This window comes from Aotus nancymaae, unplaced genomic scaffold (assembly GCF_030222135.1).
Source record: "Aotus nancymaae isolate 86718 unplaced genomic scaffold, 86718_ANA_hifiasm-v0.15.2.pri h1tg000193l, whole genome shotgun sequence".
Lineage (NCBI taxonomy): Eukaryota > Metazoa > Chordata > Mammalia > Primates > Aotidae > Aotus > Aotus nancymaae.
In genome coordinates this window covers 179914-232213 of record NW_026988608.1, presented here as the reverse complement: position 1 = coordinate 232213, position 52300 = coordinate 179914, and the positions used below count along the sequence as shown (strand labels likewise).

General features: G+C 55.3%; 4 protein-coding genes across 6 annotated transcripts; 3 read left to right on the top strand and 1 right to left on the bottom strand.

The window, feature by feature from the left end:
• The first annotated feature begins 213 nt into the window (after positions 1-213).
• Positions 214-19463, top strand: MTG1 (mitochondrial ribosome associated GTPase 1). Of its 3 annotated transcripts, none has more exons than XM_064371837.1 (11): positions 214-325; positions 1358-1424; positions 4704-4806; positions 7607-7687; positions 8192-8248; positions 8541-8631; positions 10422-10483; positions 11022-11118; positions 11548-11629; positions 18467-18579; positions 18988-19463. In XM_064371837.1, the coding sequence occupies exons 1-11, from the start codon at positions 214-216 to the stop codon at positions 19125-19127; spliced, it is 1005 nt and encodes a 334-aa protein (XP_064227907.1). In that variant the 3' UTR covers positions 19128-19463. The 3 variants fall into 3 exon arrangements, with proteins under 3 accessions (XP_064227907.1, XP_064227908.1, XP_064227909.1); XM_064371838.1 differs by lacking the exon at positions 214-325 and adding an exon at positions 685-724; XM_064371839.1 differs by lacking the exon at positions 214-325 and adding an exon at positions 710-753.
• Positions 19464-22083: 2620 nt separating this feature from the next.
• Positions 22084-22533, bottom strand: SPRN (shadow of prion protein). Its single transcript, XM_064371841.1, has one exon. The coding sequence runs from the start codon at positions 22531-22533 to the stop codon at positions 22084-22086; it is 450 nt and encodes a 149-aa protein (XP_064227911.1).
• A 10247-nt stretch (positions 22534-32780) lies between these two features.
• On the top strand, positions 32781-51437 carry SCART1 (scavenger receptor family member expressed on T cells 1). Its single transcript, XM_064371834.1, is given in 16 exon segments — positions 32781-32923; positions 33117-33219; positions 34409-34511; positions 34917-35240; positions 35711-35811; positions 36299-36671; positions 37220-37540; positions 44137-44442; positions 44594-45042; positions 45044-45299; positions 45377-45691; positions 46157-46225; positions 46301-46615; positions 47242-47388; positions 48011-48166; positions 49523-51437. Coding segments are annotated over 16 exon segments (3612 nt in total). The 3' UTR covers positions 49654-51437.
• Positions 48182-49509, top strand: LOC135273014 (uncharacterized protein DDB_G0290685-like). Its single transcript, XM_064371833.1, has 3 exons — positions 48182-48187; positions 48232-48529; positions 48581-49509. The coding sequence occupies exons 1-3, from the start codon at positions 48182-48184 to the stop codon at positions 49114-49116; spliced, it is 840 nt and encodes a 279-aa protein (XP_064227903.1). The 3' UTR covers positions 49117-49509.
• Positions 51438-52300: the final 863 nt, after the last annotated feature.

Genomic DNA, 52300 nt, shown 5'->3' with positions numbered 1-52300 from the left:
CGCCCCGCGCCCCGCCCACCAATCGCCCCTCCCCCGGGCGGCGAGGGTCACGCCCACTCCGGGCTCAGCAGGGGCGGGGCCGACGTCGTGCGCACGCGCGGGCCGGGCCGCGGGCTCTGGGGGGCCGGAAGCGCGCAGAGCCGGAACGTCGGCGGCGAGTCGCGGCGCTGCACGGAGGTCCGCCGCGGGAGCGTTTCCGTGGGCTGCGCCGCCATGAGGCTGGCCTCGCGCGCGCTGTGCAGCGCCGCCCAGGCCGCCTGGCGGGAGAATTTCCCCGTGCTCGGTCGCGACGTGGCGCGGTGGTTCCCGGGCCACATGGCCAAAGGTGAGGCCCGGCGGGGAGGGGCGTTTCGGCCGCGGGCTGTCCCGGCCCTGTTGTCCTCGGCGGTGCGGGCGGGGCCTGCCTGACCCCTGACCCCTGACCCCTGGCCGGCCCCGCCCCTCTTCCCCCTCCTCCCGCGCTCCCGGAGCCGCCTGGGGCTCTTCCGCTGCGGAGCTGCGTGAGAGGCGCTTTCCCGAGAGCGCCCGCGCGGAGCCGCCCCGGCCCTGTTGTCCTCGGCGGTGCGGGCGGGGCCTGCCTGACCCCTGACCCCTGACCCCTGACCCCTGGCCCGCCGCCCCGTCCTCTGTTCCCCCCCAAGTTAATCCTCCGAAGCCTCCGTTTCCACAAGTTCTTGACAAGATGGGCTTTCCTGAGTTTTCTGGGGACTGAATGAAATAATGGGTATGAAGGCGCCCGTTCGGCTTTGACTCGTATGTTGAGTCGTTCTTTTCTTCGGCTTAAACGTCCTTGCTAATTTCTTAGTGTTTTTTTGTCACGATTCGGCCCCAAGAGGACCTCTAGGGCCGGCCCGGCCCCTCTGGGCGTTGAGATGGCCGCCCCTGCGTCGGCTCCGCGTGCCCTGAGGGCCGAGGAGGAGGAAGGGCCGGCGTGGCTGTCCTCGGTCCTCCGACGGCCCCGGAGGGCAGAGCTTCGCCATCTCGGCTGTATTCCTGCTTGGGGGACCCTACGCGGTGGCAGGGGCCTGGTGGACCAGTGTTACTCTAATCTGTAGCCCAGATGAAGACCCGTGGAAGTGAAATACTCCACCGTAGTCACCCACGAGTCAGGTGGTGGAGACTGCATCTGGGTTTCGGCGCATGGCCCACCCTCGGGCCGGGCAGCGGTCGGTTTCCCACTCCGAGGGTGTGGAACTTGGAGGAGGCGCTCAGCGGAAGTCATTACTTAGTACGCTTCACTCAGACGTAGTCTGTTTAGGTTACTTATGGCGGCATGTCATTCTGGACGATTCAGCTTGAATTGATCACTCTCGGACGGTGGCGAGCTCCTTTGCTGAGGCATCCTTCTGTTTTCCAGGGCTGAAGAAGATGCAGAGCAGCCTGAAGCTGGTAGACTGTATCATCGAGGTCCACGATGCCCGGATATCCTTTCACAGAGCAGGGGAGGCTGTGTAGGGCTGAGGGCCCCACAGGGTCGTGGGGTGAGCCTTATGCTGCGCTGAGGCGCAGGATCCGAGAAATAAAGAGACGGGACACAGACGTACAAGGAAAACGCAGCTGGGCTCGGGGGGCCACGCCACCTATGAGCGGAGTCAGGCGAGGCCCCGAATGTCCAGAAGCGTATTTATTGTGCATAGGTTAGGGGGCAGGGCAGAGAGTGAAGTCATCTTTAAGGACAGTGATAGGGTCGTGAGCAATAAAACATGGGGTCCACCCCCATTAGGTCACCTAGGCCGGGAGGTGGACAGTGTGCAGCAAGGGGCCCGTTCCCATGAAGGCAAGGGCTGTGTGCAGTAAGGGGTCCACCCCCATTAGGTCACCGAGGCTTGAAGGTGGGCCGTGCGCAGTGAAGAGGGTGCAGTGTGCAATACTTCTATCTATGGGCAAACTACTGCTAAGAAGTATCTTTATGATACTGAACGCTGCTGCCTGGGCCATGGGTTCTTGTCCTGGTGTAACTGTTTTCCCTGAAATCATGCTCTGCACCGTGTCTGCTCCAGGCATTCCTCCGATTATAAGCTGCTTCTTCCTTAATTCATGCTCTGTGCTGTGTCCACTCTGGGCATTCCTCCGATTATGAACTAAGGTGTAATTTTAGGTATATATGTAGGGAAATATTCTTTAGGCACTCGTACTATCAACTATTTATGATTATATAGAGAGGATTATATAAAGGGATCCTTCAAGCCCTAATTCTCTAAACTAATACATGATTATGTAAAGGATTATATAAAAGGAAATAGCTGAGTAGTAACACTATAAAGTGAGATATTCCTCAAGCCCTAACTGTGCCAGGGTCCGCTTAGCTCTCTTTCCTCGGTGTCTGTCTGGGGGTTACCCACAGGCTGGGCGTGGTCTCACGCCTGTAATCCCTGCACTTTGGGAGGCCGAGTCGGTTGGATTGTCAAGAGATCGAGACCATCCTGGCCAATGTGGTGAAACCGCATCTCTATAGAAAATACAAAAATTAGCCAGGCGTGGTGGCATGGCCCTGTAGTCCCAGCTACTCAGGAGGCTGAGGCAGGAGAAACGCTTGAACCCGGGAGGTGGAGGTTGCAGTGGGCCACGATGATGCTACTGCACTCCAGCCTGAGCAACAGAGTGAGACTGTGTCTCAAAAAAAAAAAAAAAAATTTTCTGGGGAGGCTTTTAAAAATACCAATTGCTAGGACGCTTTCTAGACCAGTTAATCAGAATCTGTGGTGTGGGGTCCAGGCTGCCTGTCTGTGAAACTTCCTTGTTAATACATATATCTAGGTCACTCAGGCCAGCAGTGCGATTCTCTAGATCGGCTATGAAACCGTCATTTAAATGTTCCTGCCAACCGGGGCTTTCCTCCTGTACTTGAGGAATGAATTGGCAAGATGTGATGATTTGTTTATTGATGGGTGTTCTTCGCAGAGCCGGATTTTGCTATAATTGAGTGATGTTTAGATTCTCTTTATATGATGAAGGGTTGCTGGGACCTCTGCAATAAAGCATTGGGTTTCTTTGCTGTGGGCTGTAAATATATCAGTTCCTGTAATATGCCAGTCCTATGTTTGATTGTTAAAAAGTAACGGAGTGTAGTGTATGTCATGAGTGAATGTGATTAGAAGGCATGTCCCCTCTGGCCTGGTCCACCTTCCTATCTGAGGCGTGCCGAGAAGCCAGAAGGCTGTCGTTGGCCTCTCACATCCAAGAAGAGTCCAGAGGAGGGGCTGGCCTCTGAGGGAAGAGTGGTTTACATCAGGTTTCTCTGCGTGGATGTGGACACACTGGCTTGACTGGGTGGTCAGACAAGACGTGCCGGAGGCCTTGGGAATCCCACAGCTAGACTCCGTAGGAAAGATGAAGTGCCAGGCAGGGCGGAGAGTGAAGGAGGTGAAGGTGACAGTCCCCGTTCTGCCCGTGTTAGTGCTGCAGGAGATGCGTCCTCACAGCAAGGCCTGGGTCCCTGTGCTGAGGGGAGGAGGCCTGAGGATGGTCGGGAGGAGGCCTGAGGATGGTCGGAAGGAGGCAGGCCTCCACCTGCAGGTGCAGCTGCAGGGCCCTGGGCTGCTGACACCCCTTGTGTTCTTGGTGGTCACAGCGGGTGGCAGTGGTGGTTTGAGATAGTCTGTTAGGGTTTTATGGGGGCATGTTTTTTTGAATGATTATTCACTTTGAATGTATGTACCATGGCAACTAAGCAATAACTTAATTACAAAATCTTTCTCTGAGCTTTGGGTTTTTAAATTTTTTTTGAGTTGTGGTCTTGCTGTGTCCCCTAGTGTACTGTGATGTGCTCATAGTTCAGTGCATCCTCAAACTCCTGGGCCCAAGCAATCTTGCTGCCTGATTTTTTTTTTAAGTCATCACAAGTGCTTTCACTACTTGGTACTTTTAAGTGGTATGAGTGGTTGCTTCTGCCTGTAAAAATGTGACTTTTTTTAGACTGGTAGTTGACTGTCTAGTATAGGGGTACAGCAGTGTCTCACCTGGTCTGAAAAATGCCGGTGCTTGTGAAGAATTATTAGAGAGGTTCACTTGTCCTTGGATGGCCCTGTTTCTGCCTCCCCGAATGGGGACACTCGAGTGCATTTACCACCCAGAGGCAGCCTCAAACTCCTGGGCCCGAGCAATCTTGCTGCCTCAGCCTCCCGAGTAGTTGGGACTACAGGTGTGTGCCACCACGCCCAGCTAATTTTTTTATTTTGTAGAGATGGAGTCTTGCTGTGTTGCCTAGACTGGCCTCAGACTCCTGGCCTCAAGTGTTCCTCCCGCCTTGGCCTCCCAATGTGCTGGGATGGCAGGTGTGAACCTCTGTGCCCAGCCTGGGCTTTGTGTTTTGCCACTGTCATTCCTGTCTGGGAAGCCGTGTGACAGCCCTGCCCTTGTGGCCTTCGAACCTGTGGTGGTGGGTGGGGGTGCACCCTTACCCCAGCGAGAGGGCGAGCTTGGGGACAGTCTGAGGTCAGGGGACTCCTGACCTCACGTGATCCACCCACCTCGGCTTCCCAGAGTGCTGGGATTACAGGCATGAGCCACCGCATGTGTCCCCCTACCCCAGTCTTAAAACCCAAGGAAGGTACATTGCCTCATCTGAGCTCGTTTCTCTGAGACTGCTTCCTTCTCACTGTCAGCTCCTTCTTACGGTGGCCCCAGTCTGCGTGACAAGACGGGAAAACACGTTGATTGGCTGGTAAAGCTTTGGAGGAATTTTTGCCTTAATTTTGCCACATCCCACTTTCAGGCCGCAACCCTCTGTTTCAGGAAACCCTTGGGCTTAAGCCTCACTTGCTGGTCCTCAACAAGATGGATCTGGCGGATCTTGCAGAGCAGGAGGTGAGGCCTTTCTCTCGGGCGCCTTCACGGTGTGGCTGTGCTTTCCCCACGTCGCTTGTTCTAACAGAAGAGCTGCTGGACTCACACCGAGTGTGAGTTTACCCAGACAGGCTCTGCTTTGGAAACAGCCCTTTGCTCTGCAGAAGTGCGCCAGCATCGTTTCTCCTATGGCGTGCCTCCCGCTAACTTTTGGGTCGTGATCCGGACACTCGGTGTGTGCGCCTCCCGTGGGACGTGGCCACGTCGTGATCCAGACACTCCTCCGTGTGTGCGCCTCCCGTGGGACGTGGCCACGTCGTGATCCAGACACTCCTCCGTGTGTGCGCCTCCCGTGGGACGTGGTCAGGTCGTGATCCAGACACTCCTCCGTGTGTGCGCCTCCCGTGGGACGTGGCCACGTCGTGATCCAGACACTCCTCCGTGTGTGTGCCTCCCGTGGGACGTGGCCACTTCGTGATCTAGACACTCCTCCGTGTGTGTGCCTCCCGTGGGACGTGGCCAGGTTGTCCTGCCAGAGCCTGAGTGGTGGCCACAGCGGTGCTGTGGACCTTTCCTTGCTGATGGGGGTCTCTGCTCTGTCTCACGTGGTGGCCACCTGTGAGCACCTGACTTGTGTCTGCTCCACATGTGACTTTCACATTTTGCTTAGTTAGTTTCAGTAGCTACATTCAGCCAGTGGGGTCTGAGGTCTTCTGTGATGCCCCTGGGTGTCCGGCTTGCCACTGTGACCCAAGGGCTTGTCTGCCAGCTGCCTTATGCACACCGTGGGATTCAGAAGCCCAGCTCGCTGCTGGGAGGCCCAAAGGAGCTAAAGGGTTTCTCCAAAACAGAGCAGAGTCAGGGGTACAGGTGACCCTGGGCGAGGTGTGTGGGTGAAAGAGCGCAGAGATGGAACTGGCCCATTGTCCCACACAGCTGATATTTATGGTTTCTTTTGAATAAACAAAGAAATGGACCCCCTGCCAGTCTTTTTTTTAGACAGAGTTTTGCTGTTGTCTTAACCTAGGCTAGGGTGCAATGATGAGATCTTGGCTCACTGTAACCTCCGCCTCCTGGGTTCAAGAAACTCTCCTGCCTCAGCCTCCCAAGTAGCTGGGAGTACAGGCGCCTGCCACCACACCCAGCTAATTTTTGTATTTTTAGTAGACAGGGTTTCACCACGTTGGCCAGGCTGGTCTCAAACTCCTGACTTCAGGTGATCCACCCACCTCGGCCTCCCAGAGTGTTGGGATCACAGGGATCAGCCACCGCATCTGCCCCACACCCCAGTCTTAAAACCCAAGGAAGGTACGTTTGTCTTAGCTGAGTTCCTTTCCCCGGAAACCAATCCTTAGGTCCCCCAGATAACGTGAGGGAGCTGCAGCTCCCCAGGTCACGGTGCTGGGACAGCGAGACTCCAGACCCCTTGTTTGTTGTGGCTGCTCCCTTGCCTTCCCCGATTCCTGTTTTCCTGACTGACCAACTCTTTTTCTTTACTTCTGCTTTGTTTTCCTGCACATAGCTACGCTCCTTCCCTGCTGTATGAACCCTGACTTGTGTTGGCTGGGGAGATGGATTTGAGATCGGTCTCCCATCTGCGCAGCTACAGCCCCTGAATAAAGTCTTCCTCCCTGGCGGTACTCGTCTCAGTGATTGGCTTTATGTGCGGTGACAGCAGGACCCAGACTGAACCCCTGGTGCTTCAGTAAAAAAGACTGGAACTGTTACTTTGAGGGGCTCATATCTGCGTCTCTTGCTCTGTTGGCAAATCCTGAAAGAGGAGGTGTCAGAATCTTTTGATTTCAAGCCATTTTTTTTTCTTCAAGCCATTTTTGACTTCAAGTTGTTAATGATGCAAAAGTTTTCTGTCTGTTGCAGTAGCAGTAATGCCTTTCAGTGTCTCAGTTGACTCTGGTACATTCACGTTACTTAAATCCCGACCACAAGACTCTCCCACGGGTTTCCAGGAAAATGCTACCTACTAAAGCCACCAGAGTTGCTTTGTTCATTAAGAATCCAAGCAGTAGACATCTTCCCATCGTGAGAGCCCATGTCCACTGCGCACGCCTGCAGATCTGACTGCTCCTAACCCCGCGCTGTGCAAAGGGAGGCAGAATGGTGGTTTTCCAATCATCACAAGTGCTTTAACTAGTTGCTGCTTTTAAGTCGTATCAGTGGTTATTTCTGCCTCTAAAAATGCGACTTTTTGTAGACTGGTGGGCGACTGTCTAGGATGGGGGCACAGTAGTGTCTTACCTGGTCTGAGAAATGCCAGTGCTTCTGAGGAATCGGGGGAGACAGGTAGACTTGCCCCGTGTGGCCCAGCTTTCCTCCTCCCTGAGCAGGGACAGCCGAGTGCATTAGTCATGCAGACTGTGGCTTCAGGGGTGTTGTGCTTTGTCTCGCTGTCCATGTCACCTTGATGGACAACTAAATAAAACCAGTAGCACCGGTCATCTTTTAGCTTAGCTGATGACACGACACTGATCACCGGTCATCTTTTAGCTTAGCTGATGACACGACACTGATCACCGGTCATATTTTAGGTTAGCTGATGACACGACACTGATTTTTAGAAATACGATATAGTTTTACACTGGTTTCACTGCATGTTAAGGCTAGTGAATTCAAAAATTAGCTGGGTGTGGTGGCACACGCTTGTAATGGCCGCTACTTGGGAGGCTGAGGCATGAGAATCGCTTGAACCAGGGAGGTGGAGGAAGAGGGAGCTGAGATTGTGCGACTGCACTCTAGCCTGGGTGACAGAGTGAGACTCTGCCTAAAAAAATAAAGTAAAATGGAAATGTTTTGTCTCTTTCAGAAAATTATGCAACGCTTAGAAGGAGAAGGCCTAAAAAATGTCATTTTCACCAATTGTGTGAAGGATGAAAATGTCAAGCAGGTGGGCTTTTTGTCTGTGCCGTTTCTGCTTCCGTAGGTTCCAGGAGTTTAGTAAGAAGCAGAGCTTTGGAAAAGAGCTGCCGCACGTGGGTCGATCTCCGGGCACGGGCTCAGGCTCCACACGTTCCAGGGCTGTCGGCGGTCAGAGTCTTCTGGAGACTCACAGCCCGTGTTTCCAGTTGTATGTGGTAGAATTTTCTGGCTTCTTCATGAGAAGTTAGTTAGAGCCACAGCTGTCACTGAAGCCCGGGCCCCAGAGCTCAGGCTGACATCTGTGGCCGGGGCAGAACGCGTTTTCTGGCACCGGATGCTCGCGTGTCCCGCCTCCAGATTAAGGATGGCGCCCCATTTGCCTGTGAGATGCTGGGTAGAATTCCAGATATGAGGTCTCTGTTTCCCTGAGCCGTGTGTGGAAGTGGAGACACTGGAGTCCCTAATCCTGTTCCGAGGTGGGAGGAGGCGGCGTCGGGCCCGGGGCGGCCCTGTGAGTGGGTGTTTGTTGCAGATCATCCCGACGGTCACTGGACTGATTGACAGCAGCCACCGCTACCACCGAGGAGAGGTTGGTTGTGGGGCCCGGAGCTGGGAAGCAGTTGTGGGATGGGCCGGCCCCTCCTGCCCGGACTCTGCGGAGAAGGTGCTGCGCCCCAGGCAGGGAGGCCCCTCCTCTGTCCTCTCATTGTCTGCAGTGGAAAGGGCTGGGGCCGTCCCCGCTGGGTGGGCAGAGCCTCTGCGTTAATCTCCCTTCTTCCCAGAGCTGGCCTGGCCTGGGGTCCCCTTGCCTGGGTGGGGTTGGGGAGTCTCAGGCTGCAGTGGCCGGGGTGGTCCCTATGACCCCTGTCTCGACCCCGCAGAACCCGGAGTACTGCATCATGGTCATCGGGGTCCCCAACGTGGGCAAGTCCTCCCTCATCAACTCCCTCCGGAGGCAGCACCTCAGGAAAGGTACCGGCGCGTGTGGCTGGTGTGTGACGCCTCGTCTTTCCCGGAGGGGACGTGCCCGAGCAGCGCAGCCAGTCTCCTGCTGACCCCACAGCCCACAGCGCTTGGGGGCTTTTCTCGTTAGTCCAGTTCACAGGAGGGCTGAGTAGTGGGGCCGGGTCGTTCTGCTGTGATTTTCACACTCAAGTTTTCTCTCTTTAAAAGTCTTTAGCTCACGCCTGTAATCCCAGCACTTTGGGAGGCCAAGGCGGGTGGATCACGAGGTCAGGAGATCGAGACCATCCTGGTCAACGTGGTGAAACCCCGTCTCTACTAAAAATACAAAAAATTAGCTGGGCATGGTGGTGCGTGCCTGTAATCCCAGCTACTCGGGAGGCTGAGGCAGGAGAATTGCCTGAACCCAGGAGGCGGAGGTTGCGGTGAGCGGAGATCACGCCATTGTACTCCGGCCTGGGTAACGAGCGAAACTCCGTCTCAAAAAAAAAAAAATCTTTAATATGAGGATAACTTTTATAAACTTTGATATTTTTTCATTGATTTAAACCCCTTTGGTCCAGAGAATTGGAAGCGTGTGAAGTAGGCAGGGGGCTGAGCAAGGCCATTCCTCAGAGGGCGTCTTTGTTGCTGTTGCTGGAGGCTTCCTGGACTCTGGGGTCCCAGGCGCGCCTCTCCTCCCTCCCCTCTGTGCATGTTCTCAGACTCTGGCTCAAAGCAGAAGCCCCACCACCCCTCACTGTGCCCCGTGTTAATGTGTTTTTTTTGAGTGTTTTAAAGTTTTAAGTCATTCTTTCTTGGCTTCGTTTTTCACATTAATAAGGTGTTTATCGACAGACCCATTCTTGATGTGCAAATCTGAAGGCTTAAAACTATGGTGAACTGTTATTTTACAAAGAGGGTGTTTTTGGTGCTAATTGGAGAGTTGTTACAGTCATTTATTCTTTTTTTTTTTTTTCTTTTTCTTTTGAACATCAGGAGGAATATTCTTTTACTTTTAAGCATGTTATTTTTTATCTGTGGCGTTAAGTACATTTATAGGGTCATGCAGCCAGCACCATTTTCAAATATTTTGGTTACCTGAAAATGAAACGCTGTAAATACAGAGTCAGCCCCCAGCCCCCACACCCCTCGTTCCACTTTCTGTCTGAGTTTGGTGGCTTTTGTGACTGGCTGATGTCCCTGATCTTGATGTTCTCAAGGTTCGTCTGTGTTTTCGTGAGTGTCAGAATTTTATTCCTTTTTAAGGTCAGTCACCCCCCCGTTGTATGCACAGACCACATCCTGTCCATTCATCTGGCTGGACACTTGTGTTTTTTACTCTTGCGTCATTTGTCCACAGTGGAGTGGTCAGACTCTTGGGACATACCCTGAGTGGGTCCTAGAGAAGCCACGGGGTTCAGAGCCCAGGTGGGCTCCTGGTCAGCCCTCTGTGGGCAGTGCTGTGGGAGGCAGGCTGACCCGGCTGCAGGGGTGGGTCCGGGAGGGAGGTAGGGGACTGCGTGGAAGGAGCAGCTCTGGTCTGACCGCCAGTCTGACAGTGTGTTTCCAGTCCTGGAGAGGCAAGTTCTGGTGCATTTGTTGAAGACTGTCAGCCTCTGTGTGGCTTGGAAAGTGCCCCTGCTGTGAGCTGGTTTGGGACTGAAAGTGAAACAAGTTACAGCCTTGGGAAGCTCATGTGGCGTTTAGGTTTTTCCATTTTGGCTGGCCAGTTGTGCTAGTTATATATAGCTCCCTGCCTGTTCTGCAGCTTATGTGTTCAGTAAGTATCTGGGCCTCCTTTTCTCCTTTTCCTGCAGGAAAAGCCACCAGGGTAGGCGGCGAGCCCGGGATCACCAGAGCTGTGATGTCCAGAATTCAGGTGGAGTCCTCAGGGGCCAGGTCCAGCACTCTGTTGAGAGCTGTGCAGGCATCTGGCACTTGCTGACCTCTGTGTGGCTTCCTGTCACTGACCACGCTTCCCTCCCCTCCACTCAGTGTCCCCGCCAAGCACCCCCGTGGCAGGCAGTGCCCCGTCCTGACACCGTGGTCCTTAGAGTCTTCATGTCAAACCTTTGGGAAAGGTGCTCTGTTTTCCCCATTTCCAGATGAGGAGGCCACTGTCCAGGGCCACACAGTGGTCAGGGCAGAGCTGAGCGACCCCGTACCCCCCACTCACTCCCCCGTGTTCTTCTCGGGAGTAGAAGACGAGCTGTTGGGGCCTGATGCTTTTATTTATTCTCCAAATTAAGTGGGAATTAGGAACCCTAGAGCTTGGCGAGAGTGACGCTGCCTCGGGGTTGGGTCCCGGAGGCCTTCCTTGGAACATTGGGTGTCAGGGGCTGCCCAGGCTTCCTGAGCAGCCCGCCTCGGTGGGAGGCTGCCACCGTGGCCTGATCGCGCCCTTTGTGCCCACACAGGTCTCTGAGCGGCCGCTGATGTTCCTGCTGGACACTCCTGGCGTGCTGGCTCCTCGGATCGCAAGTGTGGAGACGGGCCTGAAGCTGGCCCTGTGTGGTGAGCTGGGGCCGGGGCAGGGGCCCCTGTCTCCCCACCTTTAGGGCTGACTTTGACACGGGCCTCTGGAGTGGAGTTGTTACTGCCTCTGACCTGGTTGCTGCCAGGCCTTTCCTGAAGCTTTGTGTGAGAACTGTGGTAGTGCACAGCGGACAGGCACCGGTCACCATTGGACCCTGCCCCATGAGTGGCTTTTGCTTTCCCCGTTTGACAGACCAGGGCAGAGAGGTCGGTCACAGATGCTAGGCCGGAGTTGGGGCTGGGACCACAGCCCAGTGCCATCCTTTGGTGGAGGGCCTTTGTCGCTGGGTGGCCTCTTCCTTAAGAGCACGGTGTCTTTGGGCTGAGACTGGAAGGGATGTGTTTGAGCCTGAGGGGAGCACAGATGTGGGCCGTTTCCAGTGCTCACCTCGGCTGCTGCCTCCACAGGAACAGTGCTGGACCACCTGGTGGGGGAGGAGACCATGGCCGATTACCTGCTGTACACCCTCAACAAATACCAGAGCCTTGGGTGAGTGCGGTGAATGCAGGGCAGCTGGGGCCCTCCTCCTAGTCACCTCATTAAAACAAAAACAAGAACCAGCATTATAAAGGTATTATGAACACAGTAACCTGCACATTATTTAAAGTGTCCAGTTGGAGAAGTTTGGGAGTACAGTCACATCTGTGGAAGCAACACACAGTCGAGAAAACGAGTGTTCCCGTCACCCCAGGTCCCCTGCGCTCCCTTGTGGTCGCTCCTTCCTGCCCCGGCAGCCGTTTTCTAGAAATCCACAGAGACGGAACCGTGCAGGATGCACACTCTTGTCGAGCTCGTCACTCGGCACCGTTGTGTGATCCCCGGGTGTTAGGGTTAGGGTTATCTTTTTATTGATACAAAATAGATGTTTTCAGGGTACATGTGACATTTTGATACATTCGTATCATGTGCAAGGATCCAATCAGGGTGATTGGGATATCGATCATCTCAGACATTTATCTCTATGCTGGAAACGTTGAATTGCTCTCTTCTGGTATTTGAAATAATACTGTAGAATCCTTTTAACTGCAGTCACCTTACCGACTTCCGAGCACTTACTCCTCCTTCCTGACTATCGAACCAGCCTCCGTGCGTCTCCTCGCCCGTCACCTCTGGTGATCACGTGACGTCCACTTTTTCAGCTCCCGCATTTGAATCAGTGCATGCGTTATTTGTCTTCCTGTGCTTGCTTATTTCACTTAACCTCCAGTTCCTTTTGTGTCGCTGCAAATGGCAAGATTTCATCCTTTTTTATGGCTGAATAACATTTCCTTGGGTTTTATGTACCACATTTTCTTTACCCCTCATGCTTTGATGGACACTTAGGTGGACGTCGTATCTTGGCCATTGTGAGTGGTACTGCAGTGGACGTGGGAGTGCAGGTGTCTCTTCAGTATGTCCATTTCCTTTCTTTTGGGTCTGCACCCAGTAGTGGGATTGCTGGACCGTATGGTAGTTCTGTTTAGTGTTTTGAAGAACCTCCGTACCGTTTTCCATAGTAGCTGCACTGACTCACCTTCCCACCAGCAGGGTCTGACGGCTCCCTTTCTGCACGTCCCCAACGGCATCTGCTGTTCCTTGCCTTTTTGAGAAAAGCCATTTTAACTAGGGTGAGGCGAAATCTCGTTGTGGTTTTGACTTGCATTTCTCTGGTGATTAGTCATGTTGGCCATTTGTATGCCTTCTTTGGAGAAATGTTTATTCAGGTCTTCTGTCCATTTTTTTTTTTTTTTTTTTTTTTTTTGAGACGGAGTTTCGCTCTTGATACCCAGGCTGGAGCGCAATGGCGCGATCTCAGCTCACCGCAATCTCCGCCTCCTGGGTTCAGGCAATTCTCCTGCCTCAGCCTCCTGAGTAGCTGGGATTACAGGCACGCGCCACCGTGCCCAGCTAATTTTTTGTATTAGTAGAGACGGGGTTTCACCATGTTGACCAGGATGGTCTCGATCTCTTGACCTCGTGATCCACCCGCCTCGGCCTCCCAAAGTGCTGGGATTACAGGCTTGAGCCACCGCGCCCGGCCTTCCTGTCCATTTTTTAATCGGCTTGTTTTTCTTGCTGTTGAGTTGTCTGAGTTCCTTATGTAATCTGGTTATTAATTCCCCGTTGGGTGGATAGTTTGTAGATCTTTTCTCATCGTTGCTTTGATAGTTTTGTTGTTTGCTTCGGGTCTTGCTGTGCCGTCCGGGCTAGAGTGCAATGGTGCGATCTCAGCTCACTGCAGCCTCGGCCACGCAGATTCAAGCAATTCTCCTGCTTCAGCCTCCTGAGTAGCTGGGATTACAGGCACGCGCCACCACGCCCAGCTAATTTTTTTCTATTTTTAGTAGAGATGGGGTTTCACCATGTCGGCCAGACTGGTCTTGAACTCCTGACCTCATGATCCACCTGCCTTGGCCTCCCAAAGTGTTGAGATTACAGGCATGAGCCACCACGCCTGGCCGAGTTTTTTTTTTTAAACTGTCATCTTGGATTCTTGATTTGAGAGCTCACACATTGCCATCTCATTAGGGTCGGTCACTGGCTCTTTGTCTGTTTGAGGAGGTCATGGTTTTCTGTTAGCTGTTGTTTCTTGTGCACATATGTCTATGGTTTTGCGTTGAAGGATTTGTTATCCAGGTCTTTTCTGTCTGGCTTGTTTTATTTTTTATTGGATGTTTGCTTAAGGGTTCTTTGCAACTTACTGTCTGGAGTTCTTCCACATCTCTCGTCTCATCCTCAGATTTGAGTTCTGGAATATTGCTGGTGATGTTCTTGGTGCTGGATATTTGGTTCTGGTTTTCTTTGAGATGGTGAGTGAAGCCAGATTGCTTCTACTTCTCTATTTTGGTGATGTCATTCCCTCTATCAGCTCTTTAATATTTTTGATGCTATTGTAAATGGTATTGTTTTTATTTCCATTTTTGGTTTTTATTGCTAGTTCATAGAAATAGAATTGAATTTTGTGTATTGATCTTGTATCCTGTAACGCTGCTAAACTTACTCATTCCAGTAGCTCTTTGTAGATTCCAATTAGATTTTCTACCTAGACAATCACGTCATTTGCAAATAAAGATCCTCTTACTTACTCTTTTCCAGTCCAGATGCCATGTTTTGTTTTCTTGCTTTATTGCACTGGCTACAGTCTTCAACACAATCGACATTTTTTTTAGTACTTGAGATGTGGTGAGAACAGACGTCTTTTTTTGTTCCTGATCTAAGGTAGGAAGCTTTTAGTCGCTTACCATTCAGTGCGGTGTTAGGTATGGGTGTTTCTTAGATGCCCTTTATCAGGTTGAAGAGAACAGTCTGGCTAGAGGCTTGTTAATTTTACTGATTTTTCCCACAGAATCAGCTTTTGGTTTCGTTGACTTTCTGTCGTCTTCATTTTTCATGTCATTGGTTTCTGTTCGATACCCACTTCTGCTTTGCCGACTCTCCGTTTGTACCGTCAGTTACTGCGAGAAGGGTATTGAAATTTCCCACTGAAACTGGGTTTCTGTCTTTCTCCTTGCTGTTCTGTTTCAGCTTTATGTGCTTTGAAGCTGTCCTGTTAGGTACACAGACATTCAGGAGACTGTTGTGTCCTCTTGAGGATTTCATGCCTTTGTCATTATGAAACGGTCTTTTCCTTTTATCCTTCAGAACATTGTCTGCTCTGAAATTTGTCTTGTCTGATACTCATGTAGCCACTCCAGCTTCTTTTTGAGATGGAGTCTCACTCTGTTGCCCAGGCTGGAGTGCAATAGCGCGATCTTAGTTCCCTGCAATCTCCGCTTCCTGGGTTCAAGCGATTCTCGTGCCTCAGCCTCCCGAGTAGCTGGGATTACAGGCGCGTGCCACCATGTGTGGCTAATTGCTTTTGTATTGTTAGTAGAGACGGGGTCTCACCATGTTGACCAGGCTGATCTTGAACCCCTGACCTCAGGTCATCCGCACGCCTCGGCCTCCCAAAGTGCTGGATTTCAGGTGTGAGCCACCGTGCCCGGCCCGTTCGTCTCAGTTTTTGTTTTCTTTGTTCTCTCTCGTGCCTCTTCAGGAGTGAATATTTAAAAATGATTCTACTGTACCTCCTTTGTTAGCTTATTGTCTGCAGCTTTTGGGAGAGGTCAGTGATGAGCTTACAATCGTTTACTTCCATTGTCCTTACCCTGGTCCTGCTGCCGTCATCGTCATCATCATCATGATGTACTTTACCGTTACACGTTTTATAACCCCAGTTACACTTCTTTTCATCCATACGGTTACCGTTTAAAGAAATACAAAACAGGGAAGTTTTAGGTGTTTTCCCGTCAGTTTACCATCCCCAGCTTCTCATTTCCTTGTGTGGGTCCAGGTTTCCTCCTGCTGTGATTTTCCTCCTGTCTGGAGGGTTTCCTTTAGCAGTTACTGTAAGGCAGGCCTGCTGCTGATGAATTCTTTCCGCTTTCGTTTGCCTGAAGGCATGTTTATTTCACCTTTGTTTTCAAAGATATTTTCTCTCTGTGTGGAATTACAGATGGAGGGTTTTTAGTGCTTGAGGGAGTCGCTCCCCTGCCTCACTCCGGTGCTGTCTGATGAGTTGCCGTCACGTTTCTTCTTCCTCTGCTTCTTCTAGGATTTCTTCTCAGTGCTTTTGAGCAACTTGATCACGACAGACCTTGGAATGGTTTTCTGTATGTTCCTTGTGCTTGTAGTTCATTGAGATTTTTGGATCTGGGGCTTTGTAGTTTTCATGAGATTTGGATCATGTTGAACCTTTATTTCTGCCCCCTCTACTCCTCAGGACCCCGGGCACACAGGTCCAGGCTGCTTGGCTCGGTCCCGCCGCGGCTCAGGAGAGCTTTGTGCTTGTTCTGCGGTTTCTGTTGCTGTGTCTTCAGGCTCACTCATCTTTCCTTCCGCAGTGTCCAGTTTGCTGTTCACGGTCCTCACTTCTGCACATTCAGTTTGGATCATTTAAAAAATGCCTTTCGTGTCTCAGCTGAGATTTCACATCTTGTCTGTTAATTATAACATTGGGTCAGTTTCAGTTGACTGATTTTTCTTCTCATTAGGGGTCTGTTTTCTTGCTTTGTAGGCCTGGTAATTTTTGGATGTCATAAATATATACATACATACACATATATGTAGACACACACATGCATATAGATACACACATGTACACATATAGACACATACACAGACACACATACGTACATACACATAGAGACACACACATATATAGACACACACACAGACATACACATATAGACATAGATTATAGACACAGACACACATGCATACACAGATATAGACACATACACATAGACACACATACGTACATACACATAGAGACACAGACATACACACATGTAGACACACACACATACATATACATATATATATTTTTTTGTTTGTTTGGTATTTTCTTTTTTTGAGATGGCATCTTACTCTGTCACCCAGGCTGCACTGCAGTGGTATGATCTCAGCTTACTGCAGCCTCCACGTCCCGGGTTCAAGTGATTCTCCTGCCTCAGTCTCCCAAGTAGCTGAGATTACAAGTGTGTGCTACCACACCTGGCTAATATATATATTTTTTTGAGGCGGAGTCTTATTCTGCCAGCCAGGCTGGAGTGCAGTGGCTCGATCTCGGCTCACTGCAACGTCCACCTCCTAGGTTCAAGCAATTCTCTGCCTCAGCCTCCAGAGTAGCTGGGATTATAGGTGCCTGCCACCATGCCTGGCTAATTTTTGTACTTTTTCGTAGACACGGGGTTTCACCATCTTGGCCGGGCTGGTCTTGAACTTCTGACATCATGATCCACACGCCTCAGCCTACATAAGTGCTAAGATTAGTTTTAGTTTTTGTTTTTTTTTTAGACAGAGTTGCATTTTTGTCTCTCAGGCTGGAGTGCAGTAGTGCGATCTTGGCTCACCGCAGCCTCCGCCTCCTGGGTTCAAGTGATTCTTCTGCCTCAGCCTCCCGAGTAGCTGGGATTACAGGCATGTGCTACCACGTTCAGCTAATTTTGTAGTTTAAGTAGAGACAGGGTTTCTCCATGTCGGTCAGGCTGGTGTCAAACTCCTGACCTCAGGTGATCCGCCCATCTCGGCCTCCCAAAGTGCTGGAATTAGAGGTGTGAACCACCACCCCTGGCCCACACCCAACTAATTTTTGTATTTTTAGTAGAGATGGGGTTTCTCCATGTTGGTGAACAGGCTGGTCTCGAACTCCTGACCTTAAGTGATCCACCCACCTTGGGCCTCCCAAAATGCTGGGATTACAGGTGTGAGCCACTGTGGCCGGCTGGATGCTGTGTATTTTGAGTTTCACCTTGTTAGGTGGTGGATAGCTACATTCCTGTCAAAGTTTCGGGCTTTGCTCTGGGACAGGTTATTTGGAAACAATCCTGTCCTTTTGGGAGTTCTTACCATTGGAGGTCTGGGGTGTGGTCAGGGACATCTTCTCCAGCCTTACTCCTCTCTCCTGGGACAGCTTTTCTGGAGCAGCAGGGCCCTTGAAGCTGCTGATTCAGAGCTCACACTTGGTGGCTCCCACCTGCTCCCGTGGGCTCTCAGCTCATGTCTTGTTTTGCTGGGCCTTGGGGTGAGTCCTGTGTTGCTGGGTCATGCTGAGACCAGGTCCGAGGGCGACAGCCTCCTCAAGGCTGAGCCCGTCCTCGTGGGAGCCGCGAGACAGGTTCCCCTCACCCCTGCCAGTCGGGAAGGTTGGTGGGTGTTCGGTCCGGGAGAGTCAGCTCCTGAGGCTCAGGGCGGTGTTTGTCTCTGTGAGTTGCTGCTTTGTGTCGGCCTCTCCCTCCAGGCCTTTCTGCCCAGAGCCTGCACTGACAGGACTCAGGGCGCCCATGAGAATCACCGGGTGGCGCTCAGCAGTGGCGGGTGGCTCGTCAGCCCGTGCTGGTCCGTGTGCTGTGAAAACACCGCTCAGACGTCTGGCCGGGCGGGAAGGATGCAGGGGGACTGGCTGCCTGGAAGTCACCGAGTGCCATCCTTAGCAGCAGACGGGGGCGTTGGCAGGTGTTCTGTGCTGCCCTTTTGGTTTCCAGGAGCCGGGCCTGCACAGAGACACAGGGAGGCTGAAGCCTGCGCGTGTGAACGGCTGTTACTCTCCGTTGCAGCACGGGCTCCAGTGGCGGGAGCTGCCTCTGTGCTGCTGGCCACGGCCACACAGGACACAGCTCAGGGATTCTCAGACAGTGGCTCTCCCCTGGGTTCATCTCAGTCATCCACAGTGCCGTAGTCACTGTTACCCACAGGAAGTGCCTGGCCACGGCCTCGGTGGCACTCGGGAGGGCGGGAGGGTCCGGCCCGGCTGTCTGAGAGTGTTGGTGCCGGGCCCCTTGGCACTGACCCGCAGCTCGTGTGCAGGTACGTGCAGCACTACGGCCTGGGCAGTGCCTGTGACAACATAGAGCGCGTGCTCAAGAGAGTGGCCGTGAAGCTGGGGAAGACGCAGAAGGTGAAGATACTCACGGGCGCCGGTGAGTGAGGCTGCGGCTGCGGGCGCTGGAGCTCGCCCCTTTGCCCAGGGGGACCCGGCCGTCCCGGGGGAGGCGGGGAGGGAGGAGCGTGTCGAGGAGTGTGCGGGTGGCTCTTCTGGGAATGGGTTTCGGGGCAGGGGAGCTACAGAAAGTTGTGGAGAGGAAGGGCTGGTAGTCCAGGCTTCCAAGGGTGGGCCTGGCCCTGCCCCGTGCTGGGAGTGCTGGGTGGACACCTGCAGGCCTCGCGTGCCTGGCCTTGGAGGCTCCAGGCAGCGCAGCTCAGCTGTTTTGTTTCTGAGTGTGATCCCATTCTCAGGCTTCCCCGATGCCACCGTAGGGTCTCTTGGTGGGGGCTGGGCCCGTCCTGCTGTGCAGGCTCCTTCCTCACTGAACCCTCCCGTCCCCTAGGTGACGTGAACGTTATTCAGCCTGACTATCCTGCGGCAGCCCGCGACTTTCTCCACACCTTCCGCCGTGGGCTGCTGGGCCCCGTGATGCTGGACCTCGACGTCCTGCGGGGCCACCCCCCGGCCGAGACTGTGCCCTGAACCTGTTGTTGGGGGGAGGGCACCGGAGACCTGTGGCCTCCCAGACCTCCTGACCGGGGTGGTTGAGTCTCAAGACAGCTCACCAGGTTCAGAAGCTCCACGCTGGCCACTAGGGTGCTGTACTCTCTGGCGCCCCCATGGCCCGGTCAGCTCCAGGGGCCCTGGTTCCAGGGGTGGAGCGGGTGGGAGTGGACACCAGGCTTCCCAGTCGGCTCCCAGGCAGCCCCACATGCTTGGTTCTCCTGGAGCGTCCTGCCCAGCGCCTCCATCTCAGGAGTTCAAGCTATGACCTGTAACCTCTAAAATCTCCAATTAAAGGGCCTGTTTGTTACTGGCCGGGGAGGTGTACCGTAGTGCTTTGGGCCTGTGTGTGGAAGTTGGTCTCACCAATGGAACCTAAGAAACGAGCGCGTTGGCAGCTGGGGCTTGTGTTGGAGGCTTTCAGTCCGGTGTCCTGCAGTCTGCAATAAGGAAGAGGCCCGCTGCCGGCAGAGGGGTTTATTTCACACTTAAAGGCGCGCACAGACACGGACAGGACACTCCCAGCGGCAGAGCCTGAGCACTGGCTTTGCCTCTCGGTGCCCTGGGTCTTGTTCCAGGGCAGGGCTGAGGGGGACGCCCGGTACATGGCTCTGTTGCGCACAGACTGGAAGGTTGCCCGGCATGGGCAGCAGAGACCCCTGGCCTCTGAGTACCTTCTAGCCCGTGGGGTAGTGGGATTCTGCAGTAGTTGGGCTGAGGGGGGTGGGGAAGAGGGAAGAGGAAGGAACGCAGGTGGGGCTGGTGCTGCAGGGCCTGGGGCCGGGGACATCCTGTGCAGAAGCTGCCGCCGCCTCGTCCTTCCCACAGCAGCCTCCACCGTGGCCCTGGTGCCCAGCGGCCCCTGCTTGCTGCCCGGCCACCTCTGCTGCCCCAACCCCACACACTCAGCAGCCTGAAGTTAGCCCCCAAGTGCCACCTGCATCCTGCTGTAACCCTGACCGCCCATGGCAGGAAGTATTGAGGAGAGTGGATGTGTCAGATGCTAATGTGCTGAATAAACGATCACTGCGGAGTGTGGTGTGTCCACGCCTGGAACATTCCATCAGCTCGCAGTGCTGCGGTGTGTGAGAATCGGGTGCAGCGCAGCCCATTTTCCAGGTGGGTGTCTGCAAAGTCAAGGGGGCTCTGGTGGGTTTCTCTTCCTTGAGAGGACTCAGACCACTCCTGCCTCCTGGGGGAGATGGCAGAAGGGCTCCTGCCTCCTGGGGGAGATGGCAGAAGGGCTCCTGCCTGTGAGGCTCTGCTGGCCTTGGTGCATTGAGCTTGATCTGGAAGGGTGGAGGAGCATCCGGCCAGGGGCATTGCTGGCAGTGTGGATGGGAGGCTGCAGGGTGCTGCCTCCTGTGGCTTAGTGCCCCTGTGCTGGAGAGCAGTGCTTGGTCCAGAGTCCTGCCAGCAGCTTCCAGATCATCACCTTGGCTGGAACCCAGGCCAGCTGGGGAAGGCAGACGCCGGTAGGGCCCGTGGGAGGTGCTGGTCTCGACTTCCGTGTCCACTGAGGCCACAGGCTCAGGTCAGGAGGCTGCAGCCGGCTTGGGTGAGGCTCTCACCAGGGCATGATGAGGGTGAGATCCCAAGGCCACGGGGGGCCAGGGGAAAGCCATGCTACCTTGGACGAGTCGGGTGGCTGGAGAGCTAGGTGATGTGGCCGACCTGAGACCCCTCAGTGCTGAGCCCATGGAGGATGCCCCAGGCTGGCAGGACTGGGAAGCAGGGGTCGGTCTTACACGGAGGTGTCCAGTGCTGGAGGCGAGTCCTTGTCAGGATGCCCGGTTCCTCCCGGAGGCCACTCTGTGTCCCTCGTGCCCTTGGAGATGTTGGGGGCTCAGCCTCTTGCACGGGTGTCCTGTGGGGCGCTGGGCCTCGCTTTTGGGGGCTCAGCCTCTTGCACGGGTGTCCTGTGGGGCGCTGGGCCTCGCTGCTGGCTTCCTGCTCGCTCTGTGGTCTGAGTTGGCTCCTGGCTCCACTGAGCAGACCGTCAGCTGCCGTCCTCCCACGCTGACACCCAGGCCCGTGTCCCGAGGCCTAGAACAGCTGCTTCCGAGGAAGGGGCTGCCTGCAGGGAAATCCCGGAACGGTGCAGCCTGAGCTGTGCCCAGGGAGGGCTCTTCAGCGGGATTGGCAGTTGCTGTGCCCTGAGTACAGGCAGAACCCTGTGATCCCTGAAGGTGAACCTAAAGTTCAGAGGAATTGGAAAGCTCTGGAATGTGTTGGGATTTTTTTCCCCAAAATGGGTCCCGAGGAGAGTAAAGTGACTTGTTTCAAGTTGCTGGAGCAAAGTGGGTCTCAGGGATCTCTGCCTGAGGTGTGGGGAACAAGGCCTGGGCAGCCCCTCTGGGGCAGGGTATGTTCTCCCACGAGGGAGAGAGCCAGGATGGACGTTCCTGGGATGGACACGTTTCCTGCTTGGGAATGTCCCTGCGTTGTGAGAGCCACAGGGTCTTGTCTTGTGGGCAGGTGGTTAGCACCTAGCGTGTTCCCCTCGCCCCCAAATCACCAAGTCCTTCGGTCCATTTCATTGCTGCTTTTGGGGAGGGCCATGGTCCTCAGGGCCTCAGTGGCAAAAGCAGCCCGAGGTCGCCTCCCTGCCATGGGTCACCAGGAACCCTGGGCAGGGGAGGGGAGCAGGGGTGGCTTGGATGCCTGGTCTGGCACCTCCCTTTGGGCGGCTCTGGAGCGTGGCTAGGCGGACCCTCATATCCTGGAGCCGGTGGGGCAGGACGCATGGTCCCCTGGAGGTGGGAGATGGGGGCGGCGTAGGCAGGACGGTGGATGGCGGGTCATAGGGACAGCCTGCAGCTCCCGCGCCACTGGGGCTCAAGGCTGTGGGCAAGGGAGGGAGGGGGAGCCCGGGCCTGAGGACTTGGGAACGCGTGGGCCGGGGACCAGATGGGATCTCCGAGCCCAGCCTGGCCTAGGGCCGCAGCAGCCCCAGGAGGGCGCCGCCCAGCACGAGACAGAGGCGCGGGTCGCGCGTGGGCCCAGCGCCCGAAGTCCACGCCCGGTAGCTGTAGACGCCGGGGCCGGTCCCGTTGCCTCCGGGCACCGCGTCCTCCTCGTCCTCCAGGCCGCGCTCCCCGGGCCCCGCGGCCCTTCTCCAGCCCGAGCCCGTCGCCAGGCCCGCGGCAGCTCCCGCCGCCGCCCCTGCCGCCGCCCCTGCCGCAGCCACGCGCAGGGAGGAGCCCGGGGCACCGTAGCGCGGCGCCGGCCTCACGCGCACCCTCGAGGCCCCGCGCGCGCCCCCGCGGAGTCCTCCCCGGGCGCTGCCTCGCGCCCCTCCCCGGCCGCCCTTGGCCGCGCCGCTGTCGCAGAGGAAGGCGGCTGCCAGCAGCAGAGCCCAGCACGTCGCGGGCGCCCAGTTCATCTTCGTGGGGCAAAACCTGCGAGAAGACAGGGAAAGGGCCCTCAGCGTCCACGAAGAGCGGGTGCCCAGGGCCTGGGGCGGGGGGACCCCAGCATCTTGGAGGACTGCTCGGGCCTGGGGTGGGGCTGGGAGCATCAGGGACTGAGGCCTGGTGGCGGCGCTGGGAAGCGGCGGGTGGGGCGGGACGGTTTTGCGCTGGAAGGTTGTGCACCTGGGTGGGAGCGTCCAGGCCCTGGGGGGGTGCCTGGGGGGGGGGGCCAGGCTTGGGGGCGCCATGCTCCTGGGTTCTGCGCGCGGTGCTGGGGTGGCGGGTAGCACGGGGGGAGGGGAGATGTGTTTGGAGGACGCGGTTGCGGGGACCAGGGGCTGCCTCCGATCAGGTCTGGAGCAGGGACGGGCCGTGCTGGGCCTGGCGCCCACCTTAGGGTCCAGAGCCAGGTGCGGGCCTTGCTGGGGCTGTGGAGGGCGCGCGGCTGCTGACCCTGTGCGGACCCCGCCCCGGCAGGCCGGTACCCCGGGGACGGTCCCTTCCGCGCGCGCCCCGCCCGGTTCAGCAGCTGGCGGGGGCCAGGACCGGGTCGAGTCTCGGGGCCGCCTCCGGGCGCAGCGATTCGGGTGACGGCTGGATCCCTCCCGGCCCCGCACCCGCCCCGGCCTCCCGGCCTTACCCGCCACGGGCCTCGGTCGGAACCTCGCACCGGAGTGAGTATCCGCCCCAGGGGCCGCGGCCGAGCGGGGCGGAGCAGGCGGCGGCGCAGACCCTCAGCCGGAGCGCGGATCCGCGGCGCCTGGGTTTTGCGCGAGGCCTCCGCCCTGGGATTGGGGCGGGCAGTCGCGGAGGCTGGTGGGAGGGGAGAAGGCAGGCTCCGTCCCGGCCCCCCGCCCGCCGCCTCCCATCCTCCGCCCCGGCCCCCTCTGTCTCCCACCTCGCAAGGCCCCTGGCCCCGTCCCGGCCGCCCCCCGCGCCCCCCGCGCCCGGCCCCGCTCCAGCCTCCGCGCTTCCCGCCTCTCCATACCCCCATCCCCACCCGGGCCCATCCACCTGTGCGCCCCGGTGCCCTGGGACGAGGCCCGAGGTCCCGAGAGGAGAGGGCGCCAGTGCCGGCCCCACGCGGCCCCTCCCCAGGCCCGCGCCGCTTCTCCACCGGCTGAAAGCTGCGGGGTCGCCTTGTTTTAGTGCGATGGGGTCGACCCTTGTGATCCCCTAAGGCCCCCCAGCCCCCTCCCGTGGCTTCCGATGCCACCCGGACCCGCGGCGTCTTCCCAGCCCTGGGCGGCGGCGCCTGCGGTGAGTTCCAGCTCCGAGCCTGGCTCGGGGGCAGCGGCCGCCTGGGACCTCTGCTGTCCGTGCGGGGGCGCCCTGCAGACAGGGGATGAATGAGGCAGTAAATAGTCTGTCTTCCAACCTGCCGTATGTTAGAGGGAAACATTGCGGGATAAAAACCAAGCTTATGCTTCTCATTTCTAGCTACTGCGAAGGATCGGACAGAGGCTTAGCTTTTTGGGTGAGATGGACAACAGCGTTTTTAGAGCCTTCGGCGAGAACGTGTGTTTGAAACTGACTGACAGGTGTTCTGGCCCGAGGCGCCGCCCGAGCAGGTCCACCCAGCTTCCCTCCAAGACCTGATGAAAACCACAGAAAATAAATTGACAAGGAGAGCAGGAAGGGCCCCAGGTGCTGCCCATCAGGCCGAAGGAGCTTGGAGGGGAGGGGCCGTGGCCATGGCACGTGGAGGTGGAAGCAGGGGTCCTCATAGGTGTGCACACTCTGGTCGAGCCCCCTCCCTGGTCACACACAGAACAGCCAGCAGTGAGCTGCTTACCCCAAGGAGTCACGGGGGCTTCTGTGCACCCCCTGGTGCTGGAGCTGGCAGTGGACAGCGCTCAGACCTCCCTTAGTTTTGACTCATGGGGAGTGTCTGTGGCCGTTCCCTCCCCTGCCTAGGAGGGGATGTGTGACCTCCCCTCAGGATGGCTGTGCAGCTCCATCCCTCCATCCCTCCCAGCACAGGCCCAGGACTGCCGGCCCAGCGGCTGGGAGGGGCCCCTCACCCTAGACTCTGCGGTGTGAGGCCAGGTGTGCAGCCTCACAGGGAATCTGAGATGGGAGCGGCCAGAGGGGGCAGGACCCAGGGGGAGAAGAGGTCCTGGTGACGCTGGGGACCTGGATCCAGCCTGCCAGAGCTGAGGTTCTGGGGTGAACGCTTCCTTGCGTGGAAGCAGGAAGCAGGAGTCTTTCCGTCACCTGCAGTTAACAGCCCCCAGCCCATGGCTGGTTCCCTACCTCCTAGTTCTAAGGCCCAAATACAGAGAGCTCCCAGGCAGCCCCCCAATGGCTTCATTTTAAGGGATGAATATTTATCGTACATTCGAGGAGAACTGCATCACGTAAAAGAAAGACCAGGCAAAGGAACAAAATAAATGGATCAAGGTATGTGAATGAATCGGAGAAAAACTTAAAAAATACTCTAATCCACAGACTCAGACTGGGTAGATACATTTATATAATAAGAACAAGAAATCGTGAAGATGGAATAAGACAAAAAAGGCAATTTTGAGATTAAAAAATTGTTGCAAAAAAAAGAAAAGCAACAGAAGGATAGAATTGTGTATGTCAGGAAATCTTTCTGGCAACAAGACAGCAAATATGAAAGAAGGGGATACCCCGGGGGATGCGTTTTGGGCTCTAACATCTGACAGCTGTTCTGAGACCACAGAACGGGAGAAGGAAGTGGGAGGTGGTGCTCCGGCTGATTGCATGATTTCGGAGGCCTCCTATCTTTTTTTTTTTTAATTAAAAAAAATTTGTTTAAAAATAGAGACGGGTTTCACCATGTTGGTGAGGCTGGACTCGAACTCCTGACCTCGTGATCCGCCCACCTCGGCCTCCCAAAGTGCTGGAATTACAGGCATGAGCCACCGCGCCCGGCCTGCCTCCTATCTTCACATGCGTAGGATGTATCTAGGGTGCATAAGAGAAGCAGGAGGGAAACATTTAGGCTGTTTTATGTTTGAATAGAGACACGAAAGTTTTAAATAAAGCCATAGCAAAATGAATTCAGCGGCACATCAGAAAGCAAACCGCCATGATCAAGTCAGGTTCAGGGTGGTTTTACGTCATGAGATATGTCAATGTGCTTTACCCATTAGTGAACCAAAGGCGAAAAATACGGTTTTCCACAGAGGAAGACAAAGCATTTGTCTTTTGTGGTGAAACGTGTTGAGAAAACTGGTCTCAGAGGTGAAGTTTTTTCCTTGACAAAGGCTAATCTCAGATGACATATGTAGTGGAGAGCTTTTAAATGTATGTTTAAAAATATGAACCAAGAACAGATTGCCTACTTTCACCACTTCTATTTAAGACAGCGATGGCAGAACTGCCAATGAGAAGAACACAGACACTGAAGGTGCGGGGGCTCCTGCAGCCCTGACGCCTGTTTCTACCACAGGTGCTGCAGCCAGCGGAGGCCAAGGCGTAGGCGCAGCTGGTGACACCTGCAGCCGAGGGTTCCTGGGAGAGCTTCTGTCCCTGCTAAGCTGGGGGTGGGGGTGCGTGCAGAACCCGTGTGCGAAACATTTTCCTGCCTGGACCTGGGGACTTGGTGCCGAGGGGGCTCCTGCCAGCAGAAGACCCCAGGATGCTGGGTCAGCGGCTAAGCGGGTGGGGGCGGGAAGGCCTGTCGTCCCTGGCACAGGGGGCTGCTCTGCGATCTGCCTGCCGGGCGCCCTAACTCTCATCCCTGTATTAAGCAGTTACTCCCTGGACTTGCAGCCACATGTGTACCTTAGACTTAAAAGACGGTAGAATTTCTCTACCAGAACAAGAAATAGCTTTAGAAAATATAAAATAAAAAGCCGTTCATAGCTGGGCATGGTGGCTCACGCCTGTAATCCTAGCACTTTGGGAGGCCGAGGGGGGCAGATCACCTGAGTTTGAGACCAGACTGGCCAACACGGTAAAACCCCATCGCTACTAAAAATACAAAAATTAGACAGTCGTGGTGGCGTGTGCCTGTAGTCCCAGCTATATGGGAGGCTGAGGCACGAGAATCACTTGAACACAGGAGGTGGAGGTTGCTCCACTGCACTCCAGCCTGGGCAACAGAGTGAGATTCCCTGTCCAAAAAAAGAAAGAAAGAAAAAAGAAAAAGCCGTTTGCCACAGCCCACAATGTAGAAGACCTCTATGGAGAACATAAAAAAATTATTAAAGAATATAAAAGAAAATCTGCATAAATGGAGGAGGACCAGGATATTGTGAAGGTGACAGTTCCCTACAGATTTAATGAAATTACAATAAAAACCTTGCCATAATTTTTTTTTTTTTTTTGAGACGGAGTTTCGCTCTTGTTACCCAGGCTGGAGTGCAATGGCGCGATCTCGGCTCACCGCAACCTCCGCCTCCTGGGTTCAGGTAATTCTCCTGCCTCAGCCTCCCGAGTAGCTGGGATTACCCAGCTAATTTTTTGTATTTTTAGTAGAGACGGGGTTTCACCACGTTGACCAGGATGGTCTCGATCTCTTGACCTCGTGATCCGCCCACCTCGGCCTCCCAAAGTGCTGGGATTACAGGCGTGAGCCACTGCGCCCGGCCGGCATAATTTTTAAAAGACTGTTATGAGCGGAACTGTGTCTCCCTCAAATTCATGCATTGAAGTCTTAACCCCCAGTACCTTCGGAGGTGGGTGCATTTGGAACTAGGACCTTACAGAGGTGACTAAGGTTAAGTTAGCTGAGGTAAGCTTGATGTCCTTAACAAGAGGAGCTTAGGACCCAGACACCCCCTGAGGGACTGCCCTGGGAAGACATAGGGAGAATACGGTGTCTACAGTAACACAACAACACAGAACCCAAACGTTTCTGAAGTCTATAGGGAAAAATAAAGACATAAAATAGCTATTAATAAAATAATTTTGAAAAAGAAGATCAAAGAGCAACTCACCGTGTCATGTTAAGACTCTGTAGAAAGCCATAGTAATAAAACAACCCAGTCTTGGCAAGGAATAGACAGAGACCAGCACAAGAGAGCAAGGATAACATTAAGAAACTCGCGTAGGAACCTGTCCATGTCTACAGAATTTTGGTAGAAAACGGGAAACCAAAACAGAACAAAAAGGACATTCTAGAATCAAAAAATACATTTTAAAACACAGAAGATTAGACATGGTTAGAGAGAGAATTAGTAACCTGGAAGGTCAGAAAATATCCAGAAAAAAAAGAGCGTGCAGAATGGGATGTTAGGAGGCAGAGGGTTCAGTATAAAAGGGTCTGACATGCCATGTAATATTAGAACTAATGGAAGAAGAGAAAGAATGAGGTAGATGTAATAATCACTAATGATTTCCAAAAACTGATGAAAGAAATTAAATAATGAATTCTAGAAGCCTTACAGAGTCTCAAGTGCAATAAATACAAAAAGTGGCATACCTAGGTAAGACACCTGTAAACCAACAACTTCCAAAAGCAGGGGAAACTCAAATTACCTACAAAAGAGTAAAAATAAGTCTGGCAGCTTCTCAACAGAAAGAGGGAGTTGGTGGCAAAGAAGAATGTGCTTTGTCAAGTCCCTGTTCCAGCATCACTGAGCTGGCTGTGAAGGGTGGCGAGAAGCTACGAGACGGCAGATTAATAATTGGCACAGATAAAACATAGATACCATGTAAGCACTAAAAGGAAGCTGCTGTGGCTGTATTAATGCCAGACAAAGTAGACTTTATGACTTAAAGGTTGAAGTAAAAGGATTACTAGGGACAAAGAGTAATGTTTCTTAGTGATGAAAGGTTAAATTTACCAAGATGGTAAAACATTTCTAAATCTGTATGCACTTCATGACATAACCTCAAAATACACAGAACAAAAATAGTAAGAAAGGAGATTTACAGTGAAAAATCATTGACAGAAACTTAAAACTCACACATGACATGATGCATCTTTTGAGGATCTCTCTCTCCAAGGACACATGCTGGACACATCACCCTGGGTGGCTGTGAAGAGGGAGGTGAGATTGGAGCATGGAAAACCGTGAACCCGATTGAGGGATGCCTCCCCGCGACCAGTGCTGCAGCCCAATAGAAAGAGACGTGCTCAGTCCACGTCGCAGAGAGACCAGGTAAGGGTTTCTATTCAAGGTCGTCTATTCATTAGACCCATCAAGTTTTCAATAAAAGGACACAAAATGACGTTCTTGTTTCTGAGGAACGGGGCATCTGTGTCTGGTGGTGCTGCCTGGATGTGCCGGAGCCCTTTGCCCGCCTGGCCTCAGGGTCTGCTCTGAGGAGCTGGGATCTCACTGCAAGGAGACCATCCTGTGGGCCCAGGGAGCCTGGCGGAGCGGCTGGCCTCCACGGCAACTGTCCATCTGAGGGGTCAGGGGAGCGGGCGTGCAGGGGGGGCTTCCTGTGAGCTCCAGGCCCGGCCTCTCCCGGCTGCCGTGGCGAGGAGCTTTCCTGGCAGTGCTGAGCCCAGGTCTGGCGTCTCTACCCCTCCCCTGCTCGTGAGGGTGCTTGCCCATGGCCACTCTGTGCTCCTGGCAGCTCTGACTCTGGGTGATATGGGCGAGGGCGGGGCTTGCTGACTGCCCTGGTGGGAGAGGGCTGTGGGTGCCCTGGGTGGCGGCCGGTGGCTGTGAGCACAGGGAAGGAGGAAGAGGGGTTGGGCAGCTCTGCCTCGGCCTGCAGCTGGCACTCTGAGGGGGCGGGGCCTGGAGCTGGCGCTCCGGGTGGGCGGGGCCTGGAGCTGGCGCTCGGGGGGGTGGAGCCTGAAGCTGGTGCTCTGAGGGGGCGGGGCCTGCAGCTGGTGCTCTGAGGGGGCGGAGCCTGCAGCTGGCGCTCCGGGGGGGTGGGGCCTGGAGCTGGTGCTCTGAGGGGGCGGGGCCTGGAGCTGGCGCTCCTGGGGGGTGGGGCCTGGAGCTGGCGCCCCGGGGGGGCGGGGCCTGGAGCTGGCGCTCGGGGGGGTGGAGCCTGAAGCTGGTGCTCTGAGTGGGCGGGGCCTGCAGCTGGTGCTCTGAGGGGGCGGGGCCTGGAGCTGGCGCTCTGAGGAGGCGGGGCCTGCAGCTGGCGCTCCGGGTGGGCGGGGCCTGGAGCTGGCGCTCGGGGGGGCGGAGCCTGGAGCTGGCGCTCTGAGGAGGCGGGGCCTGCAGCTGGCGCTCCGGGTGGGCGGGGCCTGGAGCTGGCGCTCTGGGGGGGCGGGGCCTGGAGCTGGCGCTCTGAGGGGGCGGGGCCTGCAGCTGGCGCTCCGAGGGGCGGGGCCTGGAGCTGGCGCTCCGGGGGGGCGGGGCCTGGAGCTGGCGCTCCGGGGGGGCGGGGCCTGGAGCAGGCGCTCGGGGGGGCGGAGCCTGGAGCTGGCGCTCTGAGGGGGCGGGGCCTGCAGCTGGCGCTCTGAAGGGGCGGGGCCTGCAGCTGGCGCTCCGGGGGGGCGGGGCCTGGAGGAGTTTGGCCAGGGCCTCGCGGGAGTGGTGCTTCCCCAGGCAGTAGATGTTGGGTTGAAGCAGAGGGATCCCAACCAAGGAGACCTCGGACACCAGCTCGATGCCGCGCAGGTGGGAGGTGCGGGTGAGGAAGGCCTTTGGCTGCTGGCCCTTCCTGGAATCCTCAGCACCATGGCCAGGGTGTGGGTGCAGGAGACTGTGGCTGCCTGCTGGGAGGCCGCGAGGTAGCCAGGGCTGCCTCAGAGTCCAGCATTTTTATGGCGGTGGTGCTGGAGCGAGACAGCCATAGTGGGGTAAGATAGGGGTTGAGGACCTTGGGGCTGCAGAGTCTCAGGCTGGAGTTGAGAGCCATGGAAACAAAGGAGGCCGGGACGCCGCTGAGCCAGGCGCTGAGGGCCAGGTGCAGGCAGAGCCTGCGGTCTATGAAGGGCTGGGTAGTGTGGCAGGCGGCAGATGGCAGGGTCCCAGTCACGGGCCATGGGGCCGGGAGGAAGCACTCGGAGGAGCTGAGCGAGAGGAAGAGGAGAAGCCGGGTGAAGGGTCCCAAGAAGCACATAGAGGGTTCTCACTCATGCCAGGAGGCCAGCCAGCAGCTTCAGGACGGCGACCGAGGTGTACAGGTCTCCCGCACCAAGAGGTTGGCCAGGAAGATGGACATGGATGTGTGCAGGTGGGGGCTGGCTGCGGTGGTCCCACGATGGTCACTGAATAGATGATGAGGAATGGCCAAATAGCAGCCCCTGAAGGTGGCCCAGCTGTGGGAAGCGCAGAAAGACAAACTCTGTCACCAGAGTGTCGTTGAGTTGCACATGGCCCTCTGGCCACAGAGGTCACTTCTGAGCACTCTGGAACAGTGGAGAGACCGGCTGTGGTGTGTGGTGGGATCAGAGCCCTGCCTCACTGGGTAGAGCTAGGTAAGAGCACTGTAGCCCCTCCTGGGATCGTGGGGGGGGGGGCTCAGGCTCACAGGCAGGGAGGGTGACTGTCCCACCAGCCACCTTTGGGACCTGCTGCAATACCTACCTGTTCATCTCCACCTCTCAGCCCAACACGGACGCCTACCAGAGCTAAGCCTGGCCGAGAGGCCTTGGGACCTGTACACACTCCTGTGATGAGATGTACCCCTCTCACACCTATACGCCCTGAGGTGCATAATCTTCCCTGCCCCAACACACAGGTGCATGGCCAGGTGCACCATCCGTACCCAGCACACGTCCCTCCCCCGGTGCACACCCACGCCCCGGTGCACACACATGCACCCAGGTGCACACCCACACCCGGTGCACACACATGCACCCAGGTGCACACCCACACCCAGGTGCACACCCACACCCCAGTGCACACACATGCACCCAGGTGCACACCCACACCCCGGTGCACACACCCACACCCCGGTGCACACCCACACCCGGTGCACACACATGCACCCAGGTGCACACCCACACCCAGGTGCACATCCACACCCCAGTGCACACACACACCCCAGTGCACACACATGCACCCAGGTGCACACCCCCAGGTGCACATCCACACCCCAGTGCACACACCCCAGTGCACACACATGCACCCAGGTGCACACCCCTGGTGCACACCCACACCCCAGTGCACACCCACACCCCGGTGCACACACATGCACCCAGGTGCACACCCCCAGGTGCACACCCACACCCCAGTGCACACACATGCACCCAGGTGCAGACCCCCAGGTGCACACCCACACCCCGGTGCACACACCCGCACCCCGGTGCACACACATGCACCCAGGTGCACACCCCCAGGTGCACACACACAGCGCAAGGGAAGACCCGTTCTGCCTGGTGTGCCTTCTCAGGGGCTGTGTGCCCTGGGGCCCTGCCTGGGCCTCATTCCAGCTGGCTGCCAGGGGCCAGGGTCACCCTGTAGGGTGAACAAGGCTTCCAGGGGTTTTGCAGAGGGAAGGGAGGCTCCTCCCCAGCTTTTGGGTCCTGACATCTTTCTCTTGTACTTTCTGAGCTGCAAAGGGGTGATGAGGGAAGGGCGGGAGCTGTCCACCGAGAGCTTCGAATGGGTCTGTCGGGGGTGGGTGTTGGTTCCCAGATGTGCCTGCAGTTGGGTGTCTGAGGGCAGGCGGGCAGGCTGTCGGGGCTGAGCTGGGACAGTGGTGGGGGAAGGAGCTCAGCAGGCCCGCTGCAGCAGCTACTCTGGGAGGTCCCCACCCCTCTCGGGGGGGTGAGCCCCAGACCATGACCTTGCATTCTGCCTCCGGGTCTGCCTGTGCCTGGACAGCGGAGGGATCCCCGTGAACAAGTGAAATTCCCAGGTGACCCTTGACCCAGCCTTCTACCAACCCCCTCTCGCTGGCACTCTGGGTTCGGAGCTGGTGCTGCCCCAGGCTCACCTGGTGAGGCAGCTTCAGAGACCCCCACTCACGGTGGCGGCCAGGACAGAGTGCTGGGGGATTTCGGGGGGCCCCACGGGCAGCCTTGGGAGGCGCATGGGCCGCGCTCCGGGGAGGGGCTGGGCTGACGACAGCTCTGCGCTGAGGACCGTCTGCAGCCCCCCAGCGCTTCGGGCGATGTGGAATGGTCAGCGAGGCAGCTCGGGGCTCAGGGCCGGGGCCCGGGTCCTGGTTCGGTCCTCGCGGCCTCCCCCAGGCCTTTGCACGGAGACCAAGGTTGCGGCGGTCCCGCCTCCCTCGCAGGGGCATCTCCCCCAGCCCACCTGCACCCGCCGCTGGTGTTTTTTATTCGGCTGCTTTGTGACCTTGCCCTCCCCACCCCGTATCTGCTCCCCATCCCAGAAGGCTCTGATTGCAAATCTTCTCTCCGGTAGAACTGCCAGTGATGTGTAAGGCGCTCTGCAGGCCCACGGAGGGGCCCGGGCTGAGCGGGAGGCCCCCTGACCTCCACTGTGCTCAGCGGCAAACAGGCCTTTCATGCCACCTGCCTCCCGCTGCCCCGGCCCCAGGGCCGCCAACCTGGGACAGGTCAGACTCAGGGCCTCCCCGGCGCTGCCCAGTAGCCTTCGGAACACCCATTTCATTTGATTTTATGTTTTGGATGCACGGCATTTATTCGCCTATTTACAAAGTAATACAGGAAGCGCATAAACCTCCCCTCCACACTGGACTGAGCCAATTGCCAACCAGTGAGCTCAGTTCCTCCCCCTCCCACCCTCAGAGGGAACGTGTGTTGGAATTCTCTGGCTGCTGAAAGCACGTCGATTACCCACGGAGGTTTGCTTGGATTTGAGCTTCGTAACCCTCGGGCTGTGGGCACCTGCGTAATATTCCATGGTGTGACTGCACCGCGAGTCACAAACACATTCTTTGTTCACGGAGTCCTCTGTTACTGCGAATGGCACCGGTGACATTCCTGTGCCTAGTTCCTGGTTGTCGCGTGTGAATATTTCTCTTGAATCCACCCGTAAGAATGGGAATGCTGAGGTCAAACCAGCCTGGCCAACATGGTGAAACTCCGTCTCTACTGAAAATACAAAATTAGCCGGGTGTGGTGGCGCGCGCCTGTGGTCCCAGCTACTCGGGAGGCTGAGGCAGGAGAATCGCTCGAACCCGGGAGATGGAGGTTGCAGTGAGCCGGGATCTCGCCCCTGCCTGCACTCCAGCCTGGGCGACAGAGTGAGACGCCATCTCAAAAAAAAAGGAAAGGGACTTTTCCTGTGTACAGAATTCTAGATGGATAGTTTTTTTCTTACAGTCTTTAAAAGATGGCCCCACTGTTTTCTCACTGCATTACTTCTCTTGAGACACCTGCGGTCATATTTACTTTTGTTCCTCTGGCTGCTTTTAAGATTTTCCCTTTATCACTGGCACTGAGCAATTTAATTATGATGCACCTCAGTGTAGGTTTCTGTGTGTTTCTTATCTTGAGATTCACTGAGCAACTTGGACTTATGAGTTTGTAATTTCCATCAGTTAGAAAAATTTTGGCCATGATTTTTTCAAATATCCCTGTTCTCTCTTCTTCTTTGTTGATTCAATTACATGAATATAAATTTTTCTTGATTCAGTCACATGTATATAAATCTTAGTTGATTCAGTCACATGTTTGTAAATCTTAGTTGATTCAGTCACATGTTTATAAAGTTGTCCAACAGTTGTCACTGATGCTCTGTTTTACTTAGAACATTATTCTCGTCTCAGGATTTTGCTCCTGTTGCTAGGTCTGTGTGTTCACAGCACATGAGCTTGGCACCACCCTTTGTGTGAGGCAGAGAAGTTCCATCCCTCCCCTCCAGGCCCTGGTCTTAGCACCCGTGGCCTCCGGGGCCTTGCTGAGAACGGGCCCTCATTGGTCCGTCTCACACCTGGGGCTGCCTCAGGCACCAGCTGCAGGAAGCCCAGCCTGGCCTCACCACAGGCTGCTGGCACCGTCTGGGCTGAGGCGTGGGTGACAGATGACAGCTCTGATGTGGGGGAGGAGGTGAGGCCGTGCACGGGCTTCCTTCTCAGAAAGGCTTCACGCTGAGTGCGGCGGCGGCAGATCGGCCAGGCATGGCGTCGTCCGCTCTGGGGCTGTGGCCGCTGCTCCTGGCCTGCTGGACCCTGTCTCCCGGTGAGTGTGTGTCGCCGTCTGCAGGGCGCTGGGGGTCGGAGCATGGGGGAGGGCCACGGCACGACGTTGGTATGAATCCTGTGAGCCTCAGCCGGGGACCCAGAGGGCTGGGGTGTCGCCTGCAGGGTGCATGAGCGGGCGGAGTGCCCGGAAGCTTGTTTTCTGTCTGCCTTCCACGTGCATGTGAAAGGCTGGGGCCTTAAGCTCGTTGAATTTCCTCGAAAATGGTCCTTAGGACATTTTTGTTAACATTCTGTTCATTTTTGTTGGCATTTAAGTTTGTCCTAATAAAGTGTGAGAAAACAGGAAAGTCAAGAGTAAGGGCGAAAGTTAGATTTCTAATACTGAAACCTGGACACGAAGTACTCACGGGCCCTTTGCCATTCCATGTTCTTTTCCCCGAAGCTCCAGCGGCCGAGTCCCTGGCCCTGGTGAGGAGCGGAAACCGCTGTGAGGGCCTCCTGCAGGTGCAGTCCCTGGGGCAGCAGGGCCTGGTGTGCGGGGACCACTGGGGCCTGCGGGAGGCGTCTGTGATCTGCAGGCAGCTGGGCTGCGGTCATGCCCTCTATGCCCCCACATATGTGGTGTGGCCCCAGGAGGCCCAGAAGTCCCTGCTGCGGGGCGTGCAGTGCCGGGGCGTGGAGGCCTCGCTCTGGGAGTGCTCCCGGGGCGAGTGGGGGTCGCTGCACGGCTGCGAGTGTGAGTGCATCAGCGCCGTCCACTGCTCAGGTAGGGCGCGTGCCCCGGGAGTCGCTTCTGCCCGTCTTTGGCCCCGTCCCCACCCACGACCCTCACTTTTGGGAGGAGCGGTGCTGCCTGAGTTCCCCAGGGTGGAATACAAGACCCTTCTTCCTGGGGTGCCTGTGACTCCAGTGCTGTGGCTCTCAGACCCTCTGGGGGCTGTATGATCCCACGTGTCCCCTCCAAAGGCCCAGACAGCACAGCAAAATTGAGGAACGCATTACACACCAGGCCAGCCCTGGCAGGGACCCCAGCCTGAGTTCAGTCCTTTTGGGTTCATTGACTCCTGGCGACCATCAAGCACTGGGCCAGTGGTTCTGGAGTGAAGGGTCCCTCTCTTCCTCCCGAGTGGCTGGCATGAGTGGAGGCAGCAGCCTGGGGGCTCAGGCAGGTCCGGAGTGAAGCGCTTTCTCCTGGCCCTCGTCGGGGCTTTCTGCTCCTGCGCCGTCCCTTGCCAGGGCCCACTCAGGGCTCTGAGCTCCTGGATCTGCCCCACGTTTCAGCACCGCTGTCCCACTCATGGCTGGGGCCCTGCCCCTTCCCCTCCGCTGGATTGTTGGTGAGAAGCAGAGGCTCAGAGTGGCATGTTTGAGGAGAGAGATGAGGGGTGTTGACACAGGTGAGGAGGGGTCACTGGCACCAGAGGGCCCTGGCCTGCAAAATCCAAGCATGAGCTCCAGCACCAGAGACAGCTGGCTCCGTGCAGAGACCCCCGCGGGGTGCGACCAGGGGCCTGGGATACCGGCCTGCAGGGCCCCTCAGAGGAGCAGACGGGCCGATGTCTCATCTTCTGTGCTCTCCACCGGAGGGGTCCTCCCTGTGGGCAAGGCCCCAGACGCCAGAGGGCATGGAGCTTGTCTTGCCATCTATGCAGGTGGCCTCAGGCCCAGTGTGGTGCGGAGAGGGGACCTAGAGTGGGCAGGTACAGCCTCTGGCTGCCTCCTCTGGGGTCCTGGGCCCGAAAGAAAGCCCTCTGCTGCAGACCGGCACACACCTCATCCTTCCCCCAAGCCCACTGCCTCAGTCCTCTGGAGTCCACGTGTTAGGGGTGGGAGGCCGTGCCCAGCAGAACTGAAGTGGAACCAGAGTGGGCACCTGTGTGTACAGGAGGAAAGCTGGCGTCTTTGGGGCTGAGTGGTGGAGGCAGCCCCTGCGCGGGGACCCCGGAGATCCGGATACCCGAAGGCCCCGTGGTAAGGTGCGGCTTGCACCAGAAGGAGGCCGGCGTCTTCTGCAGGAGGCTGGGATGCGGCCCGGCGCTCCAGGCATCCAGGCCCTACCTCTCAGGGCACCCAGGCTGGCTGGGTTCGAAAATCGTTTCCTGCCAGGGAGCAGAGTTCAGCATCTTCAACTGCAGGTTCAACTTGAACTTCCTGGACCACTGTGACCTTCCGACGGACTCTCAGGTGGTGTGCGCAGGTAGGGACGCCCTTTCCCGAGGGCCTCCGAGACGGGAGGTGTCCACTCGGCGGCATCGGGGGGCTGAGGGGATGGCCCCGGCCTAGGGGAGTGGGGGACTTGTCCCCTGGGCCTTCAGCGCCCAGCAGCAAGGCCCCTATGCTGCTGCCCTCAGACTGCACCCCTGTCCTGGGGAGGGAGAGGGGCTGGTGGCCCAGGGGTCACCTGGGGAGATGGCTGACACTGATGGCAGCTGCTCCCTCAGGGCCCTGGCCAGGGACCAGGTCCAAGCCTGGGAGTCGGCTCCATGACACGGATGCGGGGGCCCCGGGCCTGGGCGTAGAGATCCTTGCTTGTGGGTGGGGGCTGTCGTCGTGGGAGCCAGGACCCCAGGGAGATGGAAGGGTGGGGAGGCCTCGGCCTGCACACCCCGGGACCTCTCGTGCCAGGGGCGGGGCCAGCTCAGACGGCCCTTCCCGTGGGACCCGAGGGCGGCCGTCAGGTCACCCTGCCCCAGAGGCCCGCGCGGAGCCCGCCCTGCCGTGTGCTGCATCCGGCTCTGCCCCCAGGACACACCGAGGCCCGGCTGGTGGGCGGCGGGCACCCCTGCGCCGGGCGGCTGGAGGTGCGGCGGGGCCTGGCCTGGGGCACCGTCTGCGACGCGGACCTGGACCTGGCCACTGCGCACGTGGTGTGCCGGGAGCTGCGGTGCGGGGCGGCGGTGTCCGCGCGCGAGGGCGCCCGCTTCGGCCGCGGCTCGGGGCCGGCGTGGACCGAGACCTTCCGCTGCGCGGGCAACGAGTCGCTGCTGTTCCACTGCCCGCGGGCGCGCGGGGGCCGCTGTGGACCCGGCCTCGGCCAGGACGCGGGGATCCGGTGCGCGGGGGACAGTAAGTCGCGGGCGCGGGGCCGGGCGGGACCGAACTCGGGGCCCCGTGAATCATCCCGGAGCAGCGTCTGCTCCACGCGGACCGCGTCCCGTGTGTCGCCGGCGGGTGGCTCCGTCCTGCGGGTGACCCTGTCCCGCCACGCACCGCGTTCAGCTCCGAGCACGTCCCGCCGGCCCGTTTATGCCCCTTCAGTGTCGCGTCTGAGAATCCGCCCTGGAGCCCGGGCTCGTGAGGAGTTTTCCTGCGGGTTTCTCGGCTTTGCAGCCTCCGCTCCGGCCTGGCCTTGGTGGACTCGGCCGCGTTTCGGACACGGTGCGAGGAAACGGTCCGTCCATTCCTGAGCGCGTGGCCGTCCGGCTGAGCGTTTGCTGAAGACGCCATTCTTTCCTCATTTTTTAAAACACACGTATTTATTGTTCTAAAATGACGCAGACACACCTTCGGTGACGGTGAACTCGTCGCTCCCTGGCGACTTTTCTTCACACCCGCGAAGCTCTGTCACCCTCGACGGATGCTCTGACTTCGGGGCGCTCGGTCTGCTCTGCTGACCGCTGTGTATTTTCATGCCGAGACCAAACCCCGCCGATTTCTGTAGTTTCTGTAGTAGTTTTGAAATAGGGCATGAGTCCTGCAACTTTTTCTTTTTGCTTCGGTTATTTCAGGTCCATGTCAATTTTAGTATCAGTTCTTCTATTTCTGAACAAAAAATGGCTGTTGGGATTTTGATAGGGATTTTGTAAACTCGTGGGTTGGCTTGTAGTTTTCAGCGTACAAGTCTGTGTCGGACCTCCTTGGTAAACATTATTATGATTATTTCATTCTTCTTTAAGTGGACACATTCGGACACATGCTGATTGTGCGTATTTATGGAGCGCAGTGCAGCGCGTCGGTGCGTGTGTGTGTTGGGTAATAACCAACTCGGGGTATTCAGCAATCCGTCACCTCAACGTGATTATTTCTGTGGTGAGGACGTTCCAAATCCTCTCTTCTGGCTATTTTGAATATACAGTACAATGGTGTTGATTGTGTTCACCCGACTGCGCTATGGAACACTGAAACTTACCCTCCTGTCTCCACCGCTGTACAGCTGACCAACCAACCCCCACGCCGCCTCCTCACCGCCCTCCCGTTCTACTCGCTACTTCCATGAGACCAGCTTTTCAAGATTCCCTATACAAGTGGGATCATCTGGTGTTTCTCTTTCTCTGTCTGACTTACTTCGCCTAACATGATGTCCGCCAGGCCGTCCACATTACAGCAAATGACAGGATTCCATTCTGTTTTTAAGCCTGAATAAGATTTCATTTTGTGTGATGTGTAGACTGCAGGTTCTGTCTGCTCAGCCGCTCAGGAACACGGGTTGAGTCCACAGTTTGCTACTGTGATTAGCGCTGCCGTGAACATGGGGTGCAGTATCTCTTCAACTTACTGACTTTCTCTCATTTTGCCAATTGCTCTCTTTGCTGTATGGAAGGTTGTTCGTCTGAGGTAACCCCATGTGTCTGTGTGTGCTTTCGTTGCCCATGCTTTTCAGGTAATATCCGAAAAATCCTCGCTAGACCAGCGTCCCGAGCACCTCCCCTGTTCTCTTCTAGTTGTTTTCATCGCTGCAGGTCTTACATTTAAGTCTGTAGTCAATCTTGAATTGATTTTTGTATATAGTGAGAGGTAGGGTCCTAGTTTCATTCTGCATGTGGATATCCAGTGTTCTCAGCATCATTTCTTCATGAGACTGTCCCTTTCCCAATGTGTATTCTTGGCACCTTTGTTAAAAATCAGTTGGCTGTGTGTGGATTTATTTATCTTCTCTCTCTGTTCCACTGGTCTGTATGTCTCTTTTCATATCAGTACCATGTTGTTTTGGTTACTATAGTTTTGTAGTATATTTTGAAATCCAGTCGTGTGATGCCTTCAACTTTGGTATTTTTGCTCAGGATAGCTTTGAGTATTATTGGGGTCTTCTTTTATTATTGTTCAAAGCTAGATTATAGAAATGCAACTAATTTTTGGCACCCTAATTTTTCCTGAAATTGCTTATGGCTTTAATTTTTTTTTTTTGGTGGATTCTGTATGATTTTCTATCTATAAGATCATGTGTCTGTGAATACAGATAGTTTGACCGCTTCTTTTCCAAAAGGATGCTTTTTATTTCTTTTTTCTTGCCTAATTTCTCTGGCTAGAACTTTTAGTAGAACGTTGAGTAGAAATGGTGAAAAAGTGCATATCTGTTTTGCTCCTTATGTCAAGGGAAAAGCTTTTAGTTTTTCTCCATTAAGTATGATGGTAATTGTGGGTTTTTAATAAATGTTCTTTATCACATTGAGAAGGTTCCCTTCTGTTCCTTGTTTGTTGAATGTTCTAACATGACAGTGTGTTGGATTTTGTCAGATGCTTGGTCTGCATCGATTGAAGTCATCATTTTTTATCTTTCCTTCATTCTGTTAGTGAAGTGAAGCTGCCTGGTGCTGGGCTTTTCTTTGTTCAGACCTTTTTGTTTACTAATTTGTTTCCTTTGCTTTCTGTAGCTCTGTTCGGATTTTCTGCTCATTATTGGGTCAGTTTTGGTAGTTTCTAGAAATCTGTTCATGTCATCTAAATTGTCTAATTTGGGGGATATGAAATTAGTTCATAGCATTCATTCGTACTTCTCTTTATTTCTGTAGATTTCATACCAAGTACGCCCCACGTTCGTTTCTGATTTTGGCAGTTTTGCTGTTCTCTTTCTTTACTGGTCAGCCTCGCTAAACATTGTCAATTCTGTTGATCTCGTCACAGACTCAGCTTTTATGTTTATTGTTCCGTATTTCATTTACTCTCCCCTTCCTCCTGCTGTTTCAGGGTGGAAATGCCATTACTGATTTGAGATATAATAGAGATGTTTGTTACTATACACTTTTCTCTAGCATTGCTTTCATTTCAATGCATACATTTTGTTATGTTGTGTTTTCATTTTCGTTCATCCAAAAGGACTTTCTAATTTTCCTCGTGATTTCTCCCATGACTTACTGGTTGTTTATGAGTGTTCTGTTTCTTAATTTCCCAGTTTCCCTTTTTTTTTTTTTTTTTTTTTTTGGAGACGGAGTTTCGCTCTCGTTACCCAGGCTGGAGTGCAATGGCGCGATCTCGGCTCACCGCAACCTCCGCCTCCTGGGTTCAGGCAATTCTCCTGCCTCAGCCTCCTGAGTAGCTGGGACTACAGGCACGCGCCACCGTGCCCAGCTAATTTTTTGTGTCAGTAGAGACGGGGTTTCACCATGTTGACCAGGATGGTCTCGATCTCTTGACCTCGTGATCCACCCGCCTTGACCTCCCAAAGTGCTGGGATTACAGGCTTGAGCCACTGTGCCTGGCCCCAGTTTCCCTTTTTTAAAAAATTTCTTTCTAGCTTCATTCCTTTATGGTCAGAGAAGATACTATTTATGGTTTCAGTTCTTTAAAATTTATTCAGACTTGATTTATGCCTCAACACAGGGTCCACCCTGATGAACATTCCACGTGCCCTTGAGAAGAATGGTATTTTGCTGTTTTTAAGCAGAGTGTTTCATGTACGATTGTGAGGTCTGGTTGGTTTATAGTGTTCTTCCAGCTGTTTCTTTCCTTACTAGCCTTATGCATAGATGGTCTGTCCGTTATTAAAAACGAGATGTTTTTGGCTCTCGTTATTCACAGTCACTTACTTCTGCCTTCAGTTGCTCAGTGTTTCCGTGATTACTTTTGTCTTTGTTGCTGTTGACCCTTTAATAAATCTATGATCCTCTTCTTATCTCTCCTCACAATTTTTAACTTAAAAGTCTGTTTAGTCCATTTAGGCTGCTATAGAAAACACTGTGGGCTGGGTAATTTGTAAACGACAAATCTATGTCTCAGAGTTCTGGAGGCTGAGAAATCCAGGGTCAGGGAACCAGCAGGTTCAGTGTCTGGGGGGATCCGTTCCTCATAGATGGGGCCTTCTTTGTGTCCTCACGTAACAGAGGAGCAAAAGAGGAAGAGGGATGGAATTGCTCCCTCGAGCCTTCATAAGGGCTCACCTCCTCCATGAGGACAGAGCCCTCCTGGCTTTAACCTCCAAAAGACTTCACCTCTTAATACGGTGGCTTTTCAGATTCCGTTTCAGCGTGAATTCCGAAGGAACACACACATTCAAACCCTGACTGAGTCTGTTTTGTCTGACACTCGTGTGGCCACTTCAGCTCCTTTTGCTGACCATTTGCAGGGATATCTTTCCGCACCTTTCACTTTTAACCTAACTGTCTTTTGATCTAAAGCGAATTGATGAAGAGAACATATTTTAAAACAATTTTTAAAAAATCAATTTGGCTCTCTCTGCCTTTTTAGATGGCTTAATCCCTTTACATTTAAAGTAATTACCAATAGGGAGCATATTCACTTCTGCTGTTTTTCTGTTTGCTGTTACTGCCTTCTTTTGTGTTTAATTGACATCTATAGTGTACCGTTTTCATTCCTTTTCCATTCTTTTTTTTCTTTTTGGTGTATTTCTTAGCTTTTTCTCTAGTAGTTCCCCTGGAGATTATAAGCAATATTTTAAATTTACAAACCTCTGGTTTGCATTAAAACCAGCTTAGTTTCAATAGTATACAAACTCTCTGCTCTTAATATTGTTATTCTCACTAATTCATCTTTACACACTGCTCATCCTTGAACATAAATATGTAATTTTGTTTCATGCCTGTGTTTTCTTAAAGCTTATAGGAACAAACAAAGGTATAACAAGCCACAGACACAGTGTTGGCCTTCGTAGCTTCCTATGTAATTATCATTATCCGTGTCTTTAAACTGATCCGAAGACTTTGACTTCCTGTTTAGTGCCTTTATTTCAGCCTGAATTAAACCCTTCAGCATTCTGTGTAGGGCAAGTCTAATAGCAATGAATTTCCTCAGCTTTTGTTTAAATTCTCCTTCATTTGAATACAGAATTTTGGAGTGACAGGGTTTTCCTTTTAGCACTTTAAACATTCTGCCCCACTGCTTTCTGGCTTCCGTGGTTTCTGATGGGAAAGCAGGTGCTGGCCCTGCTGAGGGTCCCTCGTACCGATGAGTCACTTGTCTCTTGCTGCTTTCAAGGTTCTTCTCTTTGTATTTGGCTTTCGGGAGTTGGATTATAATGCGTCTCACTGCACATGCTTTTAAGTATAACTTACTTGAACTTTTTGAGCTTCTTGGATGTAGACGTCTATCTTTCATCAAACTTGGAATTGTTTGAAATATTTTTCTATCGCTTTCTCTCCTCTCTCTCTCTGTTAATTTGTTATTTTCTGCTCTTCCCGTGACTGTGATTATGTGTCTGTCGATACACTCGATGGTGTCCCACAGGTCTTTTGGGATCTATCGATTTTTCTTCATTCCTTTTTCTTTCGGCTCCTCAGCGTAGATCATCTGAATTGACTCATATTCAGTTTCACAGACTGTATCTTTTGCCTGCTCAAGGGGTCGCTGTCGAAGCTTTTAGTGAACTTTTCGTTTGTTATTGAGCTTTTAAGCTCCAGAAAATCTACTCGATTCCTTTTCATAGTTTATTTTTATTAGTACTCCTTATTTGGTGAGATATCATTGTCTTGTTTCCTTTAGGTATTTGAGCACATCGAAGATGTGAATTTAAAGTATTTGTCTAGTAAGTCTAATGACGTGGCATTCCCAAGCACAGCGCCTATTTCCTTTTCCCCCATAAATGTGTCGTGATTTCTGATGACTTTGCGTGTCTTTTTTGCTGGAAACTGGACATTTTGAATGTTTGTTTAATGACTTTTCTAAAGTCCGTTTGTAAAGACTCTGCTTTGTTGCGTGTGACCACTGGGGTCCCTTTTCTCTTGGTGCAGTGGGGGTTAGTGATCAGACATGTTTCCTTAAATGCATAGTAAAAAACAGACAAGCACCCCTGGCTCTTCCGGCCTCTGCACGTCAGCCCTTTGCTGGGACACACCCTCAACACTAAGCGAACCGCCGTCTGCTCCGCGTTATTCTTCACGCCTTCCTCACGCGGAACCAAAGCTGCCTCTTCTTGCTTCGTTGAGTGTTTCCAAGTCGTTCCCAGATACTGGAATTTCAAAAAAGTTGGTTATGAGTTTTACCAGCTAATCATGACATCGGTTGCATGAGAGGGAGGCGGGGCTTTCGCTCAGGCCGCCGCTGCTTCCTCCCGGGTGCGGGGTGTGAGTGTATTTAGGCGCGCGCCACGATGCAGGTGCAGCAGCACGGCGGGGCCTGAGCGAGCGGAGATGCTGCCCCGTTTCCCAGAGCTCCGGCTGGCGGAGAGGAGCCGGCTGAGCGGGGCGTGCGGAGCTCTGCCTTGGGGCGCGCCTCCCGCTCGCTGGAGCCGGCACCCAGCAGCCCCGTGTTCACTGGCATTCCAGAGCACTGACCACGTCTATTTTGACAGTTTTCCCAGCTTAATCACGGCTTAAGGGAAGGGGTGCATTTTGGATTTCCCAGGCAATCTGTGGTGACTTCCCTCGCCAAAGCTGTTTAGTGCCCTCAGTCTGTGCCCCCAAGTCTGGGAGCGGGCTGTGAAACAGGCTGGCACGAAGGGCAGCGCCGCCGGGCCTGGGTCCGCAGCCACGCTGACTCCTCCCCGCCCGCAGGGTTCAGGCTGGTCAACGGCAGCAGCAGCTGCGAGGGCCGCGTGGAGCTCCAGGTGCAGGGGTCCTGGGCGCCCCTCTGTGCCACGCACTGGGACACAGCAGACGCCACCGTCCTCTGCCACCAGCTCAACTGTGGCAACGCGGTGGCCGCACCTCGAGGAGGCCATTTTGGGGCCGGGGACGCTGCCATCTGGCCTGACGCGTTTCACTGTGAGGGGACAGAGCCCTACTTGTGGAATTGCCCAGTAAGCACCCTGGGGGCCCCGGCCTGTGCCCCGGGACACTCGGCCGCCGCGGTGTGCTCAGGTGGGTGCTGCCAGGACGGTGGAGGAGGAGGAGGGTGAGTGAGAGCCATGGACGGGCGCGAGGAAGGACAGAGGGGGACCGGCCTGCCGGGGGGGGGGTCCTGGGTCCCTCCCCCTGACACCCTGGGGCCCCCGTGCGTCCCCATCCCCAGGTCTCCCCCACGCCCTGCGGCTGAGGGAAGGACAGAGCCGCTGTGACGGCCGCGTGGAGGTCTCCCTGGACGGCGTGTGGGGCCGCGTCCTGGACGACGCGTGGGACCTGCGTGGCGCGGAGGTGGTGTGCCGGCAGCTGGGGTGCGGGGGGGCCCAGCGAGCCTACGACGCGCCCGCCCCCAGCCGCGGGTCCGTCCGGGTGGCGCTGAGCCGCGCGCGCTGCCTGGGCACCGAGACCCGCCTGACCCGGTGCAACGTGTCCGCGACGCTGCGGGAGCCCGCGGGGACCTCGCGGGACGCTGGCGTGGTGTGCTCGGGTGAGGGCGGACCCGCGTCCCCCGTGGGCCGTGGCCGCGCGGCGCGGGGCGCCCTGACTCTGTCTCTCCGCAGGGAGCCTCGGGGTGCGGCTGGCCGCGGGGCCGGGGCGCTGTGCGGGGCGCGTGGAGCTGCTGCGCGGGGGCGCGTGGGGCACCGTGTGTGACGACGCCTGGGACCTGCGGGACGCGCACGTGGTCTGCCGGCAGCTGGGCTGTGGCCGCGCCCTGAGCGCCCCGGGGGCCGCGCGCTTCGGAGCCGGGGCAGGGCGCATCTGGCTGGACGAGCTGCGCTGCCAGGGCCACGAGTCTGCGCTGTGGCAGTGCCCGTCGGCGGGCTGGGGCCGGCACGACTGCGGGCACAAGGAGGACGCCGGCGTCTTCTGCTCAGGTCCCGAAGCCCGTCCGCCGTGTGGTCCCCGCGCACGCCCTTAGCCGGGCCTCGCCGACTGGCTTCTCTCTCCGCAGAGTTCACGGATCTGAGGCTGCAGAGCCGCGGGCAGCCGTGCGCGGGGCGGCTGGAAGTTTTCTACAATGGGACCTGGGGCGGTGTCTGCCCCACCCTGAGTGCGGCCTCCCTGCGGGTCCTGTGTGCGCAGCTGGGCTGTGGGCCTCACGGGCAGCTGCGGGCCGCGGCAGGGAGCGGCTCTGCCACTGAGTTTCTCTGGGTGGCCTCCGTCCGGTGCAGGGACAGACACGACCAGTCCCTGTGGCAGTGCCCGTCAGCGCCCTGGGACCAGCATTCGTGCGCCAGCGGAGAGGAAGCCTGGGTCCTGTGCACGGGTGAGTGGGTGGGCCTGCAGGCGTGGGACGGCGGCGGAGAGGGGTCTCCGAGTGGCCCCACACGGTGTGTGCGTGGACCCTTTCGGGGGAGAGGAAATGTCCTCATTCTGTATGACTCTGCCCTGTGCTGCTCCAGTGAAAGGGGACGGTCCCTGCCCTGCGGCTCTGCGCTGGGGGCTGGGGGGGGGGGAACATCTGGAGTCTTCCCAGACCCTGTGATGTCCCCCAGTGAGGGAAGCAGGGCCCCTGCACCTCCTGGTATGTCCGAGACGTGGCCCTTGGAGAAGTCTCAGGCGCAGTCTGTGGAATCCGTAATCCCACGTGGAGATCCCTCGCTTAGACAGAGCTCTCCCTTTAGCCAGCAGACACCGCTGTGCTGCGGAGACAGAGAAAAAGGAAAAATATTTTACAGAATTTAAGCTGCTGAGCTTGCAAATACAGAAACGGTCCCAATTTCCTTCGCAGAAAAGGCGGGAGAAGTTCCTCAGGACCCTGGGGAGACCCTCAACTGCTCCTCCCCGCTCGGCTGCCCAGGTGACCCTCTGCGCTTGCCCCCGTCCTCCTGCCCGCCCCGTCCGGCCCCCCGAGTGACCCCAGCCCCTTTTCCAGAGGAGGGCGCGGTGCGCTTGCGCGGGGGCCGGGACGGCTGCTCCGGGCGCGTGGAGCTCTGGCACGCGGGCTCCTGGGGCACCGTGTGTGATGACGCCTGGGACCTGGCGGACGCGGAGGTGGTGTGCCGCCAGCTGGGCTGCGGTCCCGCCGTCGCCGCGCTGGGGGCCGCCGCGTTTGGCCCCGGCTCCGGGCCGGTGTGGCTGGACGAGGTGGGCTGCCGGGGCAGCGAGGGGTCCCTGCGGGGCTGCGCTGCGGAGCGGTGGGGACGCGGAGACTGCGCGCACAAGGAGGACGCGGGCGTGCGCTGCTCGGGTGAGCGGGGCGTGGGAAACGGGCCACGGGGGAGCAGAGGGCACTGGGATGGACGTCAGCTTCGCCTGGCCGGGGAGCAGTGCCCGGGTTTAGTGGGTGGGTGTCCACCCTGACGTTCTCTGGGCTAAGCCGGTTCGCTGCGGAGGCCTGGCTGGGACGTGCGTCCCCTGGGGTTTCCCGCTGATCTTTTCTGGGAATTCCCTTTTGTTTATCCCAGTCCTTGTTCACCTCGGGCTGAAGTGTCATCTGGGTGTTTGCAGGTTCACTTGTTCCCAAAGCCTGCCCCTCATTCTCTTTGCAGAAAACAGTTAGCCACAGTAATGAGCTTAACACAAACGGCAGCAGTGGGTGACTTGACCTGAGCCGCTCTGCTCTGCTCACCTCTTGCGACTTGCCTGGCATCTGCTTGGGGGCGGTGTTCCTCACTGTTCTACCAAGGGAGGGGGATGTCCCTTGAGGGCAGATGCCCCCATGGATGCCAGCCATTCTGGGGTGCTCTGCGCCCCTAAAACCAGCAGTACCCCATGAGGGTGAGGGTGTGGCTTGGCCCTCGGAGCCACCCCGTCCTGCCGAGGGTGTGCATGCCCCCCTTGCCCCCTGCTGGCTCAAGACCTCTCCTTCCTCAGAGCCTGGCCCAGGTTCCCCACCGCCTGGAGCACCCCTCTGGACACTCAGGGCTGTCGGCGTCATCCTGGGCGCCCTTCTCGGTCCTCTCCTCCTGGGCCTCTTGGCCTTTCTGATTCTACCTCGAGTCGCGCAGGTCACGCAGAGGGGTAAGCGAGAGCCCACCCTGACCCCATCGGCTGGGGTCCCGGCAGGCGGGGTGCTCTGCAGCGCTCAGGCCTGTGCAGACCTGTCCCCAAAGTCCAAGGACCTGAGAAGCTGAAGAAAGAGGCAGGCAAATCCTGTTTGTTAGAAAGAAATGCTGGAAAGGGCCTTACGAAGACACGCCACGTCCATGCCTTCGATGGCTGAGACGGTGGATGCCCGGGCCATCGTCCCCCAGAACTGGAACTTACATACCCTAGGGGAAGGGGGCCGTGTAGAACGATTGCTTAAGGGCAGGATTTACCAAGAAACTGTAGAGAAAATGGAAATCTTAGAGGCGTTCCCGGAACTGGAGTTAATCGGAAGTCACATGGTGGATCAGCCTCGAGGCAGGTCTCACTTAGGGCTCCTCTTATAGGCCAGAGAGCGTGGCAGACGTGAGTCAGTCTGCAGCCCTCAAGACCCCAGAAGGTCCCCCTCAGACAGCACATTGGGGCCCACTGGGAAGCATCACATGGTTTACTGGCCAGGGAGGGGAGGGCTCTGGGGGTCTGGCCTTGTGGGCATGGTCCCCCCATCCCAGCCCACACTGAGGGCCTGCGTGTGACCACGCTCACCTCACCTCAGGTCTGGGAAGATCCGAGGTATCTCCTGGAGAAGCCATCTATGATGTCATTGGGGAAATGCCACTAGCAGGACTCTATGAGGAAATCGTGGAGGCTGAGGCCACGCCCCAAGATGAGGAGGATGAGGGTGTGGTAAACGTGGATGCAGAAGCCTCAGGTCAAGGTGAGGAGGATGGGGGTGTGGTAAACGTGGATGCAGAAGCCTCAGGTCAAGGTGAGGAGGATGGGGGTGTGGTAAACGTGGATGCAGAAGCCACAGGTCAAGGTGAGGAGGATGGGGGTGTGGTAAACGTGGATGCAGAAGCCACAGGTCAAGGTGAGGAGGATGGGGGTGTGGTAAACGTGGATGCAGAAGCCACAGGTCAAGGTGAGGAGGATGGGGGTGTGGTAAACGTGGATGCAGAAGCCACAGGTCAAGGTGAGGAGGATGGGGGTGTGGGAAACGTGGATGCAGAAGCCACAGGTCAAGGTGAGGAGGATGGGGGTGTGGTAAACGTGGATGCAGAAGCCACAGGTCAAGGTGAGGAGGATGGGGGTGTGGTAAAGACAGATGCAGAAGCCACAGGTCAAGGTGAGGAGGATGGGGGTGTGGTAAACGTGGATGCAGAAGCCACAGGTCAAGGCGAGGAGGATGGGGGTGTGGTAAACGTGGATGCAGAAGCCACAGGTCAAGGTGAGGAGGATGGGGGTGTGGGAAACGTGGATGCAGAAGCCACAGGTCAAGGTGAGGAGGATGGGGGTGTGGTAAACGTGGATGCAGAAGCCACAGGTCAAGGTGAGGAGGATGGGGGTGTGGTAAACGTGGATGCAGAAGCCACAGGTCAAGGTGAGGAGGATGCGGGTGTGGTAAACGTGGATGCAGAAGCCACAGGTCAAGGTGAGGAGGATGGGGGTGTGGTAAACGTGGATGCAGAAGCCACAGGTCAAGGTGAGGAGGATGGGGGTTTGGTAAACGTGGATGCAGAAGCCACAGGTCAAGGTGAGGAGGATGGGGGTGTGGTAAAGACGGATGCAGAAGCCACAGGTGGGTTTGTACCTCAGCTCAGGGGTGAGCTCTGCGGTGGGCTACGGATGCTGACCACAAGACGCAATGAGAGGGGACTCTGACCATAGGACCTTGGCCTCAGAAGGCTGCTGACCACAGGGCTCATGGATGCAAGGGGACCCATGGGCAGGGGAGAGCAGGGCCACACCAGTGAGGGCAGAGTCAGTGGCTGCAGTCCCCATCGGAGAGGCCTGCCCCGTGGTGGGAGAAGAGGGCTGGGAGGTGCGCTGCGGGCGTGGGTCTGGCAGGGGCACATTCCAAGCTCTCTGGGCATGTGCAGCTGACTCGGCCCGTGCCCTCACCTGTGGGAACGTGCTGCTGTCACAGGGCGCTTGAGGCGCTTCATGTCCAGAGGCCTCGAGTGTTGTCAGGCGCTTTCTGGCTGCGTGTTTATTTCCAGCTTGCCAGATGTGCTCTGGGGACAACTTCACGTGTGCTGATTTGGTCACGCGGTGTCTCTTGTGCCAGTTTCAGGGGGGGCGTCTAACCTCCTGGAGGGCCAGTCTACACGTGAGGAGGGAGGAGGCAGCAGGCCTGTTTCTCAGGGCTATGACGAGGCTGTCTTTCCGCTGGAGGAGATGACACCGGGCAGCACCTGAGGGCGAGATACACCAGCCGGTCGTCAGAATCACTTGTTCATTTTCTTCTGCGATTGTCGTGGGCTTCGCAAGAACATCACGGATGCCTTTCCCTTGCCGTGTCCCCCACATCGTATTAAATCCCACCCTTCCAGGCCCTGCCTGGCTCTAGCCCCCCGTCCCCGTCGAGGGCCATCTGCTATGGATGGTCGTGCTGTGTAACCTTCAGGCTCCCCACGCGTTACAGCAAATGTGTATGGAAATCCGCGGTTGTGTTCGTGGTTTAGAGCCACGTGGTGCCGTCTTCATCTTCTGCTCCACGGCTCGCTCTCGCTACCAGAAGTGCACTGGGGAGCTCCCACGCCAGAACCTTCCTCTTTCTCCTTAAAAACTCTTCTTAATCGAATCCAAAGTATCTGTTAGATGTTCCACTTGTGTAATCGTTCAGATCTGTCCTCGCCTTCCAGTCTGTGTCCCTGTAATCTCTTTCTGTGCCTTATTTCGTGGGCTGTGACCCTCATTTCGTGGGCTGTGACCCTCATTTCGTGGGCTGTGTCTATTTCGTGGGCCGAGACAAGGTGGCCAGTGGAGGCCTCGTCTCATTCACGGACTCAAAGCAAATGTGCTCCACGTTTCATTTCACTATTAAATATAATATTCGATGCTTCGTTTTGTACATGCTATTTATCAGATCAAGGAAAACCCAGTCTATCCCTAGTTTGTTAAGGCTTTTACTTTTTATCATGTGTTGACTTTTAGCGAATTCTCTTTTCTCTCTATTAAGATGATATATGATTGATTTTTATATGTTAACCTTGGGTTAAACAAATCTAACTTTATCGTGATACATTATTCTTTTTATATTTCACAGGAATTAGTTTGGTAATATGTTTAAAAAAGAAATTGATGTGTAATTTTTTTCTTTTGTTGTAATATTTTTGTTTAATTTTTGGTATGAAGATTATTCAGGTCTCATAAGAGTTAGAACATATTCTCTCTCTTGAAAAATATTTGCTAATTTACACTCCCACAACAGTGTAAAAGCGTTTCTGTTTCTCCACATCCTCGCCAGCATCTGTTGCTTCCCGACTTTGTAATGATCGCCATTCTAATTGGCGTGAGATGGTATCTCATTGTGGTTTTGATTTGCATTTCTCTAGTGACCAGCGATGAGCTGTTTTTCATGTCTTTTGGCCACATAAATGTCTTCTTTTGAGAAGTGTCTGTTCATATCTTTCACCCACTTTTTCATGGGGTTGTTTGCCTTTTTCTTTTAAATTTGTTTAAGTTCCTTGTAGATTCTGGTTATTAGCCTTTTGTCAGATGGATGGATTGAAAAATTTTTCTCCCATTCTGTAGGTGGCCTGTTCATTCTGATGACCCATCAGTGATAGACTGGATAGAGAAAATCTGGCACATATATACCATGGAATACTATGCAGCCATGAAAAAGGATGAGTTCATGTCCTTTGCATGGACATGGATGAAGCTGAAAATCATCATTCTCAGCAAACTAACATAGGAACAGAAAACCAAACACTGCATGTTCTCACTCATAAGTGGGAGTCAAACAGTGAGAACACACGGACACAGGGAGGGGAACATCACACACTGGGGCCTGTTGCGGGGAGGGGGTTAGGGGAGGGACAGCATTAGGAGAAACACCTAATGTAGATGACGGGTTGATGGGGGCAGCGTCCACCATGGCACGTGTGTACCTGTGTAACAAACCTGCACATTCTGCACTTGTATTCCAGAACTTAAAGTAAAATTAAAAAAAATAAAAATAAAAAACATTTGCAGGAGTTTCTGTAGCCTTGGTGTTATTTATCCTTAAATGTTTGGAAGAATTGACTGGTAAAGCTCTCTATCTGGGTCTGGAGTTTCCTTTATAGGAGGGTTTTTTTTTTCCAGATTTAATTTTTTAAAATAAATAATTGACATATTCAGATTCTCTATTTCGTATTTGTTGGAAATAGATTCTTGGTGTCACAAAGAAAAGTTAGCACTGAGACAAAAGATTTTTCAGCAACGCAATTTTTACATCCTGGACCACAGAAAGGGTACCCTCGCTAGCCATCCTGCCATGAGAGTACGATGAACAAAGGAAAAACAGACAAATTTATCGCTTATGCATTTGGGGTCGTCCTCACTGCTCTGTCTGATCTCCGTTGGTTGGAGCCAGACCTCACAATCTAAACTAAAACCCTATTGGCTGATAACTTAAAAGTTTTCTAGGCCGGGTATGGTGGCTCATGCCTGTAATCCCAGCACTTTGGTAGGCCGAGGTGGGCAGATCATGAGGTCAGGAGATCAAGACCATCTTGGCCAACACGGTGAAACCCTGTCTTTACTAAAAATACAAAAATTAGCCAGCTGTGGCGGTGCGTGCCTGTAGTCCCAGCTCCTCGGGAGGCGGACACATGAGGATTGCTTGAACCTGGGAGGCAGAGGCTGCAGTGAGCTGAGATTGCGCCACTGCACTCCAGCCTGTGTGACAGAGCAAGACTCCATCTCAAAAAAAAAAAGAGGCCGGGCGCGGTGGCTCAAGCCTGTAATCCCAGCACTTTGGGAGGCCGAGGCGGGTGGATCACGAGGTCAAGAGATCGAGACCATCTTGGTCGACATGGTGAAACCCCGTCTCTACTAATACAAAAAATTAGCTGGG

Coding starts and splice junctions, on each gene's coding strand:
- SPRN (XM_064371841.1), bottom strand. CDS start 22,533: ATGAACTGGGCGCCCGCGACGTGCTGGGCTCTGCTGCTGGCAGCCGCC.
- LOC135273014 (XM_064371833.1), top strand. Junction 48,530..48,580: donor TGCAGAAGCCACAGGTCAAG/GTGAGGAGGATG, acceptor CCACAGGTCAAG/GTGAGGAGGATGGGGGTGTG.
- MTG1 (XM_064371837.1), top strand. CDS start 214: ATGAGGCTGGCCTCGCGCGCGCTGTGCAGCGCCGCCCAGGCCGCCTGG. Junction 326..1,357: donor CCCGGGCCACATGGCCAAAG/GTGAGGCCCGGC, acceptor TCTGTTTTCCAG/GGCTGAAGAAGATGCAGAGC. Junction 10,484..11,021: donor CTGTGATGTCCAGAATTCAG/GTGGAGTCCTCA, acceptor GTGCCCACACAG/GTCTCTGAGCGGCCGCTGAT.